The sequence below is a fragment of the Athene cunicularia genome (genome assembly GCF_003259725.1).
Source record: "Athene cunicularia isolate RWA chromosome 2 unlocalized genomic scaffold, athCun1 chr2_part2, whole genome shotgun sequence".
Lineage (NCBI taxonomy): Eukaryota > Metazoa > Chordata > Aves > Strigiformes > Strigidae > Athene > Athene cunicularia.
This window is the reverse complement of record NW_020799096.1, coordinates 5,053,217-5,105,417: the sequence shown is the minus strand read 5'-3', so window position 1 is coordinate 5,105,417 and position 52,201 is coordinate 5,053,217. Positions and strand designations below refer to the sequence as shown.

General features: G+C 38.0%; 2 protein-coding genes across 2 annotated transcripts in view; one reads left to right on the top strand and one right to left on the bottom strand.

The window, feature by feature from the left end:
- The first annotated feature begins 18,673 nt into the window (after positions 1-18,673).
- Positions 18,674-35,564, top strand: NME8 (NME/NM23 family member 8). Its single transcript, XM_026843957.1, has 15 exons — positions 18,674-18,706; positions 18,802-18,859; positions 19,765-19,871; positions 20,910-20,981; positions 22,028-22,144; positions 22,752-22,818; positions 24,610-24,683; positions 26,359-26,451; positions 29,081-29,238; positions 30,509-30,687; positions 31,794-31,938; positions 32,598-32,705; positions 33,449-33,600; positions 34,603-34,747; positions 35,342-35,564. Exons 1-15 carry the CDS (start codon positions 18,674-18,676, stop codon positions 35,562-35,564), a joined length of 1,731 nt encoding a protein of 576 aa, XP_026699758.1.
- Positions 35,565-40,835: 5,271 nt separating this feature from the next.
- The window catches only part of SFRP4 (secreted frizzled related protein 4), a 31,813-nt gene continuing 20,447 nt past the window's right edge, over positions 40,836-52,201 (bottom strand). The window contains exons 4-9 of the mRNA XM_026843819.1: positions 52,113-52,201; positions 51,893-51,973; positions 51,737-51,802; positions 49,123-49,321; positions 45,989-46,052; positions 40,836-43,464 (exon numbers count right to left, since the gene is read on the bottom strand). Of these exons, the coding sequence (XP_026699620.1) occupies positions 43,276-43,464; positions 45,989-46,052; positions 49,123-49,321; positions 51,737-51,802; positions 51,893-51,973; positions 52,113-52,201 (688 nt within the window). The 3' untranslated portion in view covers positions 40,836-43,275. The remainder of the gene's footprint in view (positions 43,465-45,988; positions 46,053-49,122; positions 49,322-51,736; positions 51,803-51,892; positions 51,974-52,112) is intronic.

Here is a 52,201-nt window from a genome sequence, read left to right as displayed (position 1 = left end):
AGTGATTCCATTCTGAGAGTAGTTGACAACAACAATAAATTCTATGTGAACATGCGTAACATTATGATCACAGAAGACCTTCCAAGAAAAACAAAGTCAACCGGCATATCAAATGGCACACTTTGTCATAATGGGTTTGGCTGCTCCATTACACGTGTTGAAAAATGTACCAAAATGCAAGCAGGCAAAGAGCATCCTTCCATCACTGCTAACTGCAATACTTTCTTTTCAGAAGGAATGGGGCACAAAAGAGGGCATACAAATCAACCAAGGAAACTGAGTCAACAAAACAGGGTCTGCTTTCACGAAAAAAATAACTGTGCCTCTTAGTCCTGTCAGTTTATCTATGTTAAAAACAAGCTCATTGCCATTTGCTCTCATGCCAACACTGTGAAAACCAAAATCCAAGCTAAAGATGCTACGTAAGAATGAAGCATAGCTTTTTTGGGAGAGCTGTCCTTACTGCAAATACCAAAGGAAAGAACTGTCTCTACCTCCTCTCTCTGCCAGCACCTTCATCCAAGTTTGACCAAAGCTCTGTAATCTATGCACAAGATTTCTATCCTGCATCTTGACACCGGGGAGCCATGAATTTTCTTCAAGCCCCAAATGTATAATGAAACACTGTGAGTGTACATGCGCCAGAGTAGTTAATGACACTTGGCACTACTTTTTATAACACGTTTGAAAAAGCTACCGTTACACAATGGCAATTGCAAAATGCAACACAGTAAAATGTAAAAAAATCTTAGTAATTAGTGGCTTAGCTTCATACTAAATTATCTTTTCTGGACAGCAAATGAAAGTGCAAGAACCAAGCACTGCTGTTTAAAAGGAAGTCATCATTTGGAAGCAGCACAAATGGCCAAAAAATACAGCATATTTGTCATGCTCCATTTTCAAGCTTCTAAACAGAAAAGTTGTAAGAATGAACACATCTTCAGAATATGCATGTTTTTAGAACACCCAGCAGGACAGCAGAAATCCAGGCATCAAGCCAGCTTTAGTGAACCTAAGCCAGAAGGAGACTTGTTTCTTGTACCTGTTAGAGACAAACACTGCACAGGGTGAACTGGGGTAGCAATAGGCAAAATATTTCATTTTATCCTATGATATTTTAAAAATGTATTATATTTTTGTTTAGAAATTTTCAACATTTTGGATCACGAATATAGAAGAAATCTTCTCACCTTCCTCCCTATGAAAGGAGAATTTACAAAACCAGGGTACCTGAGGCTGGGGAAGGACTCTCCAGACTGTAAGTCATCACTTTAGTGAGATAGTGGTGGAATGTTTACAGGTGCTGTTCCTGTCAGGGAATTGTGTTGAGATGTTTATGGGAGTCCTACATTAATTCATTTTCACAAATTCTTGTCTTCCTATAGGTTCTCCATAGTGGAAAGTCCCATGATAATGCCACAGGGAGGATAATACTGGACACACATGAGGAGCATGGAAGCTGATCTTCCTTGGCAGGATCTTCAAGAGACCCCAAACGCAAAGGGAATTACCATTTTACCGCAGATTCTGTATGACAAATCAGTCTTACTGCTTTTGAGCTGGTGCGGTGTCCTTACAACAACCAGAGTGAGAAACATCTTGTGACACAGTAATGGAGTCTGCTTTGGTGCTGTACTCCATTGGAGCTGAGAACTAATTCCCAGAGTTTCAAAACCATCTTGAAACAGGGTTCAAATAGTTAATAAATTCTCAAGTTGTCTTGAAACTATTTTGAGGAGCTAAGGCAGGTCTGAATTATACCAGAGATGGAAATTTACTATTTAAAGAATAAGAAGATTAGGCAGCATATCTCTAGGTGCAAAAGCTCTCTTGCTGTGGTCGACACAACTCTGTTTAGCCCATCCACTGCTTAATCTATTTTATCTGATGCTTGCGTAACAATTCTAGGATTTCTATGTGATGTTTCAGCACTAAGAAAAAGAGATGTTTTCCAAGCATGCCTTTATGAGGTTTTAATGGTGATACAGCTGAACTTTGTGATGAATTTCAGTGCTCATAAGTTCTATACCCATAAAGCTGACCTCAAAAGACATTTTCGCAGTTTTGAAATGGACCTATGACTCACACATTGTGCAGCTGAATTGCTGCACTATGCTGCAGGCACCTCTAGCAGTGCTGGCAACTGTTGTGGCAGCAGATAATCAAAACATACCTACCTTCATTCCAAGACATAACAGGATCATTTATTGGTTTAGTTACTTCGTCTGTTGGAAATAACATTGATGGAAATCTCAATTATCCAAAAACACAATTGATAGATTCAATACAGAGAAAGCTTGCAAGTGTGCATTAATCATAATTAATCTAATGGATTGCAAATTATTCTACTCCATTTATATAATAGGGTGTTCAAGAGAATTGCTTCTGATAAATGATGCATATAGTTTGAAACATGAACTCGTATTTTCCAGGATGTTTGTTCTTAAAGTATATGCATATTGGCCCTACATTATGCAACTGCTAATTATTCATTTTCAAGATTTGTTAGCATTTATTGGCAAGTTTATCCTTTTTATTTGAAAGATACAATGCTGTAGCAGCTATTTTAAAGTGTATACATTCTATTTCTCTATTTTTTTCGAAGAACACACTTGTGAAGCCTGCAGGATAAATGATTTCACTAAAGCAATAATTCACATTTCAACTCCAGAAAAGGACAAGGTAGAGGGAATGAAAGCTAGCAATCAGCAACAGGAAGGAACATGACATTACTGAAAATTGTAGAAAATTCAAGGCTGATTTTCTGAACTCATTTCAAATGTCAAAGAATAATATGCCTTTCATTCTTACTGTGTACAAATGTATAAAGACTTCATATACAACCTTCCTCTGCATTGATATTGGGAATACTACGTTTATATTATGCTCCAGCTTTCATAATGTATCTTCACTCAGTTTTAACCTCAGATATGCTACTTGCCAGTGAAACACATTAATCTGCCTTTTTAAAATGTGAAATACAGGGTTTACATCATTACCACTGTATGATAATCTAGTGACAGATGTTTCCAGGTCCCCTTAAATGAAGCTGAAATAGTACCTGCTGGCAAATTTAATCAAAAGCAGCTCAAAGATGCTGATGGTATAGCTGTCTCTGCCACAAAAAAAAAAAAAAATTAAGTTTGCTCTGTATGCAGAGTCAGGTAAAAAAGAAGAGATATGAAAAAGTGGTGAATAATCACTCCCTTACTAAAACTTATGAGTTTCATACACAAAAGAGTTTAGTAAAAGTATGCAACTTTCCAAGAAAAAACAGAATTTGCCTCTTCTGGCACAAAATCAAAGTGTCCAGCATTCACTGGGCACTAGTCGCCATCTACTCATCTTTCTTAACTCTTCTGAATTTCGTCTTGGATTTGCCCAGACTTTAACACAAACGTTCATAGGAAAAGAAGCAACAGTTTTATAAGTAGGCCCAGACCTGAGTGTTAGTTATGTTAAAGACAATTACATGTATATCTTTCATCTGTGCAAGAATAAGACAAGTAGTAGATAGGCAATACCCCATATTCTCATGAATTTTGGTCATAGTTAAACTGGCCTTCTTGTTTTGTGATAAGAATTTTGTTTCCAATAAATCAATAAGTAATTTCAAGATCTCATTTGAGATTCACTTCCTTTCCCCAGCAGCTATGTATGGATTGAAAATATGTATTGTTATCTATTGATATATTTATTTATATAGCAATTCTAGAGACAGAAACAACTGACTGACAAGAAAGCATAGAACAAGTAGTTACCACAGATATCTGCTTCCAAAACAAATAAAGATAACTTTATTTTTTATAACTTTCTTAATTCACCTAACTGGGAGTTTCAATGTTTGGATATTCAATTCTATATATTTTAGAAGAGAAGCCATTATTCATAAGGAACTTTAAAACCTAAAGAACACATAAAGTTTACCTTGGGAATGACTCAAAAGACCATTTAACAATTGGTTATATATCATTTTTTCCACAGCTTGTTGCCCAAAATGTCAGCTTTTACTTTAATTTCTGCATTTGCAAACTCAACAAAAATGTCTTTATTTGAAAAAAAAAAAATCCACAATGGCATTTTGTTTTTTTAAAATAAGAAAATTATTGAAAGAGAAGCATACTGTTATGTGATTTGGAAAAACAAATATCTAAGCCAAGACATGTAGTAAATCACAATGGAACCTTGAGTTACTTGAGTTTATAACCGTGTACATTTTTAGAATTCATCAAAACAAACAAACAAACCATTTATAACAAATTCTCCTAATCAGTTTAGGATGATGGCAAGCAGACCTCAAGACAAGAAATGAGTACTTCTGTTGTAAACTGCCCTTGATTTACTCATTCTTCTGTGGTTGAGAATGACGTCCTTTGGACTGTTCTGAACAGCCAGATGAATCATCAGATTCTTTTTCAAAAGACATTTAGTTGATGCAGTAAGTAAGCCTCCACAGGGCATGAAGAAAATTAGTGCCTAAAGCAACCTGGAACCCATCAGTGACTTCTACAGATGGTGCACTCTAACTGTGACTGACAGATTTTTATACAATACTGCAAAAACTGCTTAAAGCCCTTATTTTTTTGCAAGGAAGATGACACAATTAGCATGCACTAATTAATAATAAGTTGCTAATTAATCATTAAGAATTTTAAAAACTATCAACAACAGGTTAGGAAGAATTAATATTTTCATGACATGCAGAGACAGTCAAATTCCCTATACACTCTTTCAAACTTCTACAGAATTTTTTTTTTGGGGGGGTGTGTGTGGTGTGCCTGCTGATTGGCTAAGTTGCTCTGTTGCTGTTGCTAAGGTCTGTGTTGAATAACAGTGCTGTTAAGTTATATTTTTTGCACACTGGTGAATCAGCGAGTGAATTATATGAAGTTACCTCCAGTTTCTGGTCATAGATTGAAGTAAAAGACTGACATTGCCCCAAGCTGTACAACTACTTTGTGCATTCAGTCTTACCTACCTTTCAGAAGCCAAGCTTTTGCCCTGAAAAGGATTCAAAGAATACATAAAACTTTTTGATACCATGTCACAATCCAACTGACTGACCAAAAACCAAACAAACAAAAAGAGACCCAGAAAAGTCGGGGAGAGTGGAAAAGAGCTACAGATTTTAGACAAGCAATAGTGCTCCAGGAATTATTTTTCTTTCAGTCACTGAAGTTATTTCATGCCTAAATCTAGCTGCTTATCAGACTTCCTGGCATTCTGAAACTGAGTGCTGAGTGCAGATGAAGATGACTTGCACAGTGGGTTCTCTAACTGCTCCACCAACTAGGAGGGAAGAAAACCATCTCAATGATCCATGGTAGGTGGCTTATTTTTCTCATGGCAGATACAGTTTCCAGCAGATCATTCTGTTATGTCTTTTTGTGCCATGCGGTAATCATTTGTTGAGTAAATTTTCAATTTAATGGGATTTTTTTTTACTAGTAAAATAAATCATTTTGCTTTTGAACTGACAGAAGTGAGTTCTACATAAAATGCAAACTTAGCTGTTTGTGCCATCAGTTCCACACTGACCTCCACAAGTGGGTTCAGCTCTGAGGCCCCATGCAAAGATTTGGCAGCAATCACTGCATGCCAAAGCACCACCCTCTGGGAGCCCATCCAGGTGGCAAACAGTGTTGTGATAACTTGATGGCCTCTTGCTACCCCTGGCTCTTATTGGTCAACTGGTTAGTGGACAATTCCAGTAGACCACATCACAACAGGGGGTATCACTCAAGACCACGCTGGCAAGCCTGACCAGTCTTTTGCTCATTGTAGCCACTCCAACTGTGCAGTGCAATTCCGGTTTCCTTTTGGTCTCTGCATGGCCACCGTCAGCAGCTATACTAACCATTCTGCTGCTGTCAGAGTAAAACACTCTCCAAAGCCTGAAATGGCATCCTCCTCTCACCCACAGACATCTGTTTATATGAGATCTGAGTGCCCCTTTATAGCAGATGCTGCTTACACACTATGATCCTGTGCCACATGGCCGTTTGGCAGAAAGCACAGGCCATGTGCTACTTCAGATCACAGTGCACAGATATCCAAGGTCTCAGAGGAATACACATTTGGGCAAATAGCTGGTACGACTGAATATAGGTATATCATTTAGGGAATTAGAGAATTCTGTAGTAGGAATGCTTAGAAGATTGATAAATGGGACCAGTTTTAAACTTAGTCCTTATTCCAAGCTTAGACTGTATGTCATAACATAGGACCTAACAGGTTCACACTGTGAATTTTCATAACACTTTGATAATAATTCTAACAGACCAAGACTGGAGCCTTGTATGGTCAGCATAAGGCACGCTAACACCTGCTTCTGGGCCACTGGGTACAGAAATGCTTATATATTATTAGCAGTTATATTTTATTAGTGTGCCCCTATTTGAGTTCAAAACAAGATATTGTTAATTAAATCCTGCTTCATGTGATTCTACTTTAATGGATGAAGCAGGCCACTGCTTTGGCTACATAACTATGAAGCAATAAGCTCTGAGGCACGGGTTGGACAACAATGTGGTAAACACTGCGTGTACTATCACCACCCTTCTAGCAAAATGACAGTGGAGAACCTGGGACCTCCAACACCTGGATAACCATCACAGCCCCACTGGCCTCTCAAGACCTACTGACAGAGAAGTAAATGAGGTCAACTGATGCACTTAGTTCAGGGCTAGGGTTAGTTCACCACAGCACTCAAATAAATCACTGTACCAAACCTTCAAAGCCTTACAGCTATCCTGCTCTTGTTTTTGGAAATGATTGGATTTGTTTTTCACCCTTGGCAGACCTTGTACATGGAGCTTTTCTCAATGTGTAGACCTTTACCTGTACCACCTCTACCTGTGAACCCTTCTTAAGCAAGGCACATGACAGATGAGCATTCTCTAGGCAACCAGATTTGTCTCTACAAATGAAGCCAGGCTATATTCCTTATTTTGTTACGTCGTGGCCTGTTTATGCCTTTTTCTCTGTGTGCGACATCAAGAATGTGGTCTGTGGTGGGTACCAGAGAGTGGCAGAGCCCTGGAAGCCCCACATGCAAAGGAAGAAGGGACAGGATATGAAAGCTACTGACTCTGGAGTATCATGGACCCACGTACAGTCTATGTGCCTGCCAAAGTCAACCTCAGTTGGCAGATGTAACCATTTTATCATATGGTAACCACTTTGCCACCCTTGTGCCAAGGATGATAGGGAGCAGAGGTCCCAGTGGGCACCATGTCTGGTTGCCATCAGGCAAGCTCTGGCTGATGCTATTTTATCTGTCACCGTTGCCATAGGAGCCTCTCAGCTGAAGAGGAGCGGCTGACTTTCCTCCCTTCCACCCTCCTGTCTGCTATAGCACGTTCCCTGCCTCTGCATGTATTGGCTCACATCTACATGCATCTGTCTCTAAACCTCCTCAGTATTCAGCCCGACTCTCTCCCATGAGAAAAATTAAGGCATAAACCTCATTTTTCCTGTTTCAGAGGAAATCTCAGGCCAAATCCTACTGCTGAGTGGGATGGTCTGAGCAGGATGTCAGCATGTGAGAGAAGATCCCCCCACCTGAGTTGTTCTTGGAGGTTGGCATGATGCTTCTGAAGAATGGCACACAGCCAAAAAGGGAGCTGGAGACTGCATACTTGGGATCCCCTCCTCCCGACCCAGTCCTGGAGACCTGCTGCAGACCAACACAGTGACTTTATATATGCTAAGCTGCAGTTGACTGAGGCTTGAGCCCTGCACTCCTCTGAATATCACCATTATCTTCTTCAGTGTCTTGAGAAAACAAGACATGATACTTAGAGCCTCCCCTCCTGTGGTCCATAAGGGGTCTCAGTTGGAGCTGAACTCCTCTCACTCTTGTCTCAGACTCTCCTTGGCCAGGAGAAAGGCAGCCATCCTTCCAGCCCCATGACCTTCTTCAACTCAAGATTAAAATAAAAGGAATGGGTGTTTTATAGTACACCATTAGTATGCCTGGTAGAACCGAGAGCATGGACTGAGGCTTGCTGAAACAATCGCTGGATATCATGTAAAAACCGAGCACAGCCATGTCCATAGTAGTAGTGGTTCCTAGCACCAACCAACTTTGACACCACATGCAGGAGATGTTTAGGGAAAGCACTGGCTATCAGGCATAAATACTTTCCCGAGACCATTCATCAAATTTACAGATTCTGAAAGTTTGCAGATTTACTGAGAAAGCCCAACGCCAGGGAATAATTGTGCATGCAGTTCAATTTAATAGCAAATATGCAAAGTGTGATGATACAGAACTGATGCTGGACAGATATTATAAGGAAAACAAGAAAATCTGAGAGCTTTCCCTTGGCTTGAGCTGACATCTCTGTGTTTTTACTTCGTATGACTGTAACTTGCTGCTATGGCTGTGTTTTACTGCCAGGTTTCCTTCACACATGCAGGCAAAATGTTTTAAAACTTGTATAGAACATTTCAGTTTAGCAACATGATCAAGTTACCTTCAACAAAGAGAAGTTTCTGCAATTCAGATTCTTCTTCAAACAGCTGGTTTTAATATCAAATATTCTTTTTCGAGCAACCTTCCAAGATTAAGGTGTATTGAATTCATCGGGTCACTGCCACCACTCCTGTCTGATGTGGTTCATACAAGTGAAGCAAAACAGGTGAAGCTGAGTGATGTGACAGGACGCTAGGCCTGTAGATGAAGTTATATATCATTACTATTTTGTAATTTTTATTTAAGCCTGGAACAATTTTTATTTAAAACTGGAAATTATAAATGAGTTTGACACACAGAGGAAAGACTGGTATGGATCCAGGAAGTGTGTTACTTAAAATTCTATGTATGTTGATGGGTCTATTGCGCTATATACACCACTTGACTTGCATTAAAAAGGAATCACTATCAGAATTTTTATACGAGACAAAAGCATTCCTGCCATCTGTACCTGAAGTACCTTTCTGCTTCTCTGTGTGTTTCAGGTACTGAAACTTTGGGCAAAGTGGTGGAAATTAGCAGTAGATTCATATGGAAAAGTTGAAGTTTTGAGCTTGTGTTAATGAAAACTTACAAAGTAGTTATGAGATATATTAAGCGAATAGTTGGAAATAATTGAGAACATTGAACAAATTTAGGTTAAAAATGTGTGCAATCAGATTTTAAAACTTGTATGTGCTCAAAGTTGAATGTAAAACTAGATTTATAGATACTTGTATAAAACAAATAAGCTTGTTCCGTTTAACAAGTACTTACATTATATTTAGACAGGTGTACTGTTTTACAGAACAAAAAGCTGAAAATAAATGTCATCTTGGGAATACCTGGAAGATTGCTTACTTATTTTTAAGAGAATTACCATTTTTATAGCCTGTTTCATCATTTGAATAAAGCTAGAACCTCTTTCATTTAAGGATGAAACAGCTACCTGCAGCATGATATTTTGTACACATAGGAGAGGGAATAATTTAAAAGAAATTATCAGAAAGAACTCTCCCAGTTAGATGTGATGACCATATCATTGCATTTCTATCAGCATATACTGATATATAGATATATGTATCAGTTCCATGTGTTATCAGTAACACATGGAACTCTAGAACTAAAATGTATATTAAAAGATAAAATATTATAAACTTTCAGTTGGGCTTCAGATTCAAATTCATCAGCTTTGGTCTTGAAGTTCATCAAATTTGAACAGTGAAGATAATTCACTGGGATCAGCAGCTGACTTTGTTATAAAAAAAAAAGAAGAAAAAGAGGACTGATAAATAGAAACTACAATGCTAAAAATATCCAGAAGCAGTTTAAATAAGCTTTCCCTAATACATCTGAAATATAAATCCCTTGTTCCCTAATGGATCTCCAGTTACTTTATTTCACTCTTGGACCATCTTCCATCATGAAATCTTTTTTCAGTAAAAAACTGTTAGGCCACATTACCATCTGTACTAGGAACAGCATATGGGATGGCATAGCTGTTAGCAATCTGTGAACAAGGATTCTCTGTGTGCATTTTCACATACTGCGTTTATAGCGTATTTACGAATGCATATATACATGTTTCCTGTCTGTATCTCTGTTCAAGACCAGTACTGGGGAAACAAGTGTGTTACCCCTCCCGCCCCTGTGGGTGGGTGCTTGGCACTTCAGCTGTGTGCAGTAGTGGTCCTTACAACCCAGAGCACATCCTATGTACTTGAAGGGTATGCATGCACTGTGTACAACTAGAGCACAGGAAGGAAACCACAACAGCAGAGGCAAATCTAGTTTTGAGATGACTCAGGGGTGATTTCTGATCCTCTAGCACATGCTACATTGGAAGCCCTGGGAGAAAACCAGGCTGCAGCTCACAAATAGGATGAGTCACCCAGCCATGGGCTTGCACTGTATCACCCTTTTCCAGCCGGACCCTTCATCTATAGATAAAAATACATCCACAGCCATATAAAAACTTCCTCTTTCTGCTAACAAGTGGCTATTTCTCTCCCAGTGACCACCCTGTTTGACATATGATCACCCACTACATGATCAAACCCCAGATTTCCTTTTCCCATCCGCTGGAACATATGACAGAGATGATCACTTGTGGTTTATCTCATGCTTCTGTCATACTAGGAAGGAATATGGCATTTAGCCCTTAAAGTCTGTAGTGAAAACATGGACTATGCAAGCTGAAAGTTTGTCAACTGCTGGCCTGTGCAGTACTTCTATATACAGGTACATGCTGCGTACGAGAAAGGACTTGGCATCCATTAAATAAATTGAACCGTTGTAAAACCTGGGATGTTAAAGTGACATCTGAAACAGAAACTACCATTTAAAATGTTTCTGAATGTGATACTGGCATTAGTCTAACCAGCAGACTTCTAAGGACTAGGTTGTATTTTTGAAAGTTATGGTTGGCTAAATGTTGTTATGACTGTAGACTTTGTCTCAAGACCTGTTTTCTGTTCTTAATGATTTTATGATCTTAGAACAGATATATGTCAAATCGTTTAGAAATATTTAGTCTTTTTTACTTACATGAATTGGATCAGAGTCTGAAAGAGTCAATAAAGAATAACTCAGCATAATTTTTTCCTGTGTAAGCCTGAATAAATACAGCTTGAAAAAAGTTTCAACTCCTTTGTCACATTATTTAGAGTCAGAACAAGTTAACAAAATACTATTTTCAGTGTGATCTGTTCAACTGTCTCTGTCTTGTGTACTTTCCTATTTATAAACTACCCACTATCTTACTTTTTCTTTTAAATGACCACATAGTGCCAATAAGGAGGGAATTAAAATATAAAACCAAAGCAATCTCTTAGAGAAGCTAAATTGTGCTCCCACTGCTTGACTATTTTATTCATTATGGCCATAAAAATGTATCCAAATTAGCCCCTGGCAAAGTTTTTAGTGGCTATTTTACCATACTGCCTAATCTCCATTCCTATTTTAGCAAGGAACAGTGCTTCATATACTACAAAATTTTCTACACGACAGCTGTGCAGATACTAGCCTGTCCCATGACTGGAATGTAGCAGCATATTCTGCTTGGAATACATCACAGTTCAAGTATTCATGCAATTTTCCATATTTTCAGATCTGGCTTTCTCTAAAACTCTAAATCTTTCCTCATGCATATTTTGGTCTTCACAATGTATCATGATGATGCAATTGTCTAATCCCCTATTTTTTCTGCCCTGCTGGGATTTACTACCATGAATATTCTAAAACTTCTCAGCTATACCTGTATAGATTGCGTCTGCAGATGAAGATCTCCCAGTCAAGACAGGAATACAGAACAAGGTTTACAAGTTGGAGTTCCTTAACATATAGAGACGTCTGAGTTCATTGCAGTGTGTTAACTATTCTGGAGGTATTTAAACTAGGCTCTGAAGATCTTTAGATTTGATAAACCAGAAATCACCTCTGTATCTTTACCAGTTAACTTTGATTTAAAATACTTGCGTGAACATCAGTTACAATCTATCTTTGGTACTTGATATCACGGGATTTGTTCTGAAATACAGGAAGCTGCTTCAAGTCAATGTATCTTTTTCCTATGCCTTGCAGATCCCGTTGCAAAGACCAGTCTTCTTTATCTTTCTTTTAGTAAAGTCCTAACCAGGAGACATGACTAATGGAAAACTGCACATGGATCTGGCCAATCACTGTATTTGAGACTGTCAGAGAGCAAACTACCACTCTGTTTTCAGCTGGCCTAGGTATGATCCAGATCACAGTTAACAGTTTCTTTGAGCTGTTAAGCTTTGATGAGGACTATTTGAGCTGTTAAGCTGAACACTTATTATTTCTTGTTCATGGGTGGGCACATAATACAGCTACAATGGATGAATGCAACATGACACTCTAGTATTCTATAAATCAGTATGTAAGATGTTGAATATGTTTCACACACCCAAGAGACAAATCAATATACAGACAAGGCAATACAAACCAACACACGGACAAGGCATAGTGACAAATACATAGAAATATTTATATACAAATTACCAAACATAAATAAAACTTTAACAAAAGCAGAAATTAAAAAAAATAGTCATGTGTACTACATCCACAACTATTAACCATGCTGTCATTCACATCATTTTGAGTTTCTAGGGTAAGGTAGAATAAAAAATGCTTTATTATTCTTGCTCTAGGGCACCAAGTCCCAGTGGTGAAAGCCACATTACTTAGAAGGATTAATGTCCATATTTATCAAGTCTTACAGAACTTGCATTCTTTCAGTTCCTTTTCATCTTCACATTTTCTACATGTTCCACACTAGCATTCACAAACCTTTCTTCTGTGGTACAAAGTGTGCAAAAGTTTATGTATTAGTAACATCCTTTAGGCTTATCATTCATGTTGTCTTCAGGGAAAATTAGGGGGATGTACATCAACAGAGCGAGGTCATTCTCTGAAAGCAAGCTGTCAATTCCATTGTGTTAGTTACCATTTATGGGCAAAACTAGTATTAATTACTCTTCAAACCTCCACAATTGTAACATGTAGTAGTCTTGTACTACCACTTTAGAGGCTAACTGCCTGATTTTGGAGTCATCTGGTCTCTCACCTTGAGAGCACACATTCTGGTGTATCACAGTAAGTCCTTACAGAAAATTTCTTAGATTGTTAATTTATTTTATGTTCTAACACACAGAACTATTGCACGAGTAGCAGTCTGTGTAATGGAAATCTGCACTTGCAGCAGCAAGCATCACATTGTTCAGGTTTGCAACTTTCTGAACCATAACAGCTGGTTTTATTTTCAAGAAATGAAATTGTCCACTATTTCACACACTTTCTTTCTGTTTTTCAGAGAGATGCAAAAAATCAGAAAGCTCTTTCACTGCTGTCAGATCTACAGTCTACCTATGGCTGACACAGAGAAAGCCAGTACATACATACAGAGCTTTCAAGTTACAGACTGCTACAGGGTAAGAACAGTAACAGTTGTGCATAAGAGCTGGGAAGGGCAGACATTCTCTCGTCATGAGCAATCCTAGAGTGAATCCAGGCAGAGAGACAGGAGGAACACCAGGACATATCCAAGAAATTTAGCAAGCAAAACACACAGATTGAATAACTGCAGCACTGACATGCATGTGGACTATACAGCTACAGAAGGGATCACAAGAGATTATAAATCAGGGTGATTAAGGTCTCCAGTGTATTCACTAGCAGGTAGTCATCACAGTTACATAGGTACTGGCATGTACTAGAGCACATGAGAAGTCTGACTTGCAGGAAAAAGAAACCTCTAGTACTGTCTCAAGGGTTACAACTCCCAGCAATGTCTACAACTGTTTTTCTTTACTTTGTAAAAGAATGTTAGTAATTTGGAACTAAGTCACCCCGGGCATTAACAACTCATAACAAAGAGCAAAGCTGAAATCAAGTGGTATGCACAAAATTGAGTGAAATAGTTTTAAATTTACTCAGAAAAATTACACTGTCATTCATCATGAACCCATTTTGGTTTATCCGTTGCATATTTTCAGTATATGTACAAAATCATTTAGATTCGGGAAAAAAAGACAGTAAAGTCCTAACCCCTTTTGCCTCATGCCTTTTGTAATGACCACCAGAAATTCTGGTCTGGTTAAGCTAAGTAAGTAATCATTAAATTAATTAAGAATTTTACCAAACTATATACTCTAACCTAAAGAAGCCTCTTTTTATTATACTTGTTCCACTGAAAGTGCAGACTTGCAGAGGTTTTTGATAGTGTTTACTATTGAAGAACATCATATAAAATAAACAAGCTGCACTGAAACTGGCTAAGTTGGCAGCTAAAACACTCTGACAGAAGGAAGTCATTTGTTTTGGGGAAAAAAGTGACATGGAAAACAGGTAGTCTCCAATCAAGGTCTTGCTTTCATGTGTCTGTATATATGATGTTTCAAACATCATCCCAGGGACCAAGAGAAGAAACAGTCATTGACTGTTATTCCCCAAATAAATACACATGAGTACAATGTGTACAATAGTATAAAAAAGAAGAGGTTAAAGGTAAAATGCTGAAGAAAATATTTTTCCTTAGGCCTTACCATTTAATTTCCCCTCCTTCCTACCCCACCCCCAATCAGGTATAAACCTTTACCCAACAATTACTAGACAGTAACATACAGACCTAATTCCTCATTGAAATGTTGATGATCAGAAAAAAAAAAAAAAAAAAAAAAAAAGGGAGGCACAGCATAAGACCCAAGAAGAGGAGGTTGAGAAGCTGGTTAGCAAACAGATGACATTATTCCAATCCTCATTCACTACTTGATTCTAAATTTTGCAAATGTGTAGATGGGGATGGGTGCAGTGAAAATCAACCTCTTATTTTAAGGCAAATATTTTAGAATACCAAATTTATGAGTGAGATCCCTTTGCATTAAATATTTTGTGATATCCAAAACATACATATAGTTCATTCTAGCAAAGCGATTAAAGAGGCTGTGTCAGCCTTTTAACATTAGGCACATGATCATTACTTCATTCTAGTGTTACTTGTCAAGGCTTTTTTTTTTTTTTTTTCCCCTAATATATAAAAAAGTGGGTATTCATGAAGAAAGTGGTCTGGATAAAGAAGTTAGCAGTTTGGGAAGGAAACCCCAAAAGCATAGCCTGTGTTTTGGGGCTTCAACGTCCACATGGCGGGTGGGTTAAATATCTCATCTTTTGTCGTTCTTTCTAGTTTTGTAAGCCTGTTAAGGTTTTGAAAGTTTTTTTCTTACTTCATGCAGGAAAAAAAAGATTATTCAGGGGCACTCCCCCACTTCCCAGCAGGCCAGTGCAGAGTTTGTACTAATTCCAAAGCTAGAGTTTTCCAGTAAAAAAAAAAAGTAGGGAGTGATTTAGTGCTGGCTATATAACTGCATTATTTCTGATCTGAATGCAAAGTCTGTCTTGCCACCTCATCGATCTAATCCAAGATGTTAGGGCATAGCACAGTCTCAGCATTGAAAACTTCTGCAGCTCTGTGGAAATGTTGCCTCATTCACACTGCTGCAGAATGAACATCCATCAACTTGAGATGATTTAACAGTGAGAAACAACATCTATTCTAGCTCCTTTGAGTGCTGTTACACTGCTTTTTCTTCATATTATTTTCAGGAAATAAAATTAACTCTTCCATAGGGGCTTTGCATGCTTTGGTGAATAGCCCCAGAAAGCCTAAGAAAAGAGACAAGAAAGTCACTTAAACTAGAAACATGCAGTAGATACATATAACAGCGTTTAGTATGCCTGGGCAGGGGTTCAGAAGTACGTTGGAAGCACAGGCAATTTATAAACCAGGACCAACACACATATGTAAAATGTGAATATTATAGAGACACCTATACTTGATTTGAGATTCATTCTTAAACCTATACCTCTACAAAGAAATTCCCACTAGCTGGGATGCCTTTAATAGTTTATCTATATGGGAAAATGGCCACACTGTGCTCTGGACCAGTCATACTTTCTATCTGTATAAAAGAACTTCATCTTTAATCTTCTGTGAAATTTGGGGGCAAGCTTACATCTGAAAAAAGATACTCTGTTCTGAACCAGTGTGGTCACAGAGCTGCAGTCATAGCAGGTGAGCATGAGCATGAGCAGTCATCACTATTTGTCTTTCAGGATCCTCCCTAGGTCACTGTGAATTCCACAAAAAATTGCTTCTTTTCATCCCCATCATCTCACAATTTGCAAGTAAGAGAGAGTGAAGGTGGCTTGCTAATTAGGTTCCATGACTAGTTTTCCCACATTTTAAAGGCTAAGGTTGGATTCTGCCTAGGGGGAGAGAAACTGAGGAGAAAGAGCACAAGAAATGGCACCACTTCTTCCAACCCCTCCTCTCCCTAACTCCCTCCCCATTCCCCTCCCTGCAAACCTGAATCAGCTCCCCGGTGCCATGTCAGCCCCAGACTGGCAAAAGAGGGTGTGGGGGAAAAACCACCCTTGGAGACTGAGCAGTGAAGGAGGCTGGGGCAGGGTAACGGCCTGGGGATGCAGTTACAGCTGTTGGGGGGGTGGCAGGCGGGTAGCTGTGGGTTGTCCCCTGGTGAGCAGCTGGTCCAGGGCAAGGGAAAGGTGTGTCTGTGGGTGTGGGTGGGCCATCTGCCCCAGGGTGGGCCCATCTTCTCCTGGACAGGCCTCCATCTGCCCCAGGGTGGGCCCATCTTCTCCTGGATGGGCCTCCATCTGCCCCAGAGTGGGCCCATCTTCTCCTGGACGGGCCTCCATCTTGCTCCAGAGTGAGCCCCCATCTGCTCCCGGGAGGGTCCCCATCTCAGGGGTGAGCAGGCACCCAAGCTGTTGTGTGACGGCCTGCTCATCGTGGATGCTGTGTGTCCAACCACTGAGTGCACAAGCACCTGAGCATCCTGGTTATGGGAACATGTCTAACCTGCTGCCCCTGAGCCGGCCTGCTGCCACACATTTGGTCACTTATCCATATTTCTGGATTCATCCAGACAGGGGACTTTCCACAAGAGTGTCTATCTGAAAAGAATGTGCATATTTGATGTCAGTTTGACAGTGTATCTGAGTGTGCACCCAGGTCTATTTTTATACGTGTATAGTCCAAGGAAACAGTTTTTGTTGTAAAGTGTGTGGTAAGAGGTGTAGTGTTTGCACATACTTGACAAAGTGTCAATAGCAAAATGCCTTGTATCAAGGTTAGAGAAGCATGTTGCTTGGATCACAGATACATGGAGAAAATGTGCTTGTCCATGTTTTATCAGTATGACACTGACTGTATTACTGAGAGAATGTGTTATATGAAAATTTTATTAAAAAGTATAAATTTCACATCTGTCTCATACAGCTCCTGTGCCAGATCAACATGCATATTTGCACACAGTAACGTGTGTGTTCTGCAGTGTTTTCGTCTCCACCTGAGAAGGTATGACTGCACATTTTTAATTGGGGAGCATGTGCGGGCTGATTGGGAAGTATAGTCTATTGTCATGTATGTGGCAAATGTTTTGCAGATCTAGTCTTGCAATGCATTGATTGTTATTGCTCAGTGACAGTAAGTGACAATGCAAGACATGTTCTTTTGCCTAAGATTTCCTATTAAAATCACATATTTTCATCTGTCAGTTTCCTATAGTTTCAGTAGAGAGCATCATCTCCTCAGAGTCTTTAAAGGACTGAAATTAATGCCATACTGTCTTGCTGCCTGGTTTAAATGATGTGAAGAAAGTCTGTTTAAAATTTTGTTCCTTGATATTGTTTTTAGATTAAATGTGAAACAAGCATCAGGGCAAGCGTTCTCACATTGGCCACTATGCCTCAATCTGTGGTCTGAAGGCAGCAGCTCCAGTGGGAAGGCCAGGATAGTTCAAACTGGACGTATTTGCTGGTTGACTTGTCAGATATCAGTGCCAGTGGAGGTCACATTCATGGAAGCACTTTCATCTTTGTCAAGACAAAGTTTACCATCTTAATCAGCAACTTTAGAAAGCTCCACTGAAGCTGCTGATGCAGTGATAACATTTATTTTTCAGTTATGCTCAATTTAGAAGCAGAAGTCAAACTTCATCCACATATGTAACTTAACTGAGATAGTTTTTCTGTCCAGTTCATAGTTATCTATTATCTATTAAAAAACCTTAAACAAACAGAAAAAAAAAAAAAAAAAAAAAAAAAAAAAACCCAAACATGAAGGACATTTTTTATTAATGATAGAATGATGAATGCATCAGGTTTTGGTGGGGAGTTTAGTTATGGGATACTAACTCATTGTTTTTCATGCATCCCAGAAGCTAGGAAACTTGATTTGGTGTCATTAGAGTTGAAGCTCTTTGATCAATATTTTTTTGAAATGGTCCACTGTTACAGCAGCTGTCATCCCATCTGAGGTCCCTTTGGCCATTCTGAACAGAGTAATTATAAGCTTGAAAAATTGTTGAGACTAAAAAATTTTGAAGTCCCTAAGAAATTAAGAAACTAAAAAACAGATAAAGAAACTAGAATTTGTATTCTGTTTCCTGTGCTGTGTGGGTTTTGCAAATAAGTTGTATATTGCTCCACAGAATTCTGATGTGAGGTGTTAACTGTCATAGTTGTAGGGGCTTCAGTCAAGTTAATGTTTAAGGGAATCAGAAGCAGTGCTCTGTTGAAAACCATATAAATCAGTTCTGCATGTCACATGTTCTTTTAAAACCCTCTTAAATGTACTTTGTATATTGATATGTTTCCTATAATCACAGGGAAATGGAAAGCAAGAAGAAAGAAATACAGCTCCAGGTATAAATCCTAATTACTTGAACAATTCTAGAGATTAATAGATTTTTTTTTTCTGCTTTTTTAAGGTGTTAAAATGTCAATTCATTTTATTTCAGGCCATAATAACTAATCAAAACCAGTGGGATGAAATGTTGCTGACAAAAGGTGTAGTAGGTACTGTCACTATTTTCTGTTTAATCTCTCATGAAGACATGTACAGTTTTTCATATTTATATCGTCTTTAATAGACACTAGTTATAAATCTAGAAGACTAGTGCCCTATTATCATTTAAAGAAAGGTTATATTAAAATATTTATAAATTTGTATATTGTGTTTATGAATATACACTATCTTCTATGATAAATACTTGTCAGAAATCATGTTACCCATTATTCTATGCACTATTATACACCAACGTTTAGAAAATACCTTTCCAATATGTTATACTGTATGGTAGGGGTCTGGACACTTCTGTGGAAGTTTTTTCCCTAAAATCTTGTGCAGACTCAATTAGTACTGTACAGGTGTCCTTAACAGTTAAACGGTCAGCATTCTTAGGAGTGGATGTTCTATGATGTCTATTATCCTCAGTTTTCAGTTCATTCAGTCCAATAACAATGTGTCCTAGGTCTCCTTGAAATTGTATTTGGGTAGAAGGAACAAACCTGTACTGGGATTATATCTACAGAGGAGTAGTAATGGGAAGTAGATTATCTGCATGGGCTCAGGGAGGTAAAAATCCTGTAGGATAAAGATCTGCATAAGAATGAAAAGCAACAGGGGGAAAAGAAAAAGAACAATTAAAAGGAAAAGGAATATGAAAGAAATGCAACTGTTTGTATTAATCATCTCAATTGTATTGTGAAGTATGTTGTTGATGTCAGAAGTCACTAAAATAAAAGAAGAAATTGTGATGTGTCCACTGAATACATTCATGTATTCACAATGCATTCATTGACTAGGACTGAAAGATGCATATGAACGCCCTCCCAGTACTGTTCCCACACACACATAAATATGTCTCATTTTGTAAATTCCACAAGTCAACTGTTTGTAATTCCAAACTATTACATTTTAGTAATAGATGTGTATCAAGCTTGGTGTGGTCCTTGCAAAGCTGTGGTGAACTTACTCAGAAAACTGAAGAATGAGTTTGGTGAAGACGATGTGTTGCATTTTGCAGTGGTAAGGATGTAAATTCTGTGTGGAACTTCATTTATATTTTATTTAAAATATATCTTTTTGTCTGTCTGCACATACAGAGCTTTCATTTTACTGTCCTGACAACCAAATCATCATAATTTTGGCCTGGTTGCCTCTTCTTCTGCATATCTCCTCATAAGACTTTGTTTAGGGGTAGATTGGAAATGGTGATAAAAATGAAAGCACCTATAACAGAATGGGAGCTGATATCCCACAACTTTTGTTTTACTTGATGCGATTGCAGAAACATTCAAAAGCCAAACTATATGATTTTTAGTTTTAAGTCTCTACATTATGGATTATCACATTTAAAATACTTATGTCCCTGAAAAATATTGTTGCACCTTTTTCAAATATCCCTTTGGATTTCATTTTTAGTAGAACAAAAAGAGAGAATTGAAAAATAAATTATCATAAAACTATAGAAGTAAAACTGTTCTTCTACACTAGTAGTATAAAATAGGAGGTATATATCATATTCAAAGTAGATAATTTGTTTCACAATTCAGTTCCTCCCATATGTTGACCAAGTTCATCCTTTTCCATGTTACTGGAAACTTTCAATTGCCAGATCAAAGCGTTTTTGTAGAAAATATATGTATTGTTTATACACAAAAAAGCAGGCAGTTCTGTTCAGAGATAATCTCGAGTGCTTTCATACAGTTGACCACATCACAAAGAACGTGATACAGTGCATAATCTCTTCCATCAAGATTGCACAAGCTGCCTCCTCATTTATGTGTGTTATTAAAACCTACATGGGAAACAGTATTAGAATAAGGTGTTTTTCTGTGATAAACTCTTCTAATATAAAGCGATGCTAATCCCATGTTACCAAGCCAGTTCTTTCTTCATCACCAGAAAGTGCCTTAAGGAATTCTAGTTATATCTAAGAGTGCAGTTTGAGTGTTTAACACCAAAGTATGTAAGACTGCAGTTTTCTTGCAGGCAAAAATGTTTATATATATATATGAATACGTATACACATGCAAGTAAATAATGTTTTTCATCTGACTTCAGGCAGAGGCTGACAACATTCCAACTCTGCAACCATTTAGGAATAAATGTGAACCTGTTTTTCTTTTTTGTGTTGTAAGTATATCACATCAGTTTCTTTTAATGTGCTGCCTACTTTTGTCCTAATTTTGTGGTAGATTTAAAAAAAATGTAAAATCACATCTTTAGATTTTACAGTACGTAGGATTATATCATCAGATGTTGTTTACTTGAGGCTGTTTCCAGTGTGTAAATCTGTGGTTCTCAAGCACATTTTTGTTGTAGCTGCTGCATGTACAGTCACAGATTTGTGGTAACCACAGTTTTGCTGGTTAGTGAGAAATCCATGTAAATTTTCCTGGGTTGATTCTCATAAAGTGCCTACATGTGGCTACACTGAAATGGTTATTTTATGCACACTTTCCTTCCAGGAATAAGAGTTTACATTTCCTGCCACTTTAAGGTTTTTAAGATAAAGAATTAAAATTTCATTTTTCACACCTGAGCAACTGTAACAATCAACCATACATTTATTATCTCTCGCTGACGGACACAGAAAGACTGTCCTCCTAGGGCTCCACTGTAGAACACTGCTCACATAGGAGGTGGAGGGTTTTTTGACTTGAGGGTGCTAGGATTTGAATTCGCACCACTAAGGACCAAGAACAATACTTTCAGGACACTTTCACGTTTGAATCTGAGTGCTGCCAAATGAAGTTAGCAATACCTTTGATCATTAGTAGCTGGCTTTGCTATGGTGTTCATAAATGTAGCAGAGCACACACTGAAATATAATGAAAAAAAAAAAAAAAAAAAGATTAAAAACTCCATGCTATAGAAATTAAGAGCTAGTGAATTCCATATTTGCATTTACTTCTGACTGTACTATTAATGGTGAGCCTAGAAATAAACATGGAAAATTAGGTAGAGAAGGAAGGGAGGAAGTAAAAGCAAGAAAGGTTCATTCTGAGCTAGTAGAGGCAGCAGTAGCTTTGGTATTCACCTCAGTGGGCATAGCAAGCGGTCCTGTCCTGTCCCTGGAAAAAATAGCAAGATAAAAATAGCAAGATATAACATGTTCCAAAACTGAAGTAGATGTGTAAACTAAGTGACAAGAACAAGTGTTATTTTCTCTTTTACAGAATGGCAAAATTGTTGCAATAGTAAGAGGTGTAAATGGTCCTCTTATAAGTAAGAAAATAACAGAGCTAGTACAGGAAGAGAGGGAAATTGCAGCTGGAAAGAAGGAACGCACAGAGGTACTCACAAAACAGATACTTAAGTATAAATGAGTATTTTTATTACACTTATATGGTTTCTCTCAATGTCTGTGATAGTGGTTTAGGTAATGTTTAATTTTTTCTTGTAATTTTTTCTTAACAGTAAAGTGACATATGTGAGGGTTTGGGTTTTTTAAGAAATTTCTAATAAATGGTACTTTATAAAAATTCAAGAAATTTACAGGTTAGCCTATTAATGCAAGAAATTGAGAGATGGACAAATATGTCACTAGCACATAAAGGCTTTAGTAATCTTTTTTTTTCAGGACCGGATAATTTTTATATATATATAACTAACTAACAGTACATCATATGAAACAAAGACATGGGAAACAGTAGTGTCTCATTGCTTGTTTTGAGTGAAAATGGAGATCAAAAAACACAGTAAAAGGAAACATTTAACAAACTGTAGCTCAGTTAAGGAAAATCAGGCTAACTCAAGGTCTTTCTTAGAATTGTTAGTGTTTTAGGGTTACAAATATGTTCTTACATTAAGATACCAGTGTTGTAAAGATTGTACAGCTGTGTTTGATGACTTTTGCTTAGCACTGCTGATGGACTTTTACTCTATTTGCAATTACCATAGGTAGATGAACTTGTTTTCTTGGAAGAGAAATCATCAGAAGAGACTGTAGAAGAGACTGTACCTGAGGGTAAATATATTTGATTAATTTCAGAAATGTTAGCAGAAAGAAAAAGAACAAATGTCTATGATGATATCAAAATGAGGAGAAGCTTTCTTCTGTAAGGAATTAAGATAACAGGCTATCTTCATTACTGTTTTCACCTCCCCTTTGGGAACCTTCAGACTTGAGGTTCCTAGCACATAGACAGTAGCAATGCTATGTGCCAGGGAATTTTCCTGTGTAAAACTAGTACCTGAAAGTCACTGCCACACAGTCCCTGTGTTAGGTAGGCACTTTCATCGAGATGGTGTTTGTTAACCCTTGGATGTTCTACCAGAATACCAAGATGAGGGCAACCTGAGAGGATTGGAAGAGTTAATCTGTGAAGAATTTAATACCTTGTATCTCACATTATTTTTAATGCGCTCTTTCAGTAGATTAGATTTAAGAGCTAAAGAACAGACCTACACAGAGCATAAATCCACCAAGGCTCCAAAAAGATTGAAAAATAAGCATCATCATGTTTGTGAGTCTCATGTCTATGATTTATCTTAGGCTTGTCATGAGCTGGGACCTACATCTTTTCTTACTGTTATCTGTAGCTACCGAAGGTTTCTACTGTTTTGTATATGCACAGAATGCCATTCAGTAATGCTGAGGTAGAATAACCTCCTCCATCCTCTCCTTCTTGATCTTGCCTTTTTTTCTTTTTTTTTTTTTCCCTGAGAGAAGGCATTAGATCACAGTCACAGATTAAATCATGTCCCTTCTCCTTCCTCTTAATGCCTTCTTCATTGTGTTGTTCAAGTGACATACTCCTGACCTCAGTTTGAGCCCATAATTTTTCTCTGAGACCTCTCTGAGACCTAGCAGTACAGTATTACAAATATTTTAGCAGTTATATGCAGACTTTACACTAATCCACAGAACCTAAATATGTGACAAAATCAGGCAACAGAGTTTTCAGCTGGGGTTCAGCTTCAGGTTATATGATCCCTCAGAAGCCGTAACACACTAATGTTTTTTTGTAATATTTTCACTACCACATGCAGGTGACTGTGAGTGTTTTCCAGTGTTGGAAACAAGTAGTAGTCTGTCGTTTCTGTTAGATCTATTATTAAGTTCTTCTACAGTTTTTGGGATCTGAATGAATGACATTATAATGCTTAACTGTAAACTTCAGATTCTGCAAAGATGATGTAGTTCATACTCTCTTCTGACCACTGTCATTTTGCAGGTATCTGTATGCTATGGGTGTTGTAACAGTGTGTCTACAACCAGGAACAGCTCTTGTTTTAAATATTAGATTGTGTTAGCAAGCATGTGTTACTTCAACAGTTATTTATTGCAAATGACTTCAGCACCCCCAATGCTAAGGAAACATCTGCTATGACAAGAAATATATCTTACTGGAAATCTCCAATATTCATACAGACTTTCACTTAGTGAATTTTCCTTAGTAATATTAATTCCTTTCACATTTCTAGTCTTGTACATACAGAGCTCCTTAGACAAAGTATCTATCTTAAACCGCAGTTTTTCCACCACACCTAGCTGCATGTGAACCATTTTTCCAACATAGTACCCAAAATAGCAGTGGTTCATCAGAAATGTAGATTCTAGGGATGGCTAAGGATGGTCCTGCACTCCAAGACATATTTTAAGTGCTGGAATCACTTATTTTTTGGAACAACTGTTTGGCCATCTCAATATTAAAACGGAGAATTATTTAGAGAAACCCACTTGTAAGCAATGGAAAATTGAGTTGTGTATTTTGATAAACATATTCATTGACAGATGATTTTTTCCCTTTTCCAGTAGTCAGATATTCTATTGGAATTATAAAACCTGATGATGTCTTAGAGGGACGCGTAGAAGAAATTAAACAAAAGGTAGACAGAATTTGAAAAGATTCATTCATCCTATTTAGTTAAGAGGCATAGTAGCAAGATGTAAGATTAAGTAGATCTTAATTTATGCCCAGGCTTTAGAACAAGATCTCTTAATGCTTCTCTGATAAGGATGATACAAGCATGATAATTTTGACCTGAAATAATTTGGTGGTCAGATTGATATTTATTGATTATTGCTTTAATATTTTATGTCAGTAGATAAGTTATGATACCGATTCATGATGTGTCAATTGAGACACATGAAATCTCCAAACAGAAAAGTGTCTTATTTTCCTCATATTGAAATAGAAATGAAAACTGGAGATTGCAGTGGTGAAGTTAATTCTTTGCACAGCATCTTAAAGAATTGTAGGCACGCCTAAATCATTTTAAGAGTTCCTTGTGAAAGAAGGTGTGTGTACAAGCACATATGACAATATACATGTGTAGATGGTGAGGCTAATTCATGTGCACCAGTAATTGTACACCAATATTTGTCAGGAGCGCAATATTTGTTCCTGCAGTGAAGAATGCGATTTCAGCAAGTACGCAAGGGTGCATCCAAGGGGTTAGTATTTGTTTAAGCCATCACTCAGTGAAAGAAAAATTCTTTTGCCTTCCAGAATAGGATACTCTAATAATGCTCATTTCAATTCATTTCAATTCAATTCAATTCAATTACAGGAATTTCTCACTGTTTCTGTTACAAAAATTGCCTCATAACACTATTGATCAAGATAAAATTATGCTAATCTTAAAAAATTGCTATGACAAGGCCAGTAACCTTTCTGGAAAGAAAATAAGAGCATTGTATAAGTTGTTTCTGCAATTACTCTACCTTGGCCAGAAAGGAAGGAAGCTCAGTAAAGTCAAAAAAAGCAGGCACTGCTTGAAAGCAATTTAGCTGTAGCTGAGCAGCTGCTAGTCAGCTCTGCCTTTGCACTGCTTTAGGAGGTGCGTACTCATACTTGTTTCCACACTCAGCCTTGGCGAGGAAGTCTGGAAGCACTCAGCAGTATCACAGGGGCTTTTAAAGAGCATAGTGATGGTAAGCAGATTAATATTGGCCTATGATCAGTATTGTGGCTGAGTAGCTCCTTTCTTTTTTAAATATCAGTATACGGTATAGACCTCATACCAGTGGACTATTTTGACATAGATCATGTAAGTGTGCATTACTTACACTTACTTGAATTTAGTGTAGTAACATAAAATAGATAATGATAAAATAGATTTTATTTTGTGTTTTTTGATGTTTCTAAAGCCAAGTAGTTTAGCCTAATCCAACAATTGTTGATAAATACACATTTATATGACTACTATGATTATAACATAGTTTGTAATAACATTTTTAGAAGTGGTTGTATGTTAATCACTCACAATGGTTAAATTGAGTTTATTCAATGTTAAATAAAAGGTATTATTAACTACTGAGTGAATACATACATTGAACTGCACTATATTTTTCACAAACATTAACTTACTGGGCATTGTAATCCTGAATTTAGTGAAGCGCTTTGAAAAAATGTAACATAGCAGTTATATTTGGAATATTTCAGATAATTTTAAATTTAAGATAGCTTTTAAAATCAATCAATCTTTAGATTTACAATAACATATGATTTTATATATATCTGTTTTCAAATGCCACTGGGTCGTATTTTACTAATTGCAGATTAGAGATGCAGGATTTGTCATTGAGGCAGCAGAGGAGAAAATGTTAACTGAAGAGCAAATCAGAGTGTTCTATGCCCAGAAAAAAGAACAGGTAAAACCGAACTAAAAACCTAAACAAAAGGAAGAGGTAAAACTTATAATTGTAGCTATATGTATTTACAGATCTTTGTCTTGTAAATTTTTAGTATGTTAAAAAACAGGATTAATGTAAATATACTGCATAGAAAAAAGGAGATGTTATCTCTCTTTTTCTTACTGACTCATACAAATATGACTTGGTAGCACTCTAACATTCTAGCTAAATTAAACTGAACTCGAATTAAATCCCAAAAGATCTTGTTGTTCTTGCTGTTATCAGAATGTGTATGACCCTTAGTCATGGCCCTAAACATAGGCTGTTAGGTGCTAAAATGTAGCATAAACCCAATATCCAGTGTCACTTACATGGCAGTATGTATCTATTTAACTCATATCTGCCAGCCAGAAAATTAGTGATAGGATATGTTGCATTTTTTTCTTCTCTTCAGTTTTATCACAGGGTAGTACTGGGAATAAACAGGTGCACAAGGCTGAAAGAGAAAGCATCTCCATTGAAGTTTATTTTTCTGGCCCTATCCTATATTAGGGGACAACAAAGAGCTAAGGACAAGAAGGAGTGGCCTCAAGTTGAGCCAGGGAAGGTTTAAACTGGCTCTTAGGAAGCATTTCTTTCCAGAAGGGGTTGTTGTGGAGTCCCCATCCCTGGAGGTGTTCAAGAGTAGGGTTGACCCAGTGCTGAGGGATCTGGTGGAATTGAGAATGGTCAGTGTGAGGTTAATGGTTGGACTGGATGATCTTCAAGGTCTTTTCCAACCTAGAGGATTCTGTGATTCTGTGACCGGAAGTTCAAGAAAACAATTAAATTATGCTGGTCACCACTAAATGACAGTGGTGTGGCAAACTAGTACCTGGATATTGTCAAGTGCTTTGGCAGTATGATAGCTGATAGTATGATAGAAGGATATGATTCACAAAAATTAAGCTGATTAACAAATACTTATACCTTCTCCTATTTCAGAGGTGCATAAAATACACTGAGGCTGGAATTATATGCAGATGACTAGTTTGCTTAATATTATTACAGGGACCAATGGCAGGGATCAATGAAAGGGCTGGCATAATCAAAAGAAGAAGCTAGGAAAGTGTTCCTGTAGCACTCTAAATGAATAAGAGTTAGACAAGATGGTTCCCACTGAAGCCAGAGGGCAAAAAGAAATCTGATAGTAATCACCAGATGGCTGCACTATGGTTTAGAAAGGAAGTAATAGGGAGAGCTTGTAAGGAGACAGTTTAGAAATAGAGATAAAAATAAGTCATCTTCATGGGAACAGCAGCCAAATTTGAGATTAGTTAGGTGTAGAGGGATATATGGGAGGAACAAAGACAGAGAAGAAACATGCAGTGTTTGATATATGGCAGCACTACTACACCACAGCAGTTCCTAGAAAACATTAGGACAGGGAGAATAACAAAACTACTACAAACTACCAGAAGCAGTCCAGAGGGCCCTATACATATTGAGAACTATTTGCCATTCTTTAAGTGTAATGCTAAGCTGAAAAATAATTATGGTAAAGTGACAATATAAAATATATATTCCTTTGTGCTCAGTGAGCAAAATTATTCCTGATTTAATACTCATCGATCTTGCTGAAAGTCCAAAGACTGCATATGACAACAGAATGGAGATTCAAGGCAATAAACCTTCAGATATAACTGGAACCAAAAGTTGTTTCTTTTTAATGATGAATCTGGGTGATCCAGGACAGCCAAATCTAATAGCCACATCTATTTCTTCTGATGTAAGTGTGCTTTTGAAGCTACAATGGTATAAATATTCCCTTTATGCATTGTAGCAAATGTTTTTGTACTTGCATTCGTTGTCTTCTGAGTTTGTTCATCTTGTGAAATGGGTTAAGAGTATGCATAGATATGAAGATAATTGAAAGAGAAAAGCAATGAATTGAAAGCATAAATGTGAATATGTCATCCTTGTATTACTAAAGGAAAAGTGTATCATATGCAATCAGATGAGAGTGACTGGTAAAGAAAAGATTTAGTCAAATATTTAAAAGCAGAGCAGATATTTGAGGAAATTCACAATATTGAAGAAAAAGGTGACATAAGGAAGAAAAGGTTAAAAACTCACAACAGCTTCAAAAGTTACTTTCTGATGAAAATGATGGTTGAAAATGAAGGAGTGAAAAGAATGTAGATAATGAAGGAAAAGCCTACAAATGTCTTGCAGATATGTGAGTGATCTATATTTACAGCCAGCTATATAGGGTTTAGTTTCAGAAATTTTGCATGGAATTGTAGTACAGTTTGTCATGTCACACTATATGTGCTACTGCAAGCATAGTGTTTGATCACATTGAGTTTCTAGACCATTCTCTTCACTCTTTATTACTTGCATTTTAACCTGGAAAAACATGTGGTACTTGCTTAATGTATTTCTATCACTTCCTTTATCTCAATTAATTTCGTTTTAGACTTTTTGTAATGTTGTTTCAAACGATTGATCAAAAAACTCCTCAACCAATTTGTCAGTGTTTTGAGTAATGCATGTAAATGCCATTTTAGAACAGGAATTATGAGTTACTTTGGAAAGGATGGTGTCTCATTTCTGATTATAAACTCAGACTTCCTGTAATTCATAGGGGGGAAATTATGTTTTTTAGAGTGATTTTGATGATTTTGTTCAATTCATGATGAGTGGACCATGCCACGTTTTGGTAATCATTAAAAGAGAAGCAACTGATGCTATTCCTCACTGGAAAGAACTATGTGAATCGAGTGAGAGTGTGCCTGATGAGCCTGAGGCTGAGCAGCCAGAGAGGTAACTACCAGTGAAAATGCATACGTGTGACTCAGTTACAGTATTCAGAGCGCACCATAAACCAAGGCACATTCTTACAGATGCTCATGTGCCTGTGTGCAAAGGTTCCAGGGAGCAGGCAGAATTTTTCACCTGGTCCTTCACGGGACCACCACTAGAGATGCAATCACTGTTCCTGTGGGAACATAGAAACTCCATGCTTCCTAGGTAAGGATGAGAAGCAAAGGGCACCAGTCTCTTGTCACTTCTGAACTAGCCTTGAATGGGTGAACACTAGTTCACCCTGACAAAGTGCCTGCCAGCTTTGCCCACTGAGGGTTGCCCATGTTTACACCTATCTATGCAGGGAAGCTGTGATGTGGCCCAAAGGAGACTAGGGGACACCTGAAGCACTCTGTGCTCCCCGGGACCACTCTGTAAAAGCCAGAAAAGAAGTGGGAGGAGTTTGGGTTTTGTTTACCCCTCCCCTCTTCCTCCACCCCCCAAGAGGCCTAAAAATATTGTAAGGATTAACTGTTCACAACCATCTTGAAATGTCTGTTTTTCTCCTATGCCAAGTATTTGTAAAGAATTTTAGAGATGATGATAGCTCACACAGCATCAGACAATAGCATTCACAAAAATTCAATTGTTGGATCAAGTTTTATATTTAGACAAGAGATTTACTTAAAGTAACAGAATTTAAATACTTTGTTCCAGAGAAGAACTTGTCATAATAATTGATAATTTTGTTGATTCCTGCTGCATCCCTTCCTGTATTAATCTAGTACAAGTGGAGAATATTGCATTTTCTGTAAGTTGTGAAGAATGACTGTATTTACATAGCTAAATAAACCTTAGAAATACAGGCAAATAACAATGAGCAGTATCTCTCCTAAAGGCAATTCTGTCGTGCTATTGTTTTTACGATCATGCTGTACATGAACTAAGCACAGTCCTTTTATTGATCATTCATTATACACTGTACACTTGTCAGTAGTAATTCTGTCTAGTGAAACAGAGAGACTGTTTTGAATAAGCTAGAGGGGAATTAGAAAGGCTGCATGACTGAGATTTCCTTTTATATCACATGACAGGGCACTTTTTGAGAAGATTAATAATTCTCTTCTCAGAAACATTGCTTTAGTCATGAATCTGAATTTACCAAAGCTTAGTTTGGCATTCTATTCTTATGTTTACCTAAACTTTAAGAAAATACATCTTCAAGAAGTCAACTGTTAACACAATGCATGCAGTGACTTAAATACTGTACTACTTTGTGTCTCGTTAGTTTGGAAGAAACTGTGGAAACTGAGAGTATATTTAATCTATGTGACATTCAAGACAGTGTAGAAGATGCCAGCAGACAACTTGCCTTCTTTTTCCCAAATTTTGGTATACAGAAGACAGACCAAAAAGTTGAAAAGACTTTGGCATTAATTAGACCCTCTCTCTTAAAGGAAAGACGATGTAAGTGTTAATAACTACATTTTCTATCTAGGGTATATAAAATGTCTCCTGTTTTGAATTTTAAAAATTCTAACTCTATTAATGAAGTGTTCATAGGTCACATTGCCTCCCCATCATTAAATTGATGGTAGTCTTTGTCTGGAAAAAAGTTACTTGGTTAATGTTTTTGATATATTAAAAAAGTAAACATCAATGCTATTTTGTTTCTTTGGTTGATTTTTCAAGAATGTATTTAGATTGTATATTTTGATGGAATGTTGCTAGAAGATCTCACAGACAATATAGCATTTTCAAAGTATAGTATAGGGGGTTATAATTGTCACCATAATAACGTAGCTGATATTATTCTTGAATGGCAGGTTCAAGGCAGATCAATGGCAAGGTGAAAAGGATCTGACCCAGAATGTTCTATGCTGCATAAGGCAATGCTGCACAAGGGCAGGTCTATACAGAAAATGTTTTTACAGATTCAGTCAAATAATCTACCCCTTTAGTATGGAGTTCCACCCAAACAAGTTTACTTTTCTTCTCAGCCATATATTTACAGTTCTTCCTAGATTCTAGATAGCATTTTTATTTCTAACTTGAGAATCGCTATACTTGAAACACCTATACACAGAGATATGAAAGGCTACAATTTTGACCTCGCCCTGTATATTTCTTGATTGTTATCTACTATGTTCCTTAGAGCAGTGGTTCTGCACTCCGTGTGTAGGTAATTATACAGTAATTTTGACTTGTGCCACATACCACTTACTTACACATGTGATCTTGTAAAACTTAGTTAAATGACTATCCACCTATTCAAAATCCTTAAGTCTTCTTTTGGTGATAGCAGCACACATCATATTTCTCAGTCAGGAATTCCTGCTAAGATTTCAGAAGTGAGAAAGCCTTAAGAAGGTGAGCATCAGCTTTCTGAGCATCCAGACATCTACTGAAGCCCTCTAGCAGTTGCTTTGAATTAGTTTTCTGTTCCTCAGTTAGAAAAGTGATTCACCTGTAAAAAAATTAATATTATGATTGAAAACTCCATGTCATTTCTTCACAAGTGTGCAAATCAATGAATGGATGGCAATTTAACGTTATTTCAATATATTAAACAGATTCTATCATGCAAAGAATAAAGGATGATGGCTTCAAAATAGCAATGCAGAAAGAAATAATCCTAACTGAAGAACAAACACGTGAATTTTACAAAGAGCATGAAAATCAAGACTACTTCCCAGTCCTTCTAGAGCAAATGACCAGGTACATTGAATGAAAAATGGCACTGTGGATCTATAAATAAGGCTGAAATTTTCACAAGATACCCATGTTTCTGAAAGTTTAGTAAAACTCAAAACAGGATCAGAAAACTGCAGATAATGAGATAATTCACAAGTGTAGCAGATAAATAAATTAAAAAAAAAAATTACTAGCTATTCCATACCTCTGTATGCATGATGTCAAAGTCAGAAGCCATTTCTACTGATTTGAGTGAAACGAGCTGAGCTCTGCTCTGGAAAGCTGCATTTAGGTTGTCTGTAGGAGAGCTCTGGAATCTTCATCCAGGATGTGTTCTGGATTCCTTGGGGAGGAAAAGCAAATCCTGTTTGCCTTCATATGAAGTTGGGATATGACTGGGACAAAAACTTAGGAGCTGATCAGCGTTTTTATATCTAATAATGAAGACATAGCCCAATTCTACAACATTCTTGCTGTTGTGTTAACATTCAGTAACTTTGAATTTAACATCATTTTTAAGCCCATAAGGTTTTATCAGACTGTAGCTGTTTAAACAGAGACCACTTTTAAGATCCTCCAGTACCAGGGCTTGTTTTCCTAGCTTGGACTATATATAACTAAATTACTTTTACCAATTACAGAGTTTAGTATCTTCTTTTAATGCCAGATTTCCCATTTTACAGTGGTCCAACTCTTGTACTTGCCTTGACACGAGAAAATGCTGTAGCACACTGGAGAGATTTGTTAGGCCCAAAGGTTGTTGAAGAGGCTAAGAAGGAAAATCCAAACAGGTAATACAGTAATAAACCATCATCTACAGCTTCCAATTTTGCATTCCTCATCTCAATGAATACCTCATTCTAATTGGTGTAACTACAGTGCCATCATCTGGAAACTGATGCATATTTCTGCAGTTTGTTAAGCTTTCCTTGGAAGTGTTGTATTACACATAGAAACCATAGGATTTTTTAAGAAATGATGGCAACTAAACATAATGAAAATCTGAGTTTAAAAAAGGGTATTAGAGGAGATCACTCGAGACAAAGAAAAAATATTGGTAATATCTCATTCTTTTTTTTTTCCCTTGAAATAGCAGCATTATTTTTTAGAATAGGTGTGTATTTTCTAGCTTAATAAAAACTTTGCATCATTAGAATATTTTATTTGTGACTAAGTTTCTCCTACACATTTTATAAATGGACATCTTAGTCTTACCTGCTTATTGTATTGTTCTAAGAAACTGCTGTGGTATCATCTTGTTGTTGACAAAAGTGCATTCCATTAAGAAAGAACTGGTATTATCTTGGAAATATAACAAGAGGAAAGTTGGGAGGGTCCATATTTCGGGTGGTTAATTAAAAAGTTGGTTGTTCCTTTCGTAGACAGTGAAAGGTTTCTACTCCTACAGAGAGATCATCATGCACTTAAGTTACCAGATCAACATTAATTTATATTCACTGGGTTAAGGCTAGTCATCGTTAAATCTCCAAATGGCTATTCCTTTAAGTAACTTCACCCTTTTAATGACTCTTAGTTTACGTGCAAAGTATGCTGTTGACAACATACCTATTGGTCAGCTGCATGGTAGTTCTACACCCAATGATGCTGAGAAGGAATTACAGTTCTTCTTCCCTCGGGAGCACACTTTGGCATTAATCAAACCTGATGCTGCTAAGAAGCATAAAGGTAAGGGATCTAGAAAGTATGGGTGATGTCTAATGATGTAATCTCCACAAAATATTACCAATGTACACTGCAGTAAATAATGTCAGGTGCATTCTTTTTATTCTCTGGAATGTTATTTCCATGCAGAGAAATACTTTCACAGGGCTTGCATAATTCATATTGAGGTCTCAAATGTGACTTCTTCTTTGTTTAAGCTGCCGATAGCTCTTTCTTCACAAGAATGGTGGTGAATTAAAATAAGATAGTTCTTAGCTAAATTAAACTGTTTGAAAGCCAGGTACTTGTGCAAACTAGCTGCCCAGCATCCATCTAAGTCAAAGGAGACTTTCCAAATTCATGTTACTTATTTCAGACAGTTATCTCTACTGACTCACAATGGGGTCATTGCTCATTTAGATTAATTTCTATCCTTGGTTTAACTTGCCATTTAGGCAAAGGGTATGAGGAGGAAAGGTCAAAGTAGAGAGAACACTATGTACAACTTAATATCTTACCTTAAAGATTTTTGCTGCCCCTTTTTTTTTTAAACCCTATATCCAGAGCCTTTTCTTGGCATTCTTCTCTTCTTTCCTAAGAAATTTCAGTATTCTTTCTAAAGCTAATTTATCATTGGCTTTTGTGAGTCTTTCTTCCCCTCTGGTAACAATCCAGACTGATTTTAGCAGGCCAGCTGGTGTGTGATAGAGCATTACAACTACAGTCCACGTTCTGTCCAATGTGAGAAACAACAGTGAATGCTACTGGTATAGTTTACAACAGTCTGGATTTTTCACCTATGTAGAGATGGATTCGTGCAATGACAACGGTTTCTGTATATTTTAGAGGACTGTTAAAGTGTTTGTCATGTTGTCCATGATTGTTTGATATTGTAAATAGAATTTTAATAGGTATTGGTGATTAAAAAAAAAAAATAAAAATCATCCAGTAATTTATGCAACTTTGGGTGGTTTTTTGCATCTAAACTATGTCAATCAAGAATAAGTTTGCTTGCTATTCTCCTAGATGACATTATGCAAAAAGTTAAAGATGCTGGATTTGTCATATCAAAGATTAAGGAAGAAGCTTTAACACGTGAAATGGCTATACAATTTTATAAGGACCATGAAGGAAAACCCTTTTTTAACCAGTTAGTGACTTGCATGACTGAGTAAGTGTCTTTTTATACGATACTGAGGTACATAAATATATATGTCAAATGTTGAATTTACAGTACCAACAAAACATGCTACACCCAAAGTGGGATAAGGATACACTCTGGCACTCTTTCTGGCAAGTTTATTAGCTTCTAGCACTGAGTGTTCTTCCTTTGAAGAAAGATTTAAAATTATTTCTAAACTTATGGACAGTGACTATTATTTTGGATTTTTTTTCTCAAAAAAAAGAAATAATTTCTAATGGAATCCTTGTACTTCTCATGTAGGACAAATATATTCTCATAATATTGCTAGCATATCTGTTGATAAAACAATATGTATTGTCTTGCTTCAGAAATTATTGAGTGAGAATCTTTTTAGGACAAAATGTCCAAATTCAAATACCTGATCATTATAATCTTTTTGGCTTTCAAATACAGGATATTTTCTTAAACAAAACACTCAGAAAACAATTTTAAAATTTAAACAGTTTAACAAAATTCAGATAGTGTAATGCTCATCATAACCCTTCACAGCACCTCTGAAGTCAAAGCTAAGTCTGCATCTCAGAGTAGTGTAAGAGCTTCCTTGTATTATTGATTTTACAGGGGCCCATCGGTGATAATGGTCTTAACAAAGGAAAATGCCGTGGAAGACTGGAGACAACTGATGGGTCCAACTGATCCAGAAGTGGCAAAAGAGACCTCTCCTGAATCGATTCGAGCTCAGTTTGCACAAGATATTTTGTCTAATGCTGTTCATGGATCATCTGATAGAGAACATGCACTGAGCAGCATTGAGTGCATATTTGGTGAGATTGATATAAATTGAACAATTAAGACGCAATCTCTGTAAACTGATATTCGTGTCATTAGATGCATTTGTCTACCCAACCACCTATATTTAAGACTATATGTACACACATATTTTCCTTCATACTTCTTCAATTTTTTTTATCAGACAGTTTTTTTGTTATCAGCTTTCCCATATTGGAAAGCACATCAATGTAACAAGTAATACCTCCTAGAAGTTTGATATTAGTACTGATTTCTTTATGTATGTTTAGTAGATGGTTTTTCTTTTATCACTTATAAAAATTCATACCTTTCCAATAGTTCCAGGAGTCTAAGGTGTTTTGTATATAACTACCTTAAAAGAACAGGGTCAGGGAAGGTCATTAAAACACTATTGATGACACATTCACTGTGATGTGAATCTAGTCCTCCAGTTCAGGCAGCCTACAAAGGAGAAATGCTGAAAGGTAGTGGAGGCACTGCTACAACAATGGCAGGGAGCAGCAGGAACTGTGGGAATGCTCCACAAGGGACAAGGAGCCAAGAGCCAAGCATGACCACAGCACAGGCTGTGCCCTCACCAGCAGAGTCCAGCCCCACAGCACCCAAGCAGAACTGGGTAGCCACATCCATCAACAGACCCAGACAAAACAGGCAATGAATTAGGTCCAGGACCCATTCAAGGGTTCAGTCTGGAACAACAGGCAAAAGGGCCAGAGACCAGTATTCCTGCAACACAGCTCAGGCAAGATTAAGCCCAAGTGTGAGCTTAAACAGGGCTCCTGGGTGTGCATCCCCAGTGAGAGTGCTCAGGGCTATTAAGGCCTATTGGTTCCCTCAGAGCTCTGAAAAACATTTGCATTCTTTATTTATCCTGTCTCTAAACATTTTCTAATGATTGCTGTCACAGATAACAAACCAGAAAGTCCTTTCCAGTCCATTTACTCAATTCAAATGTATCAGATGCAGTAAATGATAAAGTCAGCTCTTACATAACAGCTATTCTTGATGTACACCTCCTTGCCAGACTAGTAAATTCCTATCTTGTCTCAGTCTAACTTGGCTGGCTTTCATGAAGAACACAATTATTCTTCTGTAGCTGCTATATTCTCACTTTTGTCATTCGAGTCTGTTGAAGGTTGAGATACTAAAGAATGTCATTCAATTAAAGCAATTTACTTACAGCATTGATAATAAGTGCAAAGTCCAGAAAGAATGAAGTCTTTCTCACACTTCCTCTGTTGTTTCTATTGTATTTAATACACCTAGCTGTTTTAAAGATCTTCCTGACAAATATTTCTGTTGTGATGGGGCGTTTGTTATTATAGAAATCCCTCCAGCAGAAGTTGGGACCCATTTTCACCTACAGCTGCTTTACTGCCATAAACCCGATTTGGGGCTAGCTAGCCTGTAGGAAGTTGTGATTAGTGAGGAATTTATATGTTGCCTCAGTGAGGTGAGTTCTGAGAAGCATATTTTAGAATTGCTGTATGTTCTTTGGCTTGTTTTTTACTTCAAAAACCTATTAAAACCGTTCCTTCTGGCATTTTTTCAGCACTCTGAGTCTTTTGGGTGCTGGCATGTTGTACTTGAAAAAGGAAGCAGTCTCAGAAAAGGCCCCAATACAGTGATTTCAGATACATCAGTTCAGTTCATTTCCCAAGATCTTTGTTAGAGTTAACGGCTTCTCTAACAGTGGGACAGATACAATGTTGAAAGTTTAGATGGGAATATTTTTTCACAGGAGCAGAAATGCTGAAAAGAGCAAAATGTGTTTATGTCTTAATAAGAGTTCATGAAACTTCTGATGGAGGTTCACAATCAAACAGCTTGATAGGTATCAGGTTTTGAATACTTTGGATCATTTATTGCACTGGTCTTAGAAATTTCAGGTAGCTGTAAGTGTACAGTAGCTCTGCCTGTTTAAATATAATTTTACATACTGAGTTATTGCTTGTTTCACCATCATTCTTCAGCCTCCATTACATCACTCTTAATCAAGATAACATTTTTTCAGTTTGGTTTAGCTATTCGATGTTGAAGGATTCTATTTTTTTTAGTTCATATATCCATGTTTGTCAGTTATGATCCCTGTTTTGTTCTTGGTTAAAATGACCTAGTAGATTACATTGAAATACTATGCATACATCTATGATATATTTTCTTCACTTTTTATAAGTATCCAAACACAAACTGAAATCTGTGAACATTTAATTTATTACTGCTTATTTTCTTCTCCTAAATATGTTTTTGATCTTAATGTCTTTCAGCAGCTTTGGAAAGGAGAAATTTAAGAGATACATTTCAAAACAATAAAAATAACTGTTTCAGCTAATGAAGAAATACAGGTTTTGTGTCTTTGATTTGTATCTTTGAAGTACAGATTTTAGTAGAATTATCAAAATACCATGCATTCAGAAGCACTGGTATTTTAAATACTGTCAATACTTTAAGATATTACTTTGTCTTTTTAAAAGTTTAACTCAACATTTAGGTATTGTATACATAATTTAGACTGCCATCTACTCTTCTTCGAATTTTATATTACTGTGACAGACATAGATGTAATTTTAAAGATCTTGAGCACTTGTGATAGGATCGGCAAGCATTTGAATTTATAGAGTCAGGAGGAATGTGTTCCAACATAAACTTCTTAGAGTCTCACATATGAAAATCTTGCAATTAAATTTACACCACTCTTCTGCCTACAAATCTTACAGAAAGTCTGGTTCTGTCCTTTTATCCTATATCTAAATGCCAGATCAAAAGAGAATGTGATCTTCATGGCCATTTATTTAGAAAATATCTCATGGTTCTGCATAGAATTAGGTGGTGCAGAGATGTGATGGAAATTCTTCCAACACTAACAAAAGATAACATAATTATTCTTCTGATTTTTGTCCCAGCAGGAGAGAAATGAAACCACAGACATGTTTATTTGTACAACAGACCACATATTTCCTTGTTTAGGAACTTTAATGAAATAATAATCTGACACTAAGACTATACTAAAGATCTGTTTCAGTTTAGAATGATAAACAAGACAGTTCTACACTTCACAATACTGTTTAAGAAGAATTAGTAAGAAGAATTAGTATGTCTGATTGTAGTGAGTATTTGTACTGAGTTACTGCAGGATAAAAATAAGAGAAGTGAGGAAAAAGCTTTTTTCCCCGCCAAGAAGATGGAGTCAATCAGCTTGTGGTTGTGTATCACTGCTCTGTTTTTCCTTTGCTCTGATTGCTGCATGAGCTACACTGACAAGTCAGGCCTTGCAAGTATCCTTTACCCACAGTTCTTTGTGAGCAAATGATTAGCTTTCTGATTACCTTGCTCAGAGGGTAAGTACTGATGAGCTCTGAGTATCTCAGAGCTAAAGTTTTCATCGTATTGTAGCCAGGAGGCATCAAAATACTTAGGGTGTTGGCTTGTTTGGGACACCTCTTGATCGCTCTGACACATGCATTAACCTTCTATGTGTAACACAGACCATCTGACATATTGAAGCTACTTTGGGGTTTTGATCTTAGTACTCTTATCTAGAGAAAAGGAGTGTGCCCTCCCTTCCAGAGGTTTTCCTTTATGCTTATTGCCAAACTGGTTTATCCACAAGCCTTTTGGCAGCAACAACAGGAGCCAGTCTGATGTTAATAAATTACCTGGAAGCCCCTGAATTTAGTGCGTATCTAGCAAGAAAATTCAAAATCCTATTACACGTTCCAATGAAACTGGTATTAAATATCAGGGATGTTACAGGAAATACAGTGTCAGCAGTTGAAATTGAATGTGGTTTTTCCACAGAGCCTTGACCAGGTCTAATTAGAAGTAATGTACCTCTACAGAAATTAATAACTTGAAAGTTATTGGTTTTTACTATAAATGGAAACACAATTTTGAATGTTTGTTGACCCACATTGATGGATTTATATTTATTTACAAAATTACTTGGAGCTGATGTGGTTTACCAGAAAAATCTGGTTGAGGAAACGTTTTCAGATGTGCATTTACATTCAACTATTTAGCGCAACCAAAAAGTGTGTGTCGGTTGTGCATAATTGGAATAAATATTTTTTCAGGTTTCATTCATTTGGAATCTAGGTTACAATGCTGGATAAAATAATTTAAGAGCTGTTTGAGTATTTTGGACTGGAAAATCTTCTTTTTATTTGTTCAGGAAGTATTTCTCAGTTATATGCAATGACTGGACAAAAGTAACAAAGTTGCAACACTGAATTGAATTAAAGTGACCGGGTCATTCAGGTCTTGTTGGAGTGGGATTTATGGTTTTTTTTATAAATGTGGTTCATAAAAGGGTTCCGATTTGCACTTACAGTGAGCTTCTAAAACTGTGCCAATTATTCACAATTAGAGTAAATATTTTTTCAGGTTTCATTCTTTTGGAACTGAGGTTAGAACATTCAGTGAAAATATTCAATGGCACTTCTTACTAAACCGGGCACATGTGTGTGGGAGGTAGTAAGAAACACACTAGAAGCATATGTTCAGTGTTCTAGGCAATTTTTATTTTATATGAAAAAAAAAAAAAAAAAAAAACCAAACTGAGAAAAAACATTTGACGCTTAAAGTTTTGGCCTGTTAATTTTTTTCAGCTGTAAATAGGTATAGTAATTACTTTCATCCATCAGCAGACTATTTGCCCACTCTGCTAAATCAAGGTTTCATGACTCCGGTGCTGGGTTGCACAGCAATGGCTATACCTGGCCGTGGATGCACAGGAGGAGAGATCAGTCCAACTTTTTGCCACATGCCAGGGAGCAGAAGTGGTGAGTGGGCCATGTGGGGATGTGGGAGGATGCATTTGCCTGCTCAAACAGCCCTCGCTGCTCCGACATCTGTTTCACGCCTTTGCAAGGGAAGGGCAGCAGGCTGAAAGGCAGGGGCGTTCTGGGTCTGGATTCAGCCAGCATCTGATGTGGCAGTGAATTAAGTAAGTGAATTAAGTAAGGGATTTTCAAAGTGGAGTCACTTATATTAGTGTTGAATTGGGTTGACCCATGGCTTCTTAAAAAGTAGAAAAAAGTGGACTTGGAAAAACACTGCCTTACCAATTCATCCGCACTGTCTGCACATCTGTTCTTTGTATTATGATATCCTCTGCTTTTTGTCTATTTCCTTTCCTTCTTCCATATTTTTTACCATATCAGAATGAAAGTGAGTCAACAAAAAGCATACATTAAAATGTCAAGGAGTTTGGAAAAACACTGGGCTCGGTTCATCAAAGTTTATTCCAATGTACTGGAATGGTCAATCTAATGACAGTAACTTACAGGAGGAATGGTGACAATTCTCCGGAGAAAATAACATTTACATCTTTTTCTTTAATATCAAAAAATGAAAAAGCTTTTATTTTAACAGTTCTAAAATAAGATGTAATGTTGCGATGAAGTCTAGCTAGCTAGACAGTCAACAAACACCACACTTGACTATGTTCACAATAAAACTTCTTAAAGTGAAATACCACAACTTTGGTATTTGTTATTCCAACATCACGTTGATACGACTGTCGTTCATTTTTAATGTCTAACCGTACACACTGGGGTACTTCAAATTGGATCAATAGGTAAACAAAGCTTAAAAACTCATGCTACATAGTAAACAAAATTATTTTAGAAGCTTTCCAATCATACTGATCTTTTAGATCATGTTTACTTAAGTCAGCATTTTCAAACTCATCTAATTTAGTCATCTGCAGGGAAATTCTGTCTCCTATGATTTCTATTTCAGTTTTTCCATTTTATTGCACAGGATTAAGATTTCACCTGTGGTATTTAGGCACCTAAGTTTGTGGTCTGTTTTAGACATGACAAACACACATAATTCCCGCTCAGGTTAATAGATGCAATATATATGCTCAGCATTCCTGGCACCTGGATTGAATTTTGGATCTAATTCTGCAGATGTTCCATGAAGATAAAGTTCTGCATCTGTCCAGTATTAGTGGGAATGCTGATCTTTGCACGTTTTAATGAACTGCTTGAAGCTCAACCAATGATCATATAGAGTTGGCTTTTCCCCCCTGAACTACCCTATACACTATTATTCCATTTTTCTGTAACACCTCTGTCCCTTTATTCTAAGCATTCTAACTTGGCATCTATGTCTTCCGCTCATGTTACCATATTACCAAGTATATTACTGCTGCTACCCAAATCACTCCAGCACATTCTCCCTTGAATTTCATGCAGGCAAATTTCATTGGAATTCTTGTAATGAGAAAGATCAATATACTGACATGACCAATCATAACTCCTTATGTTACCCTCCCCACAACTTTTTTTTCTTTTTCTGATATAGACACTCTCTATTTCAGAAATGCTAATTTGTTTTCTAGATACCAGAACTGTCAAGTCTAGTCCTTGCTTTCATTGCAGGAATTCTTGAAGGTTTTTCAGCTGTCTATCATGAGCTCTTATGATGTTAATTTAGGTGATCTTCTTACACAGAAATCAGACTGTGCTATCCATGCTGCCTCATCCAAGTACATCTTGGGAGGAATAGAATGAATACCATCTTGGAAGGATGTTGATTAGATTTGAATCACCTTTGCTATTTTAATACCTCACATGGCAAATGTTAAGTGAGTAAAACTTACTATATAAATAAAAGCATCTGCTTTGTCTGTGACCCTTTGCAGGGTAAATGTTAATTTCTGATCGTGAAAACTGAGAACAGCCAGTTGTTTTGAGAAGTTCATGAATAGAGACAAGCCTTATTTATTTATTTATTTATTTATTTATTTGGTATCAGAGAGATTTATAAACATGGTGCCAAATGATAAAAAATTATCTAAACGAACACTGAGCCACATGAAGACCTATCTTCTCCTTAATACTGTACAGTAGCTGTCAGTTATGTTTAGAATAATGCTTCTATTCCAGTTTTCATAACAAAGCTATATTACAGCAAACGTGTTACTTTTAAGAATTCTACAGATCTGCTTCACTTTAATCTGTCCTTTTAAAAAATACTGATTCTTTCAATTAGATGCTTAAATATGTTTGAAATTATAACAACAGAAGCCAGCCTGAAGTACAATTAAAAAATTAAATGTCTGCTTTCAATGCATTTTTGCTATACAAACCCACAAGATCAAATACTAACACTGTAAGCATATTTTTGGCACACACATAAAAATAATCACATAATGCATACCCAGATGCTTATCAGTAAACTACACTTTGGAACTCTCTGAACAAGGGCTGTGATTCCAAATAGCAGATAGATTCAGCTCCAGCAGCTGCAGTAGCTGCTGCCCGAGATGTCTGCCAGAGGTTACCATCCCTCTGCTGCTCCTCAGCTGCCCCGGCTCTCAGCTCACCAGACTAATTCACCAACTACTGCACCAGTGCGGTTTCTGAGGAGATAAGAGATGCCCCATGCAGCTGTCCAACCTCTGGCATGGAAGCAGAGCAGGCAGCTGGCACAAGGAGTGCAAACCTCTGGCAGCCAAGGCTAGACCTACCTCCAGCAGTAAACCAGAGCCCTAGGATAAAGCTCAGTCAGCTCGAATATGCCTACCACATATTGCTGCAAACCTATGCTCTATGGCTTGCAGTGGCTTAAAAGGAAAAGCAAACCTTTTAAAAGTAAAGTGCAGCAAGAACATCTATGTAGAAACTGCCATGAGTTTTTAAGTTGATGAGTTCTGGATTACTAAAACATGCCGATCAAGCCAGATCGTGACCCTCATCGTGCAGGGAAAGTCTTTCCTTTTGGAAATTTCACACTCATACTTTTTTAGGGTTGATTTCTTTCTGGCCATTTCTTATTTTAATGGCCTTTTTGGGGCCACTGGCCAGCGGGTTGGTGTTCTTGGTTGATGGCTTTGGGGCTCCACTCCGACCACTGCGTCCTGCATTCTGGTTCTTACTGCGGGCTGTTCGCAGCTTTTGTTCTTGCAGTCTCTGTTCCCACCTCTGTGGAAATACAAAAGACAAAGAGGCTGAGTTAGGGAAGGACATATTCATAAATAATTATGTTTTAATCAAAGCTATCCTGAACCACTAATACTAGTGCTGCTCTTATCAGCTCTGTGATCTGTTCTGCAGGCCCACTGATGTCAGTATGTTATGGCTGTCTGCGGGGAGAACCTGCTGCATGTTTTGGGGTGTGGGAATTTCCATGACACCAGTCGATGAAAACGACACTGCACATCTCATGTGCAGGCTGCATGTGAGTGTACATCTCATGCCTTTTCAGAAATCCAGGGGAGCTGGCACCTTGCCATCAAAAAGACAAGATTTGCACACTGGAACTCCTTTGTAAACCCCTTCTTTGAAGTCTTACTGAACATGATAGTTGATTTTTTCCTTCGAAAAGTCTGCAGAAAGCACACTATCCTTTCACAATATATATTTAAACACACAGCTACAAGGGAAAGTAGTATTTACTTTCTGGTTTTCCCCGGGGTGGAGAGGACTGGGCAAGAAAGAGCTTATGCTATGGACAGACAACAGAGTTGACCGGTGAAATCGCAGTGCTCAGACTTGCAATGGGATGGTTATGAATAATGCACCTTCAGCTCTATTCAGCAGCATCCCTGAGCAATTCTGAAAAGCAATCAGATCAGCGAGCCCACCAATGGGACTGTTAGATTTCCAAGCCAAAAAGTGCAATGGTTAGAAAACAGGTTTTTACAGTGAGGTTAAGTAGTTAGGTGGTCCAAAATATGGAGAGATCCACAACACTGCAGTAGAGACTGCAGTCTTCCATCTCTAGGAAGATAAATACTTAAAGAAAAGGAAGGTACATAGTAGAACCTGGAAAGGGTCTCACCTCTCGCTTCTATTAATGAACTTTCCCTTCTGAAACTCCCAAAGACAGGGGCTTTGCCTAGTGACCAGAGCAAGAGAATCACTGTCCAGTTTTCCTATTTAGTATGTCTGCACTGACCCTGTTGCAGCTCAGACTCTTGTCAGGGCTAAAGAAGAGACCAGCCATGTTGTGGTTATGTTAACAGCTGTCTTCTGTGGTCCACAGACAGCTCAAAACATACATTTTAAGTGGTAACTCAAGACAGAAGTTGGATGCAAATCTTCAGAGATGAATGATGGGCATTAAAATGAAGCCACGGTGATACCTAGTTCCATACTGGCTATCTTTGTGCAGTCAGGGTCATTAAATGCATCTTTATGAAACAAAATCTATCAGCAGGCATTGAGGTGTGTCCCACTCAAAAATGTTTAAATGAGAATTTAATTTATGAAACTATTAATATCAGAGGGAATGACACATGCTTTGAGAATTATTTTGCTTGGCAGTCATGAGTCTATTTGACAGTCTAGAAATTAATGTTCAAACAGGTTTCAAGACACAATTAGAAATGACAAAACAGAGTGAGGAGGCCACTAAAACACACTGTGTGAGAGTAACAGGCCATTAAGTTGACAGCTAAGGGATTTCAAGAGTCCGAGTTATACGTCAGTATTCTCCTAAATCCCACATGGTATCATATGCAATTGCAATGTGATTATTTTATAAAGAATTAAAGCATGTTTTCTTTTTCACACATAGAGGAGTAAGTGAGGAGAAAAGGGAATGATAAAAGCATCAAATACAATTTCCTGCAAGAAGTTGGCCTGTAATCTAAAAGATTCTACTGATGGATACATGCATCTTTTTTCCTCCTCTCTATCAATTGCCAACCAGCTCATAATTAAAATAAACATACATGTATGTCCCTAATGCTCTGAAACCTTTTCTGAATTCCAGAAATAACTTTCTTCCATCTCTAAAAGTATGAGGAAGAGTCAGACATTGTCTTGATCCACCCTTTCTTTCCATTATAAGGATAATTATAAGCAGGGAATGATAACAAGTGCCATCGTGAAGCTCCCAAAGCAGGGGCACCTGCTGCTCCTGCCTCCCAGGTCTCTCTACTATAGACTTTGCCTTCCAGTGTTCCCTGAAGCCAGTGAGGGGATGTCCAATACTTTCAGTGGATCTTTAGTGGGAATAAACTGGTGAGAAGTCTGTGTCTCCAGACTGCAATTTTTAATGCAGCAAAGTCTGTTTATCCAGTGCAGTGGATTTTTAACTTCCTTTCTTGCCTAATGTGGACTATGCGTTCATCTGCCTATCACCTGTCTGACAGTTACTCGCCTTAGCATTGATATGGAAGAAATACCTAGAGTCATTATTGTAATAAACCAGAGTCCACACAAAGATCATCCAACCATCCTATTTAGGCACAATTTGCAGAAAAAATAAAAATAAATTAGAAATAAAATTTTAGAGACCCTAAAATAGAAGACAAATTTTCAAATTTTCACTTGCACTTATATGTAATTATGAGGTAAGAAAATGTTGACATGAAAATAATAACACCCAGAGGTGTTACAGATATCTGAAAGTCAAGCAAGTTATTCAATGGTGAAGTAGAACCAAGATGTTTAACTTTTTATCAAGATTATCAGCATTCTTTTCTTCAGTTGTATTTACCTTAAATCTTTTGTTTAGCTGATCCTTCCATTTTTCAACTAGACATCCATCAAGAAGCATCAGCCTGAAAATGAAGAAATAAATACAAGTTATACATATCTCTGATTTTGATTCCTGACATTTCATTCCATATGATTTAACACAGACTGAGGTTGAAATGCACCAGCAGGTACTGGTACTGACAGTGTACAGGATGACAGGCAGAAAAATACTTTTCTCCATCCCTAAATGTTTTCTAATGGATTTCTACATGTTTACACTGATACTTCTGAAATTCTAGTCTAAACTCTGTAAAAACAGAAAATAGTTTTCAAAAGAAATCAGATTTTACATCCAGAACTGCAGCGCATGGCCAGTATTGAGAAAACATTTAGAGCCCTCTGTCTTCACCTCTAGCTATTCTGCAGGGGAAAATTGTCCTGACGATCACTGTTAACAAAAAGTTATGTTGGGTAATATCCCATGAAACTGTTTAAATGTATATGTACATACATTTTTACTTATGCCCACTATGTATTTGTGTGTGTCTGTTTGTGTGAAGAAGAGTTTAAACTAATGTATTTCACTTCTGAATCATAAAAAAAAAAAAAAAAAAAAGTTAATACAGCTCAGCTGACGAATGGTAACACATTATCTGATCAGTTACAATTGTCCCCATTTCTACCTATAAATACCTGAGGATGGTATTATGTATTTCCTACATGTAACTACTTAATGAATGATTTAAAGTGAATTTGGAAGATGCTTGGGCAGTGATACTTGCCTATGACTGAAATCTGGCTAGCTCCTCTATGAAAATACTGAGTGTAGGTGTTGTGAAAAGAACAAAACAAAAATGTAACTATTAAATGTATAAGCCTTAAACAGCTTCTAAAATAGTTTATTCTAAAGCAGTCTGATGTCACACCTTCTAAGACCCAACCCAGAAACAACTATTTTATAGCACATGACTGCTGGAATTTCTTTATCTCCTCTACAGCTAACTATTTAACTATTTTAACTTTCTTCTTCTTCTCTCTCTTTTTTTTTTTTTTTTTTTTTTTTTTCCCTAATTCTGGAAGGCTTTACTTAGACATCAGTGGTGGCTGGAAACATCAAAATATCTTTACAAACTCACATTATTTCATACAGTGCTTTGCTGGTGGGTGAGGTTTACACAGCGTAGCAGGGCCTGACCTCCAGTTTCCATGAACAGCATCGCTGCTCATATCAGTTCAAAAAGAGTACAAAATGCTGCCACTCGCAGCCATTAGCCACTGTGCATACACTCTGCTCAAATATAAAAGGACTACAGTGAGTGCAAGCCCTGGAGAATCAAGACCAACACGATACACATCGCCTTTTCTTTCTGAAGAGAGATTAGAGAACTAACATATAGGATTGAAGCTAAGGCTACATCGTGATGTGTGAAATCACAGCACGGTGTACATCTGATGCAGCTTCTGTTCAGGTCAAACAACTGAGTGAGACCCTAACCCTACTGACAGGCAATGGGTGTTTTGCCACTGAATTCAGTGGAGATAGAGTCTCACCAATTTTCCTTATGGCATTTTAAAAAGCGGCTGTAACTCAAAACCTTCTGTTTGTGTGCCACTGAGTTCAACAGGAAACACACATAATAGTTTATGTTTCTTTTTCAAATCCATTTTAATACACTATATGAAATTAAAAACCTCAGTGACCTTTAAAAACCAAAATATTCACAAAATATTTAGTGAACGGTGTGTTTTTCCATAGTAATGGAGAAGCAGACTGAGATCTTTCACTTTTGAAATCTCCCCTCCCTGACAGCTCCCTATGGGTCCTCTCCAAGAAAGCCCTGCAGCTCAGAGCTCCTCGATCACAATCTTGGTTGTGGTCCTCCCGTGTGACTCAGGGCATGTATCCATAAAATGGCTAACACAACTGAAGGGCTCTAAATTAATCTTTGTGAAACACTTCCAGACCTGAAGGAGCAAGGTGCCATGTAATAGTAAAATACTGTGCCTTTTAGCTTACACCAAAAAAAAGCTAAATTAATAAGGTATCGGATAGCAACTTTTAGAAACATCTATAAAATGCTTTTAAAATATCAACAGAAAGCTCACTGAAGATATGGATATGGCCCATCAAGTTCTGCACATAGACGTTCTATGGTCCCTAAAAGTGCACGTGATCAATTAACAGTCACATCACTGTATGCAAAACCAGCCCGCACATTTGACAAACAGCCTTACCCCTGACCCACAGCACACAGGCACACATACCTACCACGCCACAACCTGTCCCTCTGGTGTCTGTTGCTACTGGTACACTTGGGGTGCTAAACAGGGATGGGATGTCCCCTTCTGCTTCAAGGACCCAGAGAGAAAAGGGAGCTGTGGTTCATCACTCCCTCCCCTCCAGACCAGCATGCTGGATTTTCTTCCATGCCTGGGGCTAGGCAGACTGCCAGATGAAGTCTGGTAAAGTTAGTTTTGTTTTGTCTTTTAATCATAGAGCAGGACTGGCAGGCTGCTCTCAGAGTATTTACTTTTCATCTGCCATCCGGAGCCAGAGCTCCAATGGCTGCAGCTTTGGCTGGTCCCGGCACAGCTGTGGGATCACAAACATCTCGCTGATGGCACCAGTCCGAAGTATGGATATGCTGGCAGAGAAGGCCTGGCTCTGTTTGCAGCAGCTCTGCAGACTGGAGATGTGTATCATCTCCTGTACCCTCCCCTGGGGTCGGTGAGGCAGAACTATGCCTTCCACGTGCTCCTGCCAACATGGACCACCATCTACAGCCACCATCAGGCTTGTAGCACACAAAGCAGCTCATACCTATGGAAACCGGTCCTAGAAAAACACTCCTGAACAGCTGGAGATGCCTGAACTGCTGCATGATGCATTCAACAATACGCTGTCAGCACCTAATGCCGCCAGTGTTTATGCCCCATGTGTAAGCCAGGTTTTGTAAACACCCCATTGTGGCACAGAGCTGAGGCTGATTAAGTGGAAAAAGTTAATTGCGAAGGTAATTGAAACATGTGGGTGTATGTGTGAGTTACCCTAAGAAAAACTATCAGCAAAACATGCTCATGATGAGGAAGGGAGCTTTGCTGGTCCTCCTTCCCGCCTATAATATTTTTCTGCACCCCGTGGCCAAGGCTCACCTCGAGCGCCATTCATAGCACATGATGAGAACATCCTGCTTCGGCTGAAGAGGTGGACACTGGCAGGAGGAATTTGTAAGAAGAGGCACTTGAGACAGAGGAATTGGCGTCGAAGACTTAAGTATGTCTTTGACTTCAACTACAGTCGTTACTTCATTGCAGCTCCCTCTTTCTACGCTTTTTACTTTAGCGTGAATGACTGCAATTAGAAAAACAGAGACGTGAGAACAACAAACGATCTCAGAAATTTAAACACATCTCAAAATTAAAGAAAACGTATTAAATTTAAAGCTGTTGTTTCACTGTGAAACTAGAACTACTTCTTCATGTGTGGGCACATACAGTGGCTTAGAACAACAGAGGCCTGATCCCCATTTGTTTTTCAGTGGGACTGTTGACAACTGTGAAATTAAACATGTGCTTAAATCTTTGCCAGATCAGGCCAAGCAATCTCGCCTGGAATCACACACACAAACAGCTCCTTTGACTCAGACTTGAACAACCCCTCGCATAAATCGGACCCGTTCTATAGCCACATCTGGCTATTTCCAATTAAGTAATGAATAATATACCTCACAGACAGACTGAATTCAGTCTTTTCAATAATAAAATCATTTCCCTGTAGGCTGCATCCAGGAACTAAAGTATTTTCTTAAATATAAGAAGGAAAAGAAGGTTTGAAACACGTAGTCAAAAACTAAGAGACTCAGGATTGTCATGATTTACTCAGTCTATATGTTTTTCATCTTCTGCCTTTGGATTGTCCATCAATAATAAGATCCTCATATAAAATAGACTCTGAAACAGGTTCTTCTCACTCTGAATACACAATAATTCATATTTTTACCTCTTTTTTTTTTGAGGAAAACTGCATGTCTGCATGGACACAAGAAGGTGGAACTCTGTAGATTGCTCTGAGGATGATCCCTGGCTAACTTTGTACCTGCGAACCCTGGCAGCATTTCACCCCTTCTCTCTTGTGAGAAGTACCAAGTCAGAGAAATGAAGCATGATTATTACACTGAGGACTTTCTCTGTAGAAAATGTCAAAATATAAGGGGTCCTGTTATCACAAAATTCTTCAGTGAAAGAAGCATGAGAAGTGTATGTACCACAGGGTGATCAGCCTGCATCGACGCCACCCCTGGCAGCCACCAGGTCAAAAGCCTTCAAATGGACCTATAAAAGGCTGGAATAAACTTCACATGTAGAAAACAAGAGACCAGCAATTTTAATGAAATCTGGTGCTAACTTTTTCAGGACATGTGCAACGACCACAAAACACATGAAGGATTTCAGTTTCAGTGACTGAATAAAAATCTACAGATTAAATAAAAATCTACCTCTCAAAAGTAAAATCTTAGTTTCACAAATTCAATGGAATTGTCCTGAAGCCACTGGAATCAGAATTTGTATAGCTAACACCTGCCTTTCATTTTGGAGTAGTCATTTTACACCACTGCTTTTTCATATATTTCAGACAACTGTGGAAATTTACTGTCCCACCTGAATATATCACTATGTTGTATTGAGATGGATTAAGGAACTATATAGAAAGAATATATGACATAAATGCACCAAAATTCCAAGACAAAAAATGTATATTACCCAAGTCAGATGTGCAGCTTGATTATTCCCACCAAACTGGAGTTTAGATATTTTTCCCCTATACTAACAAAGAAGCAAATAACTACAGACTTTCATTTGATATCAGGTAAATAGGAATTGACTGGATATAATTACCCTATTGCATAAAAACTGAATACATCCCTTGAAGAAACAACTTTTATCTGAGGAAAAAAAACATAAAGTACAACAGACCATGATACTGCATGGTAAATTCATAGTTAACAGGGGTTTTCTGTTGATGTTACAGATATTCATTCTGGTATTTACCTAATCTTCATCAGACTTCTTCCTGACTCCCAGCATCAGAAAACCAGAGGCTGGGGAGCCAGGAGGGAGGAGAGGTGAAAACTTACTTATATTGCCAATATGTCATGCAACGTATCATAAAACTATCGGCCAATTCCTTGGCTGGCTGGTGCAAATTGTCACTGGATTCAGTTAATCTCTGACAATTCTGCCCCAGCTGAAACTCTGGCTAAGAGAATATAAGGATTCCTAAGTAATAACTTTTTACCTTGCTTCAGCTTCCTTCACGTTTACAAGTTTTATTTAGGTGATAAACCCCTGTTTATTCCACCTGCTGGATGAAAACAGGAGCTGCCCGAGCACCACAGGGTCATGCTCACATGAGATGTAACTGTTGCACGTGCTGGGGTGACCTTTACAGCAGCAAGCACCCTTCCTGCAAGCACCCTGTTGATGCCGGAGCACACTTCTGACATGTCCCTGCTTTTATCAGAAATACAGCCCCATTTGCGCAATGCCCGCACGAGGTGTGCCCGAGTGGTGGGTTTTGGAAGAGGACAGTGAGGTGTCCTCGAGCCAAGACCCACTCAGGAGGGCTGTGGTGGAGAGGTGTCCTCACACTGCACTTGCTGGCTGGGGCCTGGTGTGGGTGCAGCACCCAGAGGGAGCTGCCCAATTCGCGGGGGGTGCCGAGAGGTGTGGGATGGGCAAAGTGAAGCCTTTTTACCCCTGCACTTACTGTAGCTGTAGTTCTTGGCCAGGTAGGTCGACAGCGTAGGCTTTGTCTTTTTGCACCTGCATCGCTCTTCAGAGGAAGAGAAGGGGAAACAGTTGAGGGGTGTCAGAGGGAACCTGGCTCCGGGAAAGGGGAGGTGGGGGGGTGCCCGAGGCTCACCCTGGCCGCGGCTCCGGCAGTCGGGCTCCAGGGGTCTCTCCGGCACCAGCACGCCCTGCGTGAAGTCCGTCCACTTCACATCTGCAAACAGAGGCGCGGCGGGGAAGGGAAAGCCGTCGGAGCGAGGCTCCCGGGGCAGGGGTCCCGCAGTCCCCCGCCCGGGGCGCTCCGCGGGGGTACAGGGGATCCTCCCTCCCCCGGCCACCCCCGGGGCGCTCACCCTCCGGCAGGTCGGTGACGATGGCCTCGGGGGAGATGCAGACGCCGCGGTCGTAGACGGGGAGGTCGTCGCAGGCCAAGCTCTCGGGC

Coding starts and splice junctions, on each gene's coding strand:
- NME8 (XM_026843957.1), top strand. CDS start 18,674: ATGGAAAGCAAGAAGAAAGAAATACAGCTCCAG. Junction 31,939..32,597: donor CTTCTAGAGCAAATGACCAG/GTACATTGAATG, acceptor CCCATTTTACAG/TGGTCCAACTCTTGTACTTG. Junction 32,706..33,448: donor AAGAAGGAAAATCCAAACAG/GTAATACAGTAA, acceptor AATGACTCTTAG/TTTACGTGCAAAGTATGCTG.